The sequence below is a fragment of the Pempheris klunzingeri genome, chromosome 1 (genome assembly GCF_042242105.1).
Source record: "Pempheris klunzingeri isolate RE-2024b chromosome 1, fPemKlu1.hap1, whole genome shotgun sequence".
Lineage (NCBI taxonomy): Eukaryota > Metazoa > Chordata > Actinopteri > Acropomatiformes > Pempheridae > Pempheris > Pempheris klunzingeri.
The window spans coordinates 35,966,935-36,039,023 of NC_092012.1; the positions used below are offsets into that span (position 1 = coordinate 35,966,935).

Sequence of the window (72,089 nt, forward strand, 5' to 3'; positions counted from 1 at the left end):
TTCACTTTTAAAGATTATTATGAACATTAATTTAAAACAAGACAATATTAAAGAAAGAAAAAAAAAAAACAGAGACAAAACTGCATTTGGATAATCTATGCAAAGGCTCTGAGCCCATTTCCATTCCTGATGGATTTAGTGACATACCCCCTTTACCCCCCAGCACTGAAATATTTAATTTTACCGAGTAGATCCCCAGGACACGCAGGAAAACCATCAGGTCCGTGTTCAAGTTTAATTACTGATTACTGATTTAAACCTAGTCTCAACCCTCCAGCCCCATCTCTGCCTCTGCTGAGACACTCACAGACAGGCAGACAGACAGACAGACAGGCAGACAGACGGACAGACGGGCAGACACACAGACAGACAGTGTATGTGTGGGTCTGGATATATCTACGCTGTACTTTCCGTCCCGTCTCTGCAGCAAACCGCTCTGCTGTGTACTTGATGAACTCTTGAAGTGATTTACAGGATCTCCAGACTGGTGAGCGTGTTTGATGCCTTGTGCCTGCAGCAGTATCCCTCCGGTCCACGGCGTGGCGCTCTTCTCTCTTACTGCTGCACAGAGTCAAAGCAGATTGAGACGAGCTGTGTTTTGGCACCTACCATCTGTCCCCCCACTTTTCACACTATTAAACGTCTGTGCGTGTGTGTGTGTGTGTGTGTGCGTGTGTTTGATTAAGCTCCGTCTAGCTACCCTCATTGCTGCGGATGCCTCTGAATCTATTACAATCCCTCCATCGCAGACACCACTTCATTTACATTCCTCAGGCCTTGTTTGAAGAATATCTCAGGTGGGGGAATAGATTTTCAGAGTGTCCCTCTTATAGGTTTACCCAGACTCCAGTGGGCTTGAAAAGTTGCTGTTGCACACCGGGGGAGGCATTTTCACCTAATGAAACCCGAGATCAATAGAACTGTTCTCTCCTCTCATATATAGTGCATGTACACAAGGGAAATAAAGCATTATTTTTCATCCTCAAATGTATAATGGATATCATTCTTTATTTAATACTTAGTTCAATTCCGCCTGTGCCGCAGTGGGAAAATATTTCCTCTGATGATGTCCCTATATTACAGAAAGAAGATATAGAAGTGGAAACATTAGAAATACTGCTTAGCGTTACACACCTGAGAAACGACAATAGACTTTGTAAAATTCACCATCTCGCTCAAGTATTATGCCACTATACAGTTAATCTCATATAATTAAAAAGCTTACAGACATTTACATATTAATCTGCTCTGCCTGCCGCAATCGACATATTTTAAATCAAGAGCTCAGGTTTTAAAGAAAAAAGGCAGAGAGCACCGGAACGGGGAGAGGAGAAAAGAGCAGATAAGCGTAGAGAGGAAGGAAGATGAGGGAGAGGAAGATGAGAGCAGAGCGGGGAGAGCAGCCACTTCAGGTGCAGCCCTTATCGGCAGCAGAGAGAGGACCTTTCTTATGTAATCTGTGATTTCATTCAGCCTCCGTATCAGATGATTGTCTGGGAGAAGAAAAAGCCATTTTGAGGGGAACGGGCTGCGTGAAAAGGATCGTCTCCCCGGCAGCTCACCTTCCATGTCGAACCAGCCGCATGGCACCGAAGGTCAGCAGAATTATTGGAGGCGGGGGTGGCTCCGCCAGAGAAGACAATGATATGGCCTTAACCCTCATTTAGAGGTGCCATTTCCCCACCTGACCCCCCTGCTAAAGTGTTATTTTTCCATGTTATGAAATGTGATAGCTCTCTGGTGAAACAGGAGTCTCCAGTTAGGGAGGTAATACTTTGGCGTGCAGCGACAGCGAGACAGGCCCAGCCTCCCCTCTAAATAGGGTGGCTGTGCGGCCTTACTGCTCCGCGCGACGCAGACAGTTCAATCAGGGTAAAACAGCGTTCATTTAACCGCTTGGCTAACAACAGCCAGTGGCACACAGCGGCACACACAGGAGCCCTGAGATTGCACAGTTAGGGGAGATGATGATAATGTCTTTGTGAATTTCACCCAAACATGTCATTTTACACTGAGGCTGTGCACAGGGCTGTGTTAAGTGTCATAACCTGTTGTTTTCCCGTGGTTTCTGCTCTCTTTGTCTCTCCCCACATGATGGAGGCAACATGGAGGCGAGGGCCCGGCTCTCAGTGTAAGCAGAAATATCTTCATTTAACGCTGCAATCAATAATTGATGAGGAGGAGAATGCAGCAGTGATTAAAAGGTCTATTTCTGCATGAGCTGAAGATCATGTTTGAAATACTTGTCCTGCAATTACAAAGTCAACTTTTACATGTGGTGTGGTATTAATATGTAAGGTGGAAAAATCATAAATGGCTAATGCTTCATTAATTTCATATTATATTTTCATTAATGTAAAACGATGTGCGCAGGGCTCTGAATAATTCCGTTTCAAAGCGAAGCAGGTGCAATATCATATGTAAATCAAATGTCAAGGAGATAAAGCGTCTAATCGCTTCACAGAAAAAAGGTTGCATGTGATTATGGTTCTATTAATATAAGTTCAAATTACTTTACTCACTCACACACTCACACACACAAAGACTCCTTTTGAATTCACTGTTGTCTCTCTTTGCTGAAACATTTTCCTTTTCTTGTGACTTATGGAAACTATGGCTATGGACGCCGATATATTGATTGCTGTGCGTCGTCGTGTGATGCCAGTGAGCGTGAGGCAGAGGAGGGGGCTCAGCACAGGGGGGCTCATGTCGGTCAACTCTCAGCAGCTCCACCTAGGGGAGCGGAGCCTGACTGCCTCACACCGGAGATATTCTCTCTCTCTCTCTCTCTCTCTCTCTGCGGGTCTAAACAAAAATGTCTGTTATGGTTCACGGTGACTCGCTGCGTCTCCGTGCATATTTGTCTCTAATCACTCCTTTGATGTGAGGCGAGAGGACACATGGCTACAGGGTCCGGTCTGACACAGGGCCTTGGTTTGGGATAATGGTGCCCAGAGGGCCACAGCGCAGGGTAGCGCCGGGGGTCAGAGGAACAGGCAGATTAAGGAGGAGAGGTGTTGAGGTTGTCACCTCGGGGCCTCCACCCACACATGGAGAAGACGCTGAGACCAGGCCCTGCCATCATTCAAAGCAGATGGCATTTTTCTTAATGTGTCAGGGCTTATTTTTGGGATGCAGCCTCTGGCAGGCCCGGATAGACTAGTTATTAGACTTGTACGCGTATAATTTAGCCAAACCACGGAGGGTTTGGACACAAACCCCGAAGCCTCAAACTCAAAGTCTTCCCCTCTCTCCTCCTCTCTTCTCTGCCCTCCTGTCAGAGCGTTGAGCTAAAGCAAAGGAAACCCGGATAGTGAGAATGGCTTTACACGAAGAAGCTACTGTGGTTTCACCGAGCACGGGGCGCCACGCTGACAACTGTGCAGTTCAAGTGCACTATTAATGTCACGGTGCAGGATCCCACACATGCAAAGCTCCCGTCCTCTGCACTTAAAGCATTTAGCAAATCCTTACATCAAACATATTATGATTTGTAGGATGAATCATAAAGTTCCACAGGAAATAACACGTAGCGTAACCTCTGATACAACTCGCAGTAAACACACGGGCGATGATCCAAAACACCCCGACAAATGCACAGGGCGTCTGCAGAGCGAGCAGACCTGCTGCACGAGCACTGGAATCTAAATCCACACACTCACATGTCACAACAGCACTCACACAAACACACACAGGCATCAGGACTGCAAAGAGATAATTAGCAAGCACAGCTGACTCCTTGAATTGTCCTCCGTCCTCCCCCCATCGTTTCCCCGCTAATAGGGGCGTGAGTCCCACTTATTAGATGTGATTATCCACCCAGGGCTGTATGTAGATTAGCTTTATTACATCCCTCAACCAGCTTCTCTGCTATTTAGACAGAAAATGTAATTCAATGATGTAACTTAGATATAAATCTGCATTTACAGGGCAAAGTCCCACTCCAGCACTGGTTATGACAGGTTGGCTGATTAAACTATCAGGCTGACAAGCCCAGCAGCCACACAAGAGGACAGGCAAAAGTACAAAGGCCCTCTTATTATAGAAAATCCCCCAGAATAGCCAACGGTGGGGATATGGTAATGATGTAGTACCTCTCCATCAGGTCCACAGCACACACACACACACACAGTGCCCCCCCCCCCACTTACAGACATGCACATATTTCTGCACTCAGGTACATACATATAACAAACATACACACACAGACATTTTATATATACTATAGAGTATGTATACATACTTATTCAAGTAGACACACACACACACACACACACACACACACACACACACACACACAGTCTCTCTCTTCCTCTCTCTCTCTCACACACACTCACACACACACACACACACACACACACACACACACACACACACACAGACTTATCTCTCCAATTCCCTTATCCAGCTGAATATGATGACTGGCTTTTGGAATGACCTCCAGGCAGAGGACAAGGGCTTGTTCTGTGGCTCCCTCCCCTTCCCCTCCTCTCTTTCTTCCTCCCACAGAATGAATCTAAAAGATTGGTGACCTTGCTGTGGGTCTGTGAGGGAAATGAGCTACATCTTGTCACAGACTGAACAGGCCATTTGAAACCTGGTTTGTTGGCTTTGAAAGGGCCAGCGATCGTGGAGCTGATAAGTGGAAGGGGTGTGAAGGGGTGGCTTTTATTCTGAAAATTAAAAGGCAGGCCTGATGGAAATATGTCTGCAGTGGAGTTAAGCATATCGTTGCAGGACGCTTATCCAGTGAGCATCTCTACAGCAAGAGAGAAAGGGCAGACAGTGGCTGGGAATCCATACTCTGCTGCTGGCAAGCTGTAGGCACGGAACAAAAACAACCAGCGAAGCTTCTCAACAGCCCTTATGCCAATAACTAGGAATATGTTAATGATTTTCAGGAAGCAAATTAACTTTAAGGGTTTCTTACCAATGTGCCATCTCTGGGACAGGATTTAAAATTCATTATCTGCACAGTTATCCAAATCCATGCTATGGTTCAGACAGACACACAACACACACAAAGTCTGGAAACAAGCACAAATGAGCAAACTCGCCCATTTCTCCAGCGACATTACGGATGTGTGTGTGTGTATGTGTGTGTGTGTGTGTGTGTGTGTGTGTAAGTCTCCAAACAAAAGCTGGCATCTCCCATGGCCTGCACAAATGTTTGTCTAATGTAAACCGCCATATAGGAGCATCTAATTAGGGGTGTCAGGCTGCATGTGGCTGAGAAATCTCAGCCAACTGTCAGCCAATTCAGATCGGTCCCAATCAGCGGGGAGATGAAAAGGGAAGAAAAGGCAGGAGCGCATCCGGCAACTGGGAGCCAGGGACCCGAGCGGGGGGCAATTAACAGCCAAGGTGAAGCCACTCATTGCCGTCAAAGAGACTATGCTAGCCATGCATGTTAGACTCCTACCCTCCCCGTTACTTTGCCAGCATCCGATGGCACTTTTGTAATTAGGCTTGGAATGCGGAGCAGTGCTGCATGGCGGCGGCCCCGGCGCTGCCTTAAATGACACATGAAGGAGAGCATGCTGGGTAGGCGGCACAGTGGCACTGCAAGCACACATCCAGAGAGTAAAGTGGGTCTGCAGTTTTTCAGCGAGCGGGTAAGTGGGCAGGCCGGGCTGGAATGCCACAGAGGCTGAAGCCCAGAGAAAGGTCACGGTAACCCAGCATGAGTCCAGTGTCCTCCTCATTAAAAACCTAAGCTGTACAGAGAGGAGGAGATGCCCTTAACCACAGCAGAGCGCTTTTAAAACCACACCAAGTGAGGGTGAGTCCCAGCTCTTAGGAGACCTCGGAGACGCACGGTAACACACAGTAAACATGCAGACCTGCAGAAAGCGGCACACAGCACTTGAAAGGCTGGGGCAAACACGGGGCATGAAAGGTAAGAGGAAAAAACAAAAACCACAAGGTGTTTCTAAACCATCCCCCTTGGAGTTGATGATTAGTGGGTGAAAACTGTGAGAGGAATGCAGTGTTTTTTTCCACCTAAAGCCATGATTTGCTTTGCATAAACAACAACAACAACAATAGCAGGCAGGTTCTTCTGTAGAAGCCACACAATGAGCTCAAGGGTTCCTCATAACATCTCATTATAGTTAATGAGCGCTGTGTGTTTACAATGTGTAGCTCTATAGAGCTAGCAGTGTTTACCCATCCCCTCCTCTCAATGGAGATCACTCAGCACACCCCAAAACAAAGGAGGATTTGTTTAGCCATGGGCTGTGTTTCTTCCCCTCTGGATCATAGGGCTCAATCTAGCAGGCACAAGCTGCTCAGCTCTATCTCCCAAATTCATCACAGCTACCATGGAATCCCCAAATATATGGGTTACAAGCACACATGATTACGTTAAATTAAACATTAAACACTATACGTCTACCTCGGACAGGAGCACACGTCCCCAGCGGGCCAACCAAACCCCAACGTCCACAGAATTAAAGCGCGTCGTCTTGGAAACAACAAAGCGGTCAAGGCTAGCTTGTTTTTCCTCTACTGGCTGGGTTCAGCTACAGGAAGTCAGCCACAGCAGACTGGTCCAACAAGGGTCCGGAGGGCTGCACGGCCTCCACCTGGACGTCCCGTCAACAGCCTGCTGTGACCACAGTGTGAAAACGCTTAGCACCATCCGCCTTCTGATAATCGAGACGAGGAATCACAAGGACGAGGACGAGTGGTGCACATGAAGTTTTTAGTCTGATTATCTATTTGACTTTGACTTTGGCAGTGAGAGCAGCGAGCGCCTCGCTTCCACGTGCCTCTTTAATTAAACAAGTAAGAAAATACCAGAAGGGGAGAAAATGAAACGTAGAAAAGTGTTTCCGGAACATCACATCAGCATCAGTACAACACACACCTCGCTGCATCATACGCCTATCCACTAATTAGGAAAATAATTATCAGCACCTAAGATCCTTGAGTAAAAAGCAACAGGAGAGTTCTGCATGGTAGGCTCCTCTTCTCTTAATCAGTGTGTTAGGAAGCATGGCAGTGGAGAGGCTGATTGAGTCCTGTGTTGAGTGTGTGTTAATCTCTGATTAACATCTGCGTGTGATCTCGTGGAAGTGTGGCACCAGCGAGCCCAGTGAGCACACGGGGCATGAAATATCCAGGCGTGTAATAACATTTTATTTACAAAGGGCCCACTGGGCACAATGCATGCCAACACTGCCAAACTGAGCCCAATGCAATTCACCCCAATGCTTCATATTACCCTGGAAATCCACGTGGGGGGAGGAAAAGGGGATGGCTTTAGTCACACTGGGTTATTAGGAGCTGCCAGATGATGGATACCTGTAAAGCAAACCTAATCCAACACTCACCGGCCTCAGCGGGGAACCTATAAGAGAGGGAGGATGAGGCATGATGGGGACCAGCCCGCTCTAACCCCCCCCACCACCCAAACCCTGCAGTTTATCTGCAGGAAGACCCGCACGGCCTCCGCAGCGTGGACCGAGGCAGGACTGTGTTTCAGGAAGGAATGTGAGGCATGCAGACCGCAGCGCCCATCCACTCCTCTTAAATCAATGCTGCATTTAGCCAAGAAGCCGCTGGATCAAAATCAATGAAACACACTATTTCAGCACACAGTGGGGAAAACATCAACGCATACCAAACACTAAATCATTAGCATGTGGCGTGACACTAGCGTGTGGAAGACGTGGAGGTATTGATACATGGTGACAACATGCTGGTGAGTCTATCGCAGGCGTGTCTCTGCACACACGTAGTGAGGAAACACACTTTTGGTCATCACATGTCACGACATTCAAGCGATCCATCCAATGTTCAGTCCAAACCGGAGCTCCAGGATGTGGCAGCGTGCTTACATATGGAAAGCAATTCACAATCACACAATATATGAAAATGTATGGCTCAATTCATATTCATTGGTGCTATGAACTGACAGCTTATCTGAATAATCTCCACTTTATGCAAGTGTGAAAATATCACCTATGGGCTGACCTATCGCACCCCCGGGGCTCAGAGGAGCCACATCAATCCTCTCTCATTGTGAACAGCACACACGATGATGCCACCGTAATATTCAGGGGCTAAACGGCCTCTTCCCACTTTTGTCTCTAATGGAAAATGTGTCAACGAACACAAACTATTTAGCAGACGTCTCACATATTGTACTGAAACACGTTTTTGTAAAATTGCAAATGGGAAGAGAAATTCAGAATAATACTGGCACACACACACACACACACACACAGCAGAGATTTGACTTATAGTTTCTAATGTGTGTACATGTAAATAGATGAGGACGAGCCAGTGTTTCATTATTATTTGCCTTTTTTTAAACAACCAGGATCATAAAACACTCGCTCCAGTCACACAGCATCTGTCTGCTAGATTTAGATTTTCCAAGCATCGACAGTGGACCGATACAAACAAACCCTTTCAACCGTGCCTCCACGAGCAGCTCCAGCCAGTAATTTTAGGTATTTTATGCTGTCATTCCCTCTTTAAGGATCCTCTTATAATGAATATATGCAAAAGTCCATTAGAGCATAAAAACAGAGACACCAAGCCCTCACTTCCCCTTTCAACAACATGAAGAAAAAAAAAAAACAAGCTACCGGCATCGCTTTCAATGAGAGCTGCGCCTTTCAAACTGCTTTGGTGTCCTACAAAATTACCATATGAGAAGCTATTTACGACTCGACAAAATTTCTGTGTGTTTCCATGAGAGTTCAGTCCGTTCCTGTGATGGAACAAAATGAAAAGCCTGCCTTACTTGTTGCACGCAATTAAGCCCCTGCGAAAAGACAGTCGGGGCAGTTTAACATTTCATAGGGCTGTAATTATTCTTTAACTGTTAGAAAGTGTTGTCCCCTAGGAGCCAATTACTTGAAAAGCGCTCATCACACACAAGATATATACAAACAAATCCTTCAAGCACAAAGTAAATGTTTAAACATTAAAAGGGATGAGCGGAGGAACCCATACCAATCAGTTTTGGTAGGAGCTAATTACTAATAAGAGCAGCAACCCCGTTGTGTTAGATAATTATGACACCAACTCGCAGCACCTCAAACACACAGAGCACCTGGAGGCTGGAGCCCGTGGATGTGATCCGGGGGGGAAGACAGGAATCAGGCTCCAGCCAGCAGAGACTGCAGAGGCCGAGTGGACGGACAGTTTTAAACCTCAGCTCACCTGGACTCATGTGCACGATATGTATCTGTGATATAAATGATCTCTGAATGAGGAGATGATCACTCCTCTTGTCAAATGGCATCACTTGTTTCTCCTGTGGAACAAATTGTTTTTTACAAGCAAACCCACATCTGTGTTTTTTTTTTAATCTGGAAGGAAGGAGGTGAGTTACTGCACCAGAGTCAAGTTCATCACAGCACATGAAAAACTACGTAGGTTTAAAAAACAATTGCAGAGGCTGAATTGGGCCGGACGCCACCCTGAGTGAATAACATCACTTATTTCTAACTAAAATAAAAACTTAAGAGTCAATATTAGCTTAAGTGACTTAGATGGATAATTCTCCAGTTCAGCAATCATATTAACCTCCACTTACTCTCTACGTCTGCTTGGCCTGTTGTTTGCTCATCTAATCAATCTCCTTCAGCCCTGTTCTTTAATGTCCTACCACGTTTGGCCATCTCTAAATACCCGCTAATGCCTGGGAAACATCAGGCCCTCAATGATAGCACTGTAAATGTAATTTATTTCTCACTCATGCAAGCACTTGAGCTAAACGATTATGGCTACTGAGGAGCGGCACACTATATAAGATAAATATTGATTGACTGGAGGGTTTGTTAGCTGCAGCGAGGAGAGGCGTCTAGAAAGAGGAGAGGGAGAGGAGTGTCGAGCCGCCTCGTGCCAACCAGGCTTGTTCCAAATAAAGAGTCGGCTGGCTCGACCTGGCTCCGCCACAAACGACCATTTCACAGCAATCTCACTCCTTCACGTCCAAAACCAAATGTCTGCTCTCTCTCTCTCTCTCTCTCTCTCTCTCTCTCTCTCTCTCTCTCTCGCAGCATCATCTGCTCTGAATCTTCCTCCTGTCCATTTAGCACCAATGTGCTAAACGCCTGTTGGCAGGCCTGTGTGTCCTCTGTGCGGACCGCCGCTGCTTGTTAGACACATCATATGTGTCACTATTAGACTATGCTGATTTAATACTAAGCATGTTTGAAGTGAGATATATCTATATCTATGTTTTAAACTTGTGAGTGGTTGCAAAAATCATTTCAAACACATCAGCAAATAATGGCTGACAATAACACTTCAGATCAGTGTGCGTGTGTGTGTGTGTGTGTGTGTGTGTGTGTGTGTGTGTGTGTGCACTGCAGCTCATGTAAGAAGACAAAGTAATTAGTTTCTGTTCTCAAAAGAATTATGTTACTCGTGACATTTCTAGCAAGTAATTGGCAAAGGGAATACATTTCAAGATTAACCCTCAACATTTGGATGGTGAGTTATAGAAAAAATAATGATTCATTTTCACGTTCTAGGTGTGTGTGTGTGTGTGTGTGTGTGTGTGTGTGTGTGTGTGTGTGTGTGTGTGTGTGTGTGTGCGCGCGTCAGGAAATGTCAAAATACAGTTATCAAAACAGTGCAGGAATAACACGAGATGACCTGGATTCTTCCTGCTATGTGAGAGGGCCTTTATGTTTCTTAAGGATCACTGGTGCTTTGTCCTGTGTCTCACACACACACACACACACACACACACACACACACACACACACACACACACACACACACACACACACACACACACACACACACACACACACAGCAGACTCTGCTTGTCTTGTTTCATCGTCCTTGACATCATATTGTAGCAGCATCTCCAGAGGCCCAGGCATAACCTCAAAATCCTGTTTAGCCAAATTAACATTAGGACTCCCGCTGCAGCGCTGCAAACCCTTTGTGATGTAATATCTGAGATGGATTGCTCTGAGAAACATTATCGGACGTTCGGCACATCTGCTCTCATGCTGCCTGGTGTGTGTGTGTGTGTGTGTGTGTGTGTGTGTGCCTCTCATACTAACAAATGCTGTCCACTCACTCCTCAATGAAAACACCACCGCGCCACATTTGGACGTCGTGTGTATTGTGTGTGTGTGTGTGTGTGTGTGTGTGTGTGTGTTTAGAGAGCATGTGCGTACTGAGTGTGTGTTTGTGCGCCACAGACTGTCAAACTTTTTCCCAGCCCTCAATTACCACAAACACACACGCATACACACACGTTACGCAGGAAATTTCCAGCAGTGTAAACAAGCCTGTGTTGTTGATGTGTGAGACTGACTGAGGGAGAAACAAAGCTGTCTCAAATCCCATTTGGGCTGAGAGGCGGCCCATATGGAAAGTTACCAAATAGTGCTAATACTGCTAATAGGATGTTCCACTCTAAATAGGAGCTCATGTTAATACCCAGATTTTCATTCATGCTGGAAATTGTAGTTTTAAATTACAGTTTAATGCTTCAGATTTTAAATAAAAAAAGCCCCTCAAAAAACCTTCACAGCAACACAAAAATTACCACAGCCTCTGAACAGAGCCTCAGCCTCCCATTGTCAGCCAATTACTATGCAATCTCTTTCTTATGACTGAATAGCTCACTGTTAGCAAATAATGAAAAGGCAATTATGGCAAAGCTGTGTTCATATTACCCTCTTCATTTTATGCAGGCTGTAATTATTGTCAATCCTAGAGGCTTACTCTACCATGTAAGAGGCAGCAGGGAAGAAAATGGAGTGGGCTGGTGCATGGCAAATTGGAAATGTCACAGCTACCTTTTTATCAGCACCACTAGACCCCTTTGTGTGCGTGTGTGAATTCACGTACACGTACGTGCACACGTGTACACATGCACTGCAAACATACGTGGCTGCTCCCTGGTGTCCGTTAACCCGCACGTCCAACATATACATTTATTTACACGTCTGCTGCCGCCGCCGCCATCATCAGCGTGGATCTTAACGCCACCAGTGGGAAAGAGAAAGAAAAACAAAATAGGAAGAGAAAAAAAACGCAGCACGTGCAAAACGATGTGTGTTTAGCAGAATCTTCACCTCAAGCTGTTACCATAGCTTAAGTACAACGCTAGCGGGTGAAGAAATAAATAAATAAGCTGAAAGATGAAGCGGGTGTGAGAAAAACACACACACACACACACTCACACACACACACACACACACACACTCCTTTTGTTCTTCCTTTTTTTCCTGAAAACAATGATTCCCTGAAGACTCCTGGTTTTCTTTCCCTGCCAGTGTCTGTCTAACAGCAAAGTGGTGGATATATTCCTTTTGCCTTGGCCCTCATTAGCTGTCTCCATGCTGTTCAGTAATGGGGAGTGGCACATAAATGATTCCCTTTATAGAGTTTGATGTGCCACACTGAGAGGACCATAGCCCCCGTATGGACAGCACCCCCCGTCAACCCCTTACCCCCCCAGATGGAGTGCACATGGGGGGAGGCAGAGCTGGGGGAGAGAGTGGTGTGTGTGTGTGTGTGTGTGTGTGTGTGACACGCATGACAAACGCCTCAGCCAATGTCGGTGCTAATTCTAATGGGCGGCGCTGACCCTTAAAATAAAACATTTCATCAATGTTTCCCTAAGTGCCACTAGCAGAGGTACATAATTAGGGTGGGACATCAATAAAGGCCCACGCACGGGGCACGGCGGTGGCACACATGGCACCGGGCGCCGCGCCGGTGAGTTGGAAGTACAGAGGGGATACAGAGGCAGGAGGTGCAGCGAGGAGAGATCTTTTGTCAATACTCTTGCATGCATCCCTGACAAATCAAAGTGAATAAACAATGTCGTGATTCTGCCGTACCTTGACAGGCGAGAAGCAGGTCTGCTAACACGATTCTGACGGCAGACTTTTCAAGGTCAGCCTTTAAGCTCTTTAACTGCACTGTTTCAGGCTTTGCACCAAATTCAACTCGACATTCATATACCTGGCAAGCGCATTCATAATATATTTTTTGAAAGTTATTTTCTCTTTTCTCTTTTCTCCCCCCACTTCGTCCCACAGAAGCAGGTGCTGCTCCCTTTGTGTTTAACAAGATTCTTGAAAGTGTGCATGAGGGAAAAGTGCATTTCTTAAAGGGAGGCGTTGCACTACACGAGGCTGTCTTCCAAACGCGCTTTTCAAATGGATACTGAAGCCTGTCACAGTCATATTACTTTACCTCTAACATAATAGCATCGTCTAGTGCACTCCAACACTAAAGACAGCCAGGGAAACATCACAACAGGATCAGGGAGAAGAAAAGCCCTCTTTTAACTTTCAAAACTCCTTAAGTTCTCAGAGCACACAGACTTCGCTGTGCCGCTAGCTTACGATGGTGCTCAGAAGAAGGGAGGAGAGAGAGAGGCAGAGAAAACAATGTAGTCATTACAGCTCACTTGAGTGTCATTTTGGCAGGTTGTGTTATATCGCTGCTCGACTTCAGATGTGTAACTGAAATCACTCCTCTGTTGTCTTGTGGCCTGGTGGCTGTTAGGTAGAGTTACAAGGCGCACAAACAAACCAAAAAGATGCCAATTTACTTCCCAACACTGTTCTCCATATTTGAGGAATTTGAAAGCAAAGTGTTTTGACTTTTGCCGAGTGAATAAGGTGACAGAGCGTGATGGCAGAATACAGTGATCAATCACAGACATTTTGGGGAGGTTGCTCAGTTCTTTGCAGATACAGATCTCACTAAAAAACAACAGCACAAACAGCAACAGCTGCTGCAGCAGCTACACCGACAACACCACCAAAAGGTTTCCTGAGAACAGGATACCGAGCCTGCATGACACACACACTCTCTGTGTGTGTGTGTGTGTGTGTGTGTGTGTGTGACTGTCTGTGTGTGTGTGTGTGTGCATCAGAGAGCTCTCGGATTTGATGTCATGATTGTCAAAGTCCCTTGAAGCGAGTGGCCTGTGTGTTCGTCAATTCAGTTTGATGTGTCTCTGTCATACACACAATGACACACACCCGGTGTTCACTCATCCTCCACCTCTGGCCTGGAATAACCAGCCTGTAAATAGAGCAAGAAGGAGACGGGGAAAAAAGAGAGCGAATGCCAAGACGGAATAATAGCCTTCATCCCTCAAGTCATCTGGCTCAAAGAAATTATTTTCTGCAATAACAGGTAGTGTTAATCTGTGCGGACCTGATGATATGTGAATAACACAAAATGACCAATTACACTAAACACGCCAGCTTTAATTTCCTGCCTCCGAGGACAATAAATAAACACGGCTTCTGCGAAGGCGCGGGTGGAAAGTGCTCCCCTATCAAAGCCATCCCCCAGTTATTTTCTTTGATTAGCTGCCAAGGCCCAGATACCCCCGCCTGTTTCAAGTCATTTGAGGCGTTCAAAATGAAATTATGGAGCATCTCTTCGAGTGTTAAAGAGCAAGTAGCCCATGGCTACAGTAATCCCCTGTTAATCCTGACCTAATGAGACCAGGCGTGAGAGAAGGGGAAACACAGGGTTAAATGGCATTAGTGGGACTTACTGGAGTGGCGTAAGCTTCCTCAAAGGATAAATTAGAACAGTTTCTCCAACAACACTGTAATGTCATGTCATGTCAGTAAAAGTGAAGTAGTGCAGTAACACGGAAAAACAAAATCAAATACACACGACGAAATGAAAAGATCAACAGCTCCGGTGTCATTGATGGCGATAAAATATTTTCATAATTTAATTTAATTTCAGATGAACTGTGCTGAACAGTTTAAAGACACGTTTAGCTGCAGTCAGACAGACAAGGACAAGAATAAAGACATGAATCTGGTTCCTGCAACTGCTTATACTTACATTGAGGACAAGAACAGAACATATTTAATATCAAATTCATTTAACTCCACGCGCTGCACAGCATTACTTTAGGTCAGGTAAAACTTCTTTCATTTACCTCCTCATACCACAGTGTGCTGCTATTATTCCTGTCTGTGATGTGAGATGTACACAGTGGACGTATACAGCCGCACACATCCTGTCTGGCTGTGGTGCCAACAGCCTCCAAATGGCTCCTCTTGTTTCATTATTTATCACCATTGCTTCAATCAGCTTCGTGTCCTGAGCGTTCGCTTGATGAGCGGCGGGCTCCTGTTGTCCTTGTTTTGTGTGAGCTCACTAAACCAAACTCCTAGCAACTATGTTGAAATGGCGATAAAGTAGTGAAAGATGAAAGTGCGTAGATATCCCATGGTGCTTCAGTTCAAACCCAACCTGTTCCAAGGGTGCTCTACTACACCCGCTAACACAGTAATAAGGCACTGCGGTGCGCCAGCGGGGCGGCCGAACTCACCCAAAGATAACACAGCACTCAGCACCCACATCAGCAGGACACTTCCTCCTCACCCCTCTGATCTTTAATAGACACTAATCAGATGTGGGCCTGGAGAGGGAGGGAGGGAGGGAGGGAGGAGAGAGAGTTGAGTTTATTGTTAATTCTTGTACATGTGATGTGAAGAAAAGAGGAACTTGACATTAGCCTAAAATAACATCATCACCGATTGCAATCAAAGTACGTTTAAAATGTGTTTCTTCCCACAAACACTGTCGGGTCGAATCTATTGAAAACCTCAGTGGTGCTTTAAACCGACAAAAAACAAGACATGCAGAGTGTGTGTGTGTGTGTGTGTGTGTGTGTGTGTGTATCAGAGAGAGGAAAACATGAAGCTTTTAAACCTGAGATTGAGCGCACCCTCCATCTTTCAAGAATTCATAAATTAATCACCAGGCGGTGAAAATGTCCAAACAAACACATGAAAGTTAGAGGCTGCTCTGTGTGTGTGTGTGTGTGTGTGTGTGTGTGTGTGTGTGTGAGCAGGGAGGGTGTACATATAGAAGCTGTGTCTGATCCTTGACTGGTAATTAAGCTTATAGCTTTACACACTTGCATGCACACACCCCCACACACACACACATTCAGAGTTAATAGGTCATACATAAACCCATAGTTAACTAAATGAAAGACCACACTCTGTCTCTCTCTTACACACACACACACACACACACACACACACACACAGGCCCATTTCTAGGACTGTCAGATTAGAGAGGGTCCTTAATTTGTGTGACTCGCTGGAGTTTGGCTGGCTAATGAGATTGGGCTAATTGGTATCGTTACTGTAATCTCTTGAGGCGCAGGACAACACGTTTAAACATATACCCACTGATCACACTTAAAACCTGCCAGTGATGCTAAAGGTCATTAGCGGCTGTGTTCATTTCCAAAGCCATGCAATGTAACGGGGAGGGGAGTGCATAAAACACTGTGGAAGTTCACCAGGGTTAAAACATTCATTTGCTAATTCCAGGATGCTTGTTGCCAAAAGAAAACACGCTGTAATTACACAGGAAAAAAACAGAACAAGCTGAAGTAACACTCTTAGACATAACCATGGCTCTCACCGTGCAACCCATTTTCCTGGCAAATTAAAGCATATGTTATTGCATTGAACACTTAATTTGGAAAATTCCCGCATGAGACCATAAGTTTTTAAGCCCAGTTGAGCTGAATTCACCATTTAAGGAAATATTTCTGCATTTTTTTTAAATGTGGCTGCAGCTTCGTCACACCTCCACCTGAATTATAACATGAGCATCTCCTGCTCACGTCAGGTCATAGACTACTACCTGGTCTAATGTCTGAGGCTGCAGCAGCATTATAATCAATACTTTTATGGATCAAACACCGAAGTGAAGGAACCTACAGACAGTTAGCCCCTGAACCTGCTGCTCTGCTCTGCTGTGGTGGGCAGCTGTTTTAGGTGAAAAGCTCAAAAAACCCACTGCACAACACAGCAGAGCGTTCACGCATTTACCCCGGGAGGAGGTGGAGACCAAAAGTGAGCTAAAAGAGGGAGAATACTGCTCTGACGTTCACCAGATCACCAGAATCAGACTGGTGATCCCCCCCCCCCCCCCCAGTATTAGCGACACACAACTTAACGAGCTGAAGAACTATAAAAAATGTGTCACTTCACAGATATACATATCTTTTATTGTATTTATTCTCAGGCCCCAACATAATGACTGTAGAGTGAGGCCATCAGCATAAGTAGGCTATTGGTCTCCCTCCTGGCTCCGGCCGGGGGAATGGCATGAGGCTGACAGAGTGAAACAAGAACAGTAGCTAATGTTAGCATTAGTATTAGCATTAGCAATAGAGATGAATGGAGCGCCTGGCAGCCAGGCCTCGTCTGTCCACAACTAGAGACAGGTGGGCCCTAAAGCCTGGCTTCAGGTTACCGAGACGAGCCACAATGTGCGTCACACACTCACAAACACACACACTGATACACACACACTGAAGAGCAGGAACCCTGATTCATATATTCTAGACTATTCCCACAGCACAGATTTACTCTTTACTTACTCACTCTCACTTTGAACGACTACTCCGAAGTAGTATATTTCCTCCTTGCCATTATTGTCAATAATGGTCTAATTCTGTCCACATTTCTGCATTTCGTCAGAGCAAAAGTTTCCACGACGCAGTCAGTAACAGAGGAGCACTATTTTTCATGTGTTACAGGGCTTTGTGATGCTAAAATATGTAGGGGAAGTTTGCTTTAGCACTGTGGGGAATCTAAGCTCTGCCACCTGTTAGCCAGATCCAGAGGCTTTATTGAATATTCTTATAAAATCAAAAAAGGGGGAAGAGAAATCAAAGCATTTCCTGGCTGCCTGTGGCACAGCTTCTGAAGACCGTCCTATTTTTAGGCTCTGACCTAAAGCAGCAGCCCTCTCTTTTAACCTCACAAGTGTGGACCCAGATGTTGTCGGTACAATAAAAAACCATCCAACCGTCGTGGACATTTAACAATGCAGTCAGAGCGTCTCTCTGGCAGGGGACGCTGACGAATACATACGTTCAAGGGGCTTTTTTATTGGCTCGCTCCCTCACACATAACCAGACGTGTGAGAGAAGCCACCATGTGACACACGGAGGTTGTGAGCGCAGAAAGAGTGGAGCTGTCCGTCTGTCCCGTAAAGCCTGACTTAACTGATGTGTGATTAGCTGACCCCTCCCTGTGAGGTCATAATTAAGTCATTAGACAGTCGCAGCCTGTGTCCCCCCCTGCTGTAGAGAGCGTTTACGTGGGATCAGGGCAGAGATGCCATGTTTGCCTTGCAATCAGATCTGAGCTGGCATGTGGGCCGGAGGAAGGCGGGCGCAGGCCCCTCTTCCTGCCTCACAGGCTGGGGGGGCTGACTGGCAGTGGGAAGTGAGGGCCTAGCTCCGAGTGCTATTTCTACCCCCCCATGTCCAGACACACACACACACACAGTAACCCCCACCCGTTTCCTTGACTCCCCATCAGATGAGTGGTCAAACAAACTGCCCCCTCACAGACACGGATCGCTCTTTTCCTCCTCCAGAGGAACGTCCCTAAATAAAGCCTGGCTGCCATCAGGCCTCTGCAGCTTTTACTGGACGCTCGTCCACGCCCACAGAAATAGAGAACATAGTTACACAGAGTTCACACTCTGATCTCTCACACACACACACACACACACACATAAAGTAAATTATCTTATAGCTACTGTTTCTAAACATATTGCCGCCACCTGTATGCGCGGACTACTTGACCTTTCTGTGCAAGACAAAAAGGAAGGGGGGGGTGTTATTTTATCACGTGTAAGGGCTGTGGAATTTGAAACTGGTGGGTTTGTTTTCAGAGATTTATACTGTGATTTATGCTATCGCTGATCCAGGAGTTTATATGATAATACTATACGACTGGTGCTTTAACCCCCCTGATCCTGTCACATCCTCCTGGCCGAGCTCCATAAAGTGTAATCCATTCACATCGTTTTATGAGCAATTTAATTCTGCAGATTAAAACAGTGGCACCTTCTCTTATAAAGGGATAATTAGTGTGTGATTACAGGAGCGTTATGAAATACTACAAGACTGAGAGAGCAACCTCAGATCCTCACTCACACTGAGAACGCAATTAATGTGACATTTGATTATTAGACTATTCAGTGTTTAATTTAATACATTTACAGCTCTTTTCACACAACCAATGTAACATCCAGGATTGATGCCCTCATTTTTGATATTGACTTTGTTTTTTGATTTGGACTACTAAAACCTTATTAAGACTTTTCTTACCTCCTCACAGCAGCGCTTCTCTCTCTGTTTTATCCCCTTTCATTCCCACTGATTTAACAACTGTCACAGCTAAAGGTTTTAAAGGATCCAGAATCCTAACAAGTGATGGTTGAAATTGAAGGAGAGACACGCAGAAAATGAGACCGGGGAAGTGAGGGAGAAAGGGGGAGAAAAAAAAAAACAGGCCCATTGTAAAAGCCGGTCTTGTTAGCGCCGTGTCACACGAGCATCCATATATCATCTCCAGGTCTGTCACCTGACCCCGACGTGTCACAGACCCCGGACTGTCCCCTCAAACACGAGCCCTTCTCCGGTAACCCCTGGGCCCTCTGCGCCCCGTCTCCCCCAGCTCCCAGCGAGCGTTAGGCAGCACTTTACAGCCTCTGAAAGGGAACTAAAGACCACTGAGGATTGAGATGAATTACAGCCGGGGGAGCTCCTCTAACGAAGGGCGTCCAAATTTACAGCTTTGCCAGCTTTCTTAACTTCATGGATGGAGATAAAGCAGGCCTTGGTTTTGACAGAGCCCCACTAAGAGCACAGAAGGGGGGGTGGGTTGCGGCAGGGAGAAGGAAAGCAAGACAGAGAGAGAGGAAGACGAGGCTTAGTTTCTCAAAGAGAACCTAATGAGTGAAAATATATGAAGCAGAATGGCCCTTGTTATTCTCTCCCCCGACAAGAAAAATGGCAGCCAAATGTCAAGTAATATTTATTGCGATCAGCAGTCATTGAGAGGTTATGGACACAGAGGCCCTGACTGCACTCACTAACTATTTTGTGAAACAGAAACCGCAGCGTGAAACACATTTTTCTTTCTTTTTTTGTTTCTGAGATCAGTCAGTTTAAACGCTTGTTAAGTCAGCCAAGTAAAAAAAAGAGGAGGAAAAAAAAGGCTTTCTAGTGCTGTCGAAACCTGAATGAAAAGCCCTTTGTAGTTCACTCTGTTGGGTTTGTAAAAACAAATGCGCGCTACATCAAGCCAATCATTTATCCCCCAGACAAAGATCAAACTAATATTGACTGAGAAACACCTGAAAGATGAGATGGTGAATGCTAATGAGAGGGGCCTTCCTAGCTGCTAATCACAGCCGGTCTCATTTCAAGAGGAGGAAAAAATGTGTGTGTGTGTGTGTGTGTGTGTGTGTGTGTGTCGGGGTGGGGGGGGGGGACAAGAAAGCCACCTTCATAAACATCCTCATCTTCCAGGAGCAGAGGATGGTGCACAGGGTCTGGCTGCAGCCAGACTCCTAAAGGAACTGTGAATTGTATATCAGCCTCTAAAGCTGGCACTTTAATCCTATTTGCATTCATATGACTATAGCCGGATCCTGGGAGCCTTTATCCTTAGATTTGCCCATTTGTATGCCCCTGTGAGTGCAGGAGCTGTGTGCACGGTACCAGCATCTGGATGTCTCTCACATCTTTCGGCCCAATTTCACTGGTGCAGCCTCCACCATTCACTGGCTGGAGAGGCACTGGGAGAACTTATTGGAGAATGGTACAAATGAGTAAACATGGAGACTCTTGGGCAGGTAATGGACTCTCATGCACACACACACACACAGGTCTCATCTGCACATACAGGGAGAGGGGGAGAGGGGGAGAGGGGAAGGGAGAGAATTAAATACTCTTAGTGGTTCCCTGGTGGAGAGAGCCACAGGCTTAGCTCCACACCGGCTGATTTGTGAATCTCTTCTCCTTAAACAGCTCTGTGCCTCTGTGCACACGTTGTGCTGGCGCGGGGGGAGCAGCGCTTTCACCCATTTGCACATTAATAAACCTCCAGAAACATTTATTAAATGCTGGGAGAATAGACAGTATTTACATGTGAACTCCCGAGGACATCGGTGTGTTTGTGAGGGCCCCACCGCGGGCCTCTGTGGTCCTGCAAATCCTCGGCTGCACACGGGCCGCGATAATGACATCCTCTGTCCAATTACTGCAGCTGCCAATAGCAGCGGTCATGATGGAGAGGAACACACTATTAACCCTGTTAGCATTATCGACACAAGCAGCACACCTCGCATCAGGACTCTATTAAGGCCACGGTGATCATCAGAGAGGGCTCAGCAAGTGTTGGTAACACATCTGATGTGTTCGGTTATTGTGTCAATGACAATAAGAATAATTATTATTATCAATAACGATTCGTAAACAATAATGCTAATAACACTACTACTACTAACAATAATAATAAGGATATAATACTGATAATAATAATAATAATAATAATACCACCCCATGTTTCATATTCCAGTGCAGATCTTTATTCTCTCATGTGAGACACATTATTTGCGTTTATCAATATTAATGGTCGGCTAAAAAGGCAACCACGCTGCACAGTCTGCAAATATAATGCCCCACCTTATCAATTCATAACACAGAGCAGCTAAACTGTCAGAAAAATCTGAAGTCACACTTAACCGAGCCCAATACCTACTATTAAGATGGCTCGACATAACAGGACGCCTGCCAATAATTGTACATAAAGATATGGAAAAGCCACAGTCCAGCTATGAATATTTCATGAATTCCAACACAAAGAGCATGCTAAAAGGATCAAAGAGAAAAACGGGAGAGGAGTCAACGCGAACATCCAAACAATATGCAAGAATCCCGACAGTATAGGTCACATGCAAAAAGACCGGGGTCACACTGAAATTGTCCATCAGTCAGACAAGCAGAACTGATTTGGATGCTAAATAATGGTTTAGATATTCAAAAATTCCATATATATGCGAAAGGCTTCAGTGCACCCTGGATCTGGCCTATCAGAGGAGTGCTCTGCCACCACACTCCCTCATGCAGACCCACGCTATGCCTCTGAGCCTGCGACTCACACACACACACACACACTCACACACACACACACACACACACACTAGCAGATATGCAGACACATAGACCATGTACATGCACACACACACAGTCAGCCTCTCAGACATAAACACACGTACATGTGTGTCTGCCATTAAAATAAAACCCACTTAAACTAAATTAGCTTTATGATCACCTCTCCTGCGTTTACTGGGGGCTCCGTGTCAATTAAAGTTCAGTTTCTCGGGCCGGAAGGAGGAAAAACATCAAAAATATGTACGACGCATGTGTTGCCTTTGCACATACGGCGTATTTATACACTCACACACACTCCCTGCCACACCCCGGTGTGCAAACAAGACAGCATGTGCCTGGGAACAGGTACGACTGTGCCATTTAATTTAAAACGACGAACAACAGACGAAAGCAACTGGATATTTTGCACTCCTCTTCCTTTGAGGCTGCATGTCCATATGGCTGCATGTTTGTCAGCTTTCATGATGAGAAAAAGTGGAGCCAAAAGCAGGAGGGGAAAAAAAAAAAACAGCCATTGTTGCTGAAAATGTCCCAATCCTTTGTGTCCTGTACATTTCAAAACAACATAATCAATGCAAAATTTATACAAGGCAGTGTCTTAAAAACCCAACGTGGCGCCACAACTATATTGTGATCTTGTGTTCATTCAAAGGGCCTCTTGTTGTGATTGTCATGTGCCACTTGCCATTGAAATGTGTTTTTCATGCTTCTCATCTCATTGAATGTCAAACATCTCTTATTGAGGGAGCCAAATCCATCTGATGATTTTTCCACCCCACTCAGATGGAAACGGTGCGTGTGACAAAACAGTGGTATTAACATAATAAAGGAATTCGACTTACAAAAACCTCAACATCTGCTGGGTTGGAGAGAGTAATGGATAACATTTCTTTGAATGCAATTGATGGATCTGATGGCGCTTAGACAGTCATTCACATCATAATGTCTCAGGAGAGGCCAATAATAGGAACAACATGGGATTAATCTCAACACTCTCGGCTCAGACGAGACAAAATATGCATGGGCCCGCAGATCTAAAAAGACGCTGTTATAAACAAATTTGTTTGAGAGTTTTCTCTTTTTTCTCTCCGTCTACGCGGCGGCTGAGGATGCAGGAGGCTCTGCGAAGGTGTAAAGGAGGCCCAAAGAAACAAGCTGCATGAAAAGACTCTCAGAGTCTGTTATGTGCAGATGAATGTGATCTTTTAAGATGAGGAAATAAAGTTGGAATATTTAAACAACATGACCCTGAGCGAGCTGATTGGCAAAGGGTTTTGGTTTCACCTCACACACACACACACACACACACACACACAGAGGGGGGGTGTAAGTTATTCCTGACTATAATGGAAACCCGGCTCACCATCACAAAGTCCGTTTTCAGAGCAGAACCGCAGCATCACGTACAGGTGTTCCTGTTATTGTGTCCACCTGCCGGACAGTCGTCTCCATTACTTTTCCGCTCGTTCACCATCTCTGGGGTGCTGCTGTCTCCCACATGTGAACCCCGACTGTAGGCAGCAGAGGCCTCAGTGACACACAGTGACGTCACGCCGTCTGTCAGATCAATAATAAACTGTGACTGAATTATATTGAGACAGAAGGTGTGTTTTCTGAAACAGACACAGTTCGTGTGTGGAGTCGTAGAAATGTTCACGTCAGCATTTTCTTGGGTTGTCAGTCGTATTGACGGATAATCACATCAATTATTGACGAGTGAAGAGACTCGTTTCGCTGCCAAGTTAAAGATGATTTATTCTGGTTTAGCTTTTGGTCAGTGGGGACAAACTCATGCTGTTGTAATGTTCTAAATATGTACTTTTCTCTCAGAGCTGAAGTGCAACATACAGACTTTTGGTGATGTTTTTTCAGATGCAGTGTTCAAACTATAAGTGAACAGCAGGCTTTAGTCATTTCAGCTGCATTGGCCTACAAAGGTGTGTATATGTTTCAGAACTGTACTCATTTGGCTGATCTTCATGTCAAGCTGCAGTTATTACAGCATCGAGGACACACATTCAGTGATTATACTTTGGACAAGTGTTTAGCTGCGGTGTTAAGACTTGTAGGGGTCCTTTCACTGAACTCCAGCCACAGGTGATGCAGGAGGAGTCGCTCAGTTCAGCCAAACAAGGCCAAACCACGGAGGAGCCAAAGTTCACTTCGAAACGAGAGCTAGATTAAGATCACAACCGTCGGCATCGACTGCATTTCTAATTTCCTGCGGCTCTTGACCACTGTCAGCCGTCCACTGATCAGTCCCGTTCATGTTTTATTCTGGTGACGGGACATTCCTTTTTGATGCTGCGCTCAGGACCGGCCTGATGACTTATGACAGAGGGAGAGAATCAAAGTGAATAACAGACATGTTTAAAACGTGGGGATGATCGGGCCGACCGGGGGAGACGCAGCGTCCCGAATCTGATGGACAGATGATTCCGTGTGAGCTGACCTCCAAGACAAAGGTTTAATAATAAATACACTGTGTCTGAATTAAAAAGACACCGCTCTACATTTTTAATGGAAATGTATTTCTGCATGCAATTAAAAATGAATGATCACAGGGTGAGCCCTGAGGATCTGGGGCCCCCGCTCGGCTGTTTGACCAAGGGGACACGGGGGCCGAGACCTCCGGAGGGCTGGACTCGAATGAGGGGGGGGAGGTGTCTGGGGGAAAGAGGGGATGCAGGAGTGCTGTCTGGGGAGGCGTATACTGCTCCAGAGCCCTCTTTAAAGACTGTCCGACCCGCACAAAGGACCATGGGAATGTGTGGCCGGTGATTAACGTGGAGGCTGGAGGTTTAAATCACTCCGGGAGAGAGATGGCCCAGTGTTTGACTGTGTGATATACTCCCTCACACAGCTCCTCTGATGGAAAAACATTACTGATGGGAAACTAAAATGAGATTGCGGAGAGCGGGGGCAGGAATTAGGGCTGACCTGAATGGGTCTGGGGGTAACATGGAGGCTATCACATTAACCTGACGGGGGCTCCTTTAATAGGGTCCAGGGCTTAAACTGATATATCAATTTCCCTCCGTGTGGACGACTTCAAAGGCCAGAGCCCATTCTCCACCGCTTGCATCGGGCCCCCATCAATCTCTGACCGCCGTGGGCATCATCACCTCCAGCCTGAGACGGGCCAGGATAAAGATCTGCTCTGCCGGCTCCGGCCGATCGGCAGCTTTGTCCCGACTGTCCGCTCGCGCTCAGAGAAGAGATTCCTCCAGTGAGACTGTGCAGTTAGAAAAATGCAGAGCAACACAGTAAATTGGTTTCAACATGCAGGTCAATCAAACACAACACTCTTCAGTTTCAGTATCACAGAATGATTGTAATTATAATCACGGCTGACAAACATTTCTCCGTCTGTGTGTGCCAACGTCACAATAATTACCCGTGTCACACTAACTGTGTAATTTAGCAACACAAATCATGGCATTTACCTCTGCTGACAGCTACAATGATAAAGATTCAGCAGAAGCGTGGCACAGCACCTTCCAGTTCATCTCCACTGTTTGTATAGAAAGGCTTTTTTTCTTCCAACAACAGAGACCCAAGTAACTCTGTCTTTTCGCTAAACTCTCTGTTCTCAGAAATCATATCAAAAAGCCTCTCTGGCAGTGCAAGCCCTCCAGGGCTCTGATGTCACTTCCACTGTAACACTTCGCTGATGACTGACATATGCTTCACATGAGCGTGAAGAAAACACACACACACACACACTGCACACCCCCTTTTTGTTTCAGACGACACTTCCGACTTTACGCTAACTTGTTTTGTCAAAACAATTCCCGAAGAAATTAAACGACACATTACTCAAGTCAAACCTGAAACCTAGATCTGCCACAACAAACCTAATCCAGTTTGAGCAGCCCCTGTGTTGTGGTGTCCTCAGAGTGTGTGTGTTTCTCTTGTAACGTAGCTTAGGTTTCAGGAAGTTTCAGGCCTGGAGTCAGTCATCGAGAGAGGGGGGGGGGGGATGTAACGGCACAAAAACACGGGCTCTGATAGCGCTGATAGCGGCCTCGTGTTAACCCCTCTGAAGAAACAGAAAGTCTGAGGGAATCACTGGACGGAGATTTGAGAACAATGCGAAAGGACTAAACAAACATTCAGTCTGAGGGTTTTCCTTCATCACGCTGAGCAGGGAGAGCGGTCCTCTGGCAAAAGAAAGGAGTCATCTCTGAGGTATTGGAGCCTGAGCACTCACTCAGGAGGGGAGCCCCACATTTGAAGGAACAGAATTAGGTGCGATTAGAAGAGATGGGAAGAAGTCCACGTTTGTCAGAGAGCTTCTTTCAGCTTTCGCCTCGTGATCACAGGCATCATTTAGACAAAGAACAAAAGACGGCAAATATTTTGGGAAGGAGAGAAAAAGGGGTCTGTGTAGTGAGTTGCAAGAGTGAAAGTGAGCGGGGCGGCACGCCAAAAGAGCCCGTTGGTGTGGGCTACAGTTTGCAGTGCGTAGCAGCCCAGATCTATGAATACAGATCAGGGGAGATGTGAGGGAATTTTACAGCAGGTATTGTCTGTCACTCACCCCGTCTGTCTGTGTGATCACTGCCTCCGCGGCGGCTGTTTCATCTTCCACTCTCTCTCTCTCACACACACTCACACTCACATGCATACACTCCTCCCCCAGCGCTACCAAAGGAGACCTGGTGCTGGGGTGTGCCCTTGCCAAAAAGTGACAGGTGTTCCAATAGGAAATCCAAAAATCAAAGGGCCATTATTCCTATTATACGTTATGATACCCTGCTTATGTCTGCCTTTGTATAAGTTACTGACATCTGGATTTGACTGAGAGCGGCACAGCCACAAACAGAGCGCAGAGTGCAGAATAAAATTCAGCCACAACATGAGAACTCAAACATTCCCGTGTTCTTTGTGCGCACACAGTCGAGCGGTATGTTTTGTTTCCCATACTTGGACTTTTTAATTTTTTTTGTTCTTGTTCTCACAATGGGGGGAGACATTTTGCCGGTCGCGTGCCTGCGTAGCCTCGAGCCCTTTAGCACACACTGTGAATTACGCCTGCAGTGAACATAAGCACAGTTTTTACAGTGAACCAGAGCGCGTGTCTGCACACACCGACTTGAATCGCTCGCTCCCTCTCTCATTGAACGGCATCGCTGCCGAGCCAAACCCGACATGTGGGTAAGATGGCCGATCGGCAGAGAAAGTGAAAGGCGGACTTCTCGCACGCGGTCTCGACACAGTGGAGCCGCCTGAACAAGTGTTTGCTTTTGCACGGGAGTGTCACTGTTGATTTCTAGCATCAGGAGAGCAAAACACACATAAAGCTGCCCCGACTGTTTCAATCACAGCGCTCTCTGCAAATGGGAGCGGGCCTGCAGTCTCAATCAGCTAAGTGTAGCAGGCAGCTGTTGTGCGGCGGATGGAGTGCGTCGTTAATTCTGTAAATATAGCCTCCCTCGCATGTCTGAGAATCACCCACTCAGGCCAAATTTAGGCCACACGAGCAAAAGCTTCGCCAGCGTCTGGTAAACTGGGCGAAACGGCGAGTGAGTCAACGGAGCGGGGAGGAAATTTAAATGTTCCTTTTCAGGAATCTCATCTTTCCTTTGAAAGGGCCCGGCAAAAGGGTGCCAGCCTTACTACAAGGTTTTGAAATGTACAGGAAAATGAGGCAGCAGCTTAAACAAACACGAGTCATTGTTGTCTGCTCATGTTCCAGTTGTAACTCGTTTTATCCACACAGGGCCACAATGAGAGGAATAAACAGTGTGCTCTTTCAGGGCCAGTGCCGCATTCAAACTGATGGTTTAGCACTTGTATTGTTCGGCAAAGTTGAAGCAGCGAGGCAACAACATTCTGCCTCTTCTTTTATGGGCTATCAATAATCTTTTTCTGACACATTATTTGCTGGGATGGAGGAAAATAGGGAGCAGCACGGTCAGTGGTTCACCACAAAGACCTCTGGGAGCTGGCGAGGACAGCGTGCGTGGGCGATGCATCCACCCTGGGACCCCGCCAGGACGTCTTTTTGACCGGGCTGCCGGAGCGCTGAGGACCGGGGGCCGAGCTGCACGCAGACTCTGGGAAAAACACACAGCAGCAATTAGATGACATGACGGTCGTGAGGAAGAGGATTCTTTGGCACATCAGATTTATTCACAGCTGCATAAAGAAACACTTTGTGAGACCGAGTGGCCTGCTGCGACATTAACATATGTGTGAAAGTACTGTACCACGCTATGAAAGGTTGAAATAGCCCTTTTGTATTTCTCTTTAATCACTATAATCTCACCAGCCCCTGGACACAGATACAGAGCGTCTCTTCTGTCTAACCTTCACTGCGCCTCTCTTTCCCCCGTTGCCGCTATCCCCCCCTTGATGGCCGTCTTGCTGGCGTGAAGAGTTTTACACCCATATTCCCTCTGAATTCAGCACAGCTAAGGCTTTTGGGGAAATTAAATAACCTGAGGACTGAGCTACTTTAGGAAGCCCAATTAACATATTTGCCTCTAGAGGAAAATATTGCCTGAAGTTGAATGGACGGTAATTTTACGCATGGATTTTTCCATTCTAATTCTCAGAGCTTTGAATAATCCGGAGAATTTGTTTTACAGAACAAGGGGTTTTAACGTTCTGCGCTGACGCCGAGGTGGTTGAGTTTTTACAGAAGTGTGTGTCAAAACAAATAAGGCAGCTGTTCAGAGGGCTGCACGTTCTGTTGTGTTAATTGAACACGATTCAGTGATTTAATCCAGTTCAGTCTTCTTCTTTCACTTGAACCTTTCCAGCAGCAAAGATCCAACTTTGGGAAGATAAGCGGTGTCTTGCGGCGGCCCTCCATGGTACATGTGGACCGCTGCGATCGTGGACGACCTTCCAGTCTGCCGGTAATCATATATGTTCCTCCCCACGGGTGACTAATCCAACATATGCATTTTGGTTGAGCTTACGATGGGTTACACTCCATAAATGTTCATCCGAACTCCAAAGTAGGAGCTTTTAATTACCCCTGTGTTGCCTTTCCTCCACCCTCCCCTACTCGCACCATATGGGGGTCAAGTTCCAGTTCCAATCTTAGCGTATCTGCTCCAACTGTACGCCTAAATCCCACCACGCACACAGATCAAAGTCTTATAAAGTTGGGATAACCCTTATTACTTCTCATTAGTGGGTAACCTGATGCACACTGACAAGTCCAACAGTTGCTGCGGTCAGCTGCTGATGCCTCCAAATGGCCCGGCCCCTCTGCGACACAGGCTGACCAGACGCTCAAGCGGTCCCCGAGTCTAGTCTAGTGTGGCTTAGCATGAACCCCATTTGCGCTGTCGCCTCCAGGCTCAAACCAAAAGGGACTGTTAAAAATGGGCTTTAAGTCTCCAGCAGCTCGGCTGACATCCACTACTACAGATCATTAAGGCTCCACAGCCTCCCTCTCTCTCCCTCTCTCTCTCCCTCTCTCTCTCTCTCTGCAGCCTCAAACACACCAGTGGAGTCATTAAAGGCAACGTGTAATTAAAGTTGGAATAAACAAAGGCTTCTCCCCAGGTCTTTTATTTCTCCCTCAACCATGTGCAGATCTCTCTCTCGTTTTCACACATGCTCTCTCTCTCTCTCTCTCTCTCTCCGAGACACAGAGAGAAACAGAGAATTGGAGAGAGAGAGAGAGAGAGAGAGAGAGAGAGAGAGAGAGAGAGAGAGAGAGAGAGTTGACACATAAGAGAGGAAATTCTCATTGGCTCCCATGGTGGTGGCAGGCATGGACGAAGGCCCTCAGCCTAATTAGAAAACTAAATACTCTGAGTAATGCCTAACCCTTGGGAATACAACTGCCATATCTCTTACACATGTGATGTGGAAGGACCCGGAATGCCACTGGGGTGTCTGGCTGAAATATCCTGTGCTGTTCCCCTTTGCACAGCTGTCCACACAGACTCATGCACTTAAGACAGGCTCGCTTTCATAGTTAAAATAGAAATTTGTGTCCTAAGTGCTGCAACACAGCTAATGCTAAATATTTAATTCCCGTGGGTGCTAATTATGGTTGAGTACTGGCAACACGGATTCCCTTTTTTCACTCCACATAACAACTGTAAAAGCAATTTAAGCATTTTTCAATTAATTAAACACACAGTCTTCCAGTAACCTCTTGTCATTTTGCCCTCCAGGACCATAGCTAATTTGTGTAGAATAGAAAAAGGGAAAGGGGAAGGAGTGGGGGTGGGCGCTGTTTTCATCTCTGCAAAATGCTCCTACAAAGGAATTAAAAGGGAAGACACATCATTTTCATGAGAGTTTAAAAAGATCACACTCTATCATTCTTTTTCAGAAACCCTGTAGTACTCTAAGTGTAGTTTGGACTGTTATGAACCTACATATCAGATGACTGTAACCACGAGCAACCAGCCCCCATTATGCTATCAAAGCCGTGCGAGATAGTCTGGCCATGAAGCTAATCCCTGATGTATTTTTAGTCACAACTGACTGATGAAGTGAAATTACTACATCAGTGATAAAACGGGGCTCTCTGAAAAGCCTTTACAAGATCATGCAGCAGCCAAGAGATCTCTTTAAGCTACTGCGAGTCTAAATGAACTTGTACAACAGTGGTGAAGTGCATGACAATATGGTGATGACTGGTAGTGAAATTAAGATAAGGACACATTATGCGTCTATAATATGCTGAAATGATCATTTCTGCTTCAAAGTTCCGTTTCCATTGTGCCAGCTAAAAATATAATAACTTCATCAGGGAGAAAGAGGGAAGAAATATAAGGGGAAATCTAATCGCATTCTTGTGATAGAAAAAATCTGAAGGACAAAATGCACCTTTCGTGTCATTGAGTATTAAACTTCATCTAACACATTACAGCCTTGTGCATCTTATCATCCATTGTGTGTGTGTGTGTGTGTGTGTGTGAGAGCTGCTAGGACGGCTGGTGGCACACCCATCCTCTTATAAAAGGCCCCTGTCATTGCAAGAGATCAGAAGCAGGCTGTGAAATCCAGCTAATAGTCATTATGGGATCCCGGTCCCTGCACAGCCTACCTGCCTGCCAAGGCGGCTCCCTCACACTCCACATTTGCATTGTGTCATCTTATCAGCATTCACCCAGACAGAGGACAGATCACAGCGCAGACTGACAGCCGCATCACTAATATGAGTAAATAAGACTGAGGGAGAGCAGAGTGGGAATTAGACGTCCTGCACCCTGCAAGGAATCACAAAGAAATTATACAGCAGCGCTGCCACGTGACAATGAAAATAGCCAGAGCAATATTATTTTTCTCTCCTGATGTAAAATTAATGGCGGCTGTCTTTGTAGATGGCCCTCGCATGCGACGCCCCCCTCCTGTTGTGAGTGGCGAGGAAGAGTGAACTCTAAGAACCCAGTGTGCTCAGTCACTTCTGGGCCCATGCAGTCAATAAGGCTATTTCTGATCTCCGGATGGCTTGGGTTTCAAAGCCTGTTTAAATGGGCTCCCACAAAGCCGGAAGCACCAACCTCAGTCCTCTCCCTCCCCGCCTTCTCCCTCCACTCTCTCTCTAAATATTGAGAGGGAGCTCAGCTTGCCTTCCCCCTCGGTCAAGAGAAGGGGAAGGGGAGAGGGAGAGGGAGAGTGGGGGCGGGTTGTGTGGGGGGGGGTCCTCCCCTTCCACATGCAGTGTGGTGAGGAAAGACAGGGAAGCGCAGGGTCAGGGCTCCCGGTGCTAAGCTGTGAAAGGCAAACGTTTGGCAGAGTAATTACACGCCGCACTGCTCTGGGAGTGATTAGTGATAGTTGTCTGTTCAAAGTGTTTGGAGCTCACAGCCTTTATGGGCTACGCTTGCCTTCCCCCCCGCCTAATGTTTAGATTGCATTTGCATGAGGAAGAAGAGTTGCATGTGTCAACATAAACAGTGAGCCATGATGCTCACAAAGTGTGCACTTACTAGTGTTTCACTGATGCTCCACAGACGTCTTATGACTGCGTTACCGTGGAGCATCTCTCACAGCCGATCTGACCTTTTAGTCCAGCAGGTGCTTCGGCTCGTCATCATCACTTTGCATCAAAGGAAATTCGAAAGCTTTTGATTTTTAAATGCTGCTCTCGGGCCGCTTCACTGACACTTCCTGGACTTAATGCCTCCAGTTGGCACAACAAACCCTCCTCCGGTCCCGGGTCAGGTGACACTGCGGCGCATTGCAATCAACATGCTCAGGTGGTGCGGCCCGGCCTGCCAGCCTTTGATGTCCTTGCTGTGTGAATGTTGGCTGGCCGTGCTGTCCCAGCACAGCCTGCAGATGTGCCTGCAAGCTGGACGCTGAGCAGCAGCACTCCAGAGGAATGTGTCCAGTTGTAAAGCACAACCTGACAGAGGGTGTGGCGGGGGCGGTGGGGGGGGGGGGGGGGGGGGGGGGGGGGGACAGGAACAGACGGATACGAGGTAGAAGACATGTGGGATTAGGAGTGAATGATGTTTGATATCACCAGTGGTTCTGGCCAAATGAAATCCTGTCTTTGTGGGATGGAAGCACGTCTCATAACGTGCACCGCTCTGACGCTCTGAAGGCTCATCAGCCACGATGTCTTTTCTTCTGTTTCTTACCTAAAGGCTCTGGCCTGTTGACAGAACTGTTTTCAGGAGCTCCGTCCTGTTGAAAACCTCAGGTACACACACAATAGATTATAATCCTACCGCTATCTTCTGGGGCCTAAAAAATACCTTAGCAAATCAAAATAGTGTGTATCAAAGGGATGATGGGCATCATATTTCAACACCTTATCACCTTAATCCCAACACGGGGGCCGACTTTGGCGCAGGCTGGAGAGTTGGGTGGCGAAGCAGCAGAGAAACAAACAGAGCCGCGGACAGAAGAGGAAATACCTCAGGGACTTTCTGGGATTGGGAAAGACGTGAGACGGTACCTGTAGTGCAATCCCCTCCAAATCTGCACCAGGTGTCAGGCATTAAGGAGAGCATCTCCGCTTCGGCTTTCCACGTCTGGCTCAATCACCCAGGGCAGTGTGTCAGATGTTGGACAAAACTGATACTCTCCAAGAGGAGGAGGAGGAGGAGGAGGAGGAGGAGGAGGAAGACCTGGGGCTCAGCACAGTACAGAGAAGAAGGTTTCTGATGTCTAACGTAGAATCTGCACCATGTCTAATAAAAACGCCCTTCTGCAGAGGTAATTTCATTATTTTGCCATGATTCTCATCAATGTTTGACATTTAAATATTCAATTACATGTAAAATTAGTCTGCTGAGAATACAGTACACTGGCAAGACGGCAGGAAGACAATAAAATATGGGAAGCAGAGCTGAACACTTTGGGTTTTAATGAGTTAAGATAGAGTTGGAATAATATTACACTGTATCCCAGTGAGATTTTCAGTTAACTACAAAGACAACTGAGCTCTGCTTGTTCCCCATGTGATCACACAAGGCAAGGAGTGCACCACAGAAAGCTTAGCTTAATATTAATATTACGCTCTCAATCATCAAGACAAGGGCTAAATTGAACACCTGGCACGGTCTCAGTTTCAAGCGAGGAAGCTTTCTGCATGTGCAATTGTCCTGAAACAAAACAGTGGCAGTGGAATACTTGAGCACCAGGAGGGGGGGGGGAGAACACAGAGCCATGTTGGCATTGTTGTTGCCACAGATTATACATGACACACCGAATAAAAGGGGCTGATTGTAAGATGTTTAAATGTTATCAGAGGCATGGGAGAGGAAACTTAATACCTCAGCACTGGGAGATGGAGAATGTGACTGGGCACGTGTGGAATGTGGAGTGGCAGGAGGAAAGCAGCAATCTAAATTTCTAATGCTGAGGATGTTTCCCACTCTGTGTTTATGAAACATGGCTGCCGGGACTACAGAGGTAAGGGGATCCAGCATCAAAGTGTGCCCCGACAAAAACAAAAAAGCAACAATGCTGCAGTGGAATGCACGACAGAACATAATACTCCTCCTCCTCCTCCTCCTCCTCCTCCTCCTCCTCCTCTCCACTAAGCAGTCTCATTTGATTACAGTGTAGCAGGCCCCAAATCAAGCCCTCAGTCCCATTTCTGGCTCCCCAGCGGGGCTGCGAGTAGGAGGCAGAGCACGACTTGCCAAAGTGGCCGGGAGGAGAGGTGATGCTGTGGAGGAGACTCCCTCATTTGGGGAACAAAGGAAGACGGGGACGGGGGAGCCGAGGTGTCCGCGGCAGGCCTGGAAAGTGGTTGTTGTCCCGAGTGTGGCGACCGCGGCAGAGACTGCATGTCTGATGGCGGCCAGGCGGCGTATCGTTTACAGGCTCCCTCAGCAGAAGCCCCTCACATGTCCGTCTCCAGCCACAGAGTTTGCCCTCTACTTAAGGCAACAAGAGTCAGGCTCAGCATTACAAGCCTATTAAAAGATACTTTTAATTATGCCCTGCTCTCCCGGGATCACTTCTTCCGTGAACTCTGTGTTTCTTTGGCATGTGCACTTAGGAATGGCACAACCAGAAGCACGTGTTGTTTTCTCCGTCCAATTAAAGGGCATGTTGACAGATTAAGGCTGCTTCTGGTTTGTGCTCCACTAACGCATTTAGGGAAGATGATGAACATGGAGGGGAAGGGGGGGGTGCTCAAAGACAGAGAGAGAGAGAGACAGAGAGAGAGAGAGAGAGAGGCTGATAGAAAGAGGAGAGAAAGAACATGCACATGAACCCTGAGGGATTAATGTGTTTACATTACCTGGGCTGTGATCTATCACCAACCTCGTCAACTTCTATTATGCATCACATACATAAGCAAGCAACAGACCTGGGAGCCCCTGCAACTCACTCATACTATTTCAATTGGATTAAGTCAGTGCAAATATCTGGGGCACGGCTCCCACACTGTGGTTTTAGCATTCTGCTAGTCATTTGATTTGTACGTTGTATCACTTTACCTTCGTGGAGGCACTGCAGGAGAACCTCCTACATGCCTCCAGAGCTTTAAGTAGTATGGGATTTAGACGATTACCATATGGCACCTATAGCACCTTCAAAACAAACACGCTATTTAGCCGTAGGTCTGCTCAGACTACAGTCGGGCACGGAAGCTCTCAGATCATGAATCAAAATATCCAGGTACACGCCGCTGAGAGGAAAGGAAGTGTGAATGTTGAGTGTGTGGATTCACTGTGTGTGACATTCGCTAACATGAGGTTTGTTCTGTAGCAGCAGCAGGTCTGTGTGCTTGTGTGTTAGACACTGGGTAGCAGAGGTGTGGCTTCACTGTATGGACGCTGCAGCGGGGCCCCCGACTGAGCCCACAGTCACGCTCCGGCTTCATTATATCCGATCAATATTCGTTTAGCCACTCAGCCTATTGACTCAATTCTGGAATAATATTCCAGGTCATTTGTCTCGTGGTGGAGGAGGGAGAATGATCCTGTTTGTACCGTCCCTCGTTTGGAAAAGGGGGACCGGGGTGACGGCGGATACACCCCGTGGATACAGCTGAGAGTAAATATTTTTGATAAAACACAGAGAAATCAATGGGTGCTTCCTGTGATCCATCTCGAGCGAATCAATCGTCATGGGAGCAGCTGGCAGCGTGGCGCAGGAGGACGGCGAGGCGGGGAGAGAGGGGCGCACGCTTTGTCTGATTCCTCTCATTTTGGAATCATTTCTCATAATAGGGTCATCATTTCATCACTTAGCCAATCCAGAGCCCTGCCACTCAGCCTTGAGGGGATCATGGGGAGTAGAGAGGGGGGAGAGGGGGGATGGGGGGGGCAGACAGGTCCCATCAGGAGTAAACTGAACACACACACACTTTCACTCCATACGTCTTCATTCAGGTCAATAAAAGAAAAAGAGATCACAAGAACAGAAGAGAGACTCTCAGCGGCTCTTTGTGCTTCATGTAAATCGAGTGATTTTCAAAGCCAAATAAAACCATCAAACCTGAATTGTGCATCAGCTTGTGTGAGCGGCCCATTTCTCAGGTAAGACGTTACACCTTTCTACTCACACACACACACACGGCCACATGTGTGGAGCAACAACAGCTTCAGAGAGCACATTTAATTCTTCTAAAATATGAGAGTTAGAAATATAAAACTGAACGTTGGGTTTGAGCACGTGTGTCCCATCATTTTCACTTCAAATAAGATACAGAGAATTTAATTGGTACAGTTTTATCTGTGTGTGTGTGTGTGTGTGTGTGTCGGGGTAGGGAGGGTGCATTCACTGACTGCTTGGTGACACGAGAAGACTTCCTCAGCATGGATGTGAACAAACTGAAAACACAAAGACAAACAATCAAATTATTAATTTTAATATATTTAAAAAGAAAAAAAAACAAATATATATTTATAAATATATAGAGATATTTATATATATATAAATACATATATTTTTTTAATATATATATACAGACAATTTTTTTTTTTTAAACACAAACTGTAGGAACAGCTGACGCCATCCCATTTGAACAGGCAGAGATAAATAAGCCCTGTTAAATGTTTTTAATAATAGCAGCTGATCACAGCTGTATAGGACGCCGGTGGTTTAGTCAAGTAGCTCAGTGCACATATGTTTAATCATTTAATAACCCCCTCTTCAAAAAATAAATAAATAAATGAAAAATGCAAGGTCAAAAATAAATTACATCCATTATTTGCAGCAGATCTCCCCAAAGCATTTGGAGCGAAAACTGTTTTGAATTTCAATTGGCTTCCAAGTGGCAAAAGCCCTCAGCTAATACATCAAAGAAAAATTGGTGTCAACTAATCGGTTTAGGACACAGATTTAGAATGGTTAAAAATCCCATGAATACTTGCAGCTTTTTTGCTGCGCACCACCACAGGCTGGGGAGCGGCACCGCTGACCTTGTGCGCTCCACAAACCAGTCCGCCGCTCACATCACCGGACTGTTTAACTCACCCGCCGCGCAATTAGTCCCCAGCACGCATAATGTTGTGTAATAACACCCTCTATATCCAATTTAGATTACACTCGCTCCCTGCGGCATTTTAAGTGGCATGCATCATCTTTCATTCACCTCCTCTGTGCCACGTAAAGCCGCTTTCATGCGTCAAAACCGAAGTCGTCCTCTCAGGAAAAAAAAAAAAAGAGAGAAGAAGAAGACGCGGTAAAACGAAGAGGAAAAGTTAGAAGGTGTCACGAGTACAAATCTATAGATGTATAGATGTATAGATTGTACCGGCACTGCGCCACAGCTGCCCACTTTGGCGCACCTACAACAGCCAGGCGCACCTTTCCACAGAAAAAAAGACGCACATGAGTGAAAGTGTACTCACCTGCAGCTCCTCCTCCACCGGAGCAGAGCTCAGGGGTGGAAGCTGCCTCCATGAGCTGCTCCTATTAAAGGCTCCGTCATCTCAGACCAGGTCCTCCTCCCACCTCAGAGGAGCCAGGGCGCGCTGAGGAGGACTCATGACACAGCGCCTTCCTCCTTCCTCCCGGCTCTGCGTGCAGCACACACAGCCAACAAATAAGGTCACCGACTCTCCAGCAGCTCACGTGATGGACACGAGTGGATCACCGTGGCTGCTGCAGAGCTGAGGACCAGGACTGAGACTGCTGAGGCTGCTGTTGGGAGAAAACTTGTAGTAATTAGTAGATTGTCTGAACACTACAGGAGGCTGTGAAAGTAGGTCTCATGGTATCACTGTCATCTGATTAGGCTCCACTGTAGGCTCGCTTTGTGTATCCCTCCTTCACCCCCCCCCCCCCTCTCTTCCCTAAAGTCTCCCACTGTACCAGCGTCACCGGCTCCTCTCTCCGGAGGTTTTCAGAGCGTAAAAACACGTGACAGTGTGTGCACACACTCTTTAGCAGCGCCTACAGCGATCCCTTTCGGCTTATCTGAGAGCTGAACTGGAGAGAGTCGATCAGCAGAGTGAGAACGGCTCCGAGAGGAATCATATTTATTACAGCTGATAACACGCTTTTTAACAAGCCCCGTCACTCAGGCAGGAGGCTGCCCCCCCCCCCCCCCCCATAAATGATCACTAAAATATCGAACAGGAAAATAAGAGGAAGAAACTAATATATCCATATTTGATCATATTATTAATAATAATATTAATAATAATAATAACTAGCTGAATAAATAAATAAATGTATAATTAATTATAATAATTAATAATAATAATGGATAATAAAAATAATGATAAATAAATAATAATAGTATTTTCTAGAGCAGTCTGATTTTTGCAGGTTTTGAATATGGAAAAATCTAAAAACATAAGCACTTGAATAAAAGCCCAGTGTTTGGGCCCTGGATGTGTCTGCGCTGGTCAGATGAGATTACATCCTCTGGTCCGGGCGGGTTCGGTGGAGCTGCGGCTAATCTGGCCCGGATTCAGGGTTCAGGACTTTGTGGGAGTGTGTGTGTGTGTGTGTGTGTGTGTGTGTGTGTGTGTGTGTGTGAGTGCTTCACTCCAGAAACTATCGAGCAGAGCGTTCAAACAAGAAGTGACGGCGCAGACAAAAGCTCCGAGAACAATTAAAGGCAAAGTTAGTTTACGCGCTCGGGCTGCTGTGGAGCAGTTCGGCCGACGGATCTTACTCTGACTTTTCAGCTGTCACGTTTCTCAGCGCTGCAACAGTCGCCTGGCGTTAGAAAGTCGACGTGCACAACAGCAGTAATCCATGTGAAACTCCCATTGCGGATTTTAAGAGAAGGCGCGCGGGGATCACGGAGCATCACTCTGTTGATTTACCGCGCGCTCTTAAAACGACGACTTTTTACGCACAAAGGAAGAAAAACAAGGAGCGCAGCGCCTGTTTCAGTCCTGCCGGTATCTGGCGAGCCCACATCCTGGCACACAACAGCCGATTTGTTATTGATCAAGTGTGAAAGTGACGGCTTCGCATGTGGAAAAAAGAAGAGGAAGGAGAAGAAGAAGGAGAAGAAGAGAGTTGGGAGTTGACAGACTCGCATGATGTCGCCATCCGAAGGGGGGCTGCCAGGCGCACTTGAGACTTACTGCAACGAGCCTTGTTAAAGAGGAAAAAAATAGAGAAATAGAGAATGAGAAGGATTGTTAGTTAACGCGAGAGAGGGAGGGGGCGAGGAGGAAGCAGAGGGAGAGAGAGAGCGAGAGAGGGAGAGGGAGAGAGCACGGCTTTGGGCAGGGCTGTGGTTACCCAGCATAAGCTTGCCTTTTCCTTCGGTGACTACACCCCGAGAGGAGGAGCGTAGTAGGCGTCAGGATCCTCAATTTTTCAACTTAGCATCTTGGCAGGACATTTTCCCAAGCAAAGCCCCCGTCCGACGGGTAAAAAAAAACTTCTGCGCGGGGCATGAGAGCGACGGAGCAGCTGAGATAAGGAAGGAGGAGAAAAACTACAGGAGACAAAACATCCGACGGGCAGCGGCTGGTTGGCAGCGACCACAATAATCCACCAACATCCGAGCTTCTCTTTGCTCAAGCACTTCTCCTTTTTGCCTTCACCGCTGTCATTCAGAAGGGACACACACACACACACACACACTCTCTCTCTCTCTCTCACACACACACACACACACACACACGGCTCTATGCGCTCCGACAGCAGCGCGTGAGAACAGAAAGGGGAGAAAGTGCGCAAGTTAAGTGGCTTCTAGTCTCCGGGCTCCAGCATGGCGTATCCTCAGGGCTACTTGTACCAGCCGTCCGCCTCTCTAGCCCTGTACTCGTGCCCTGCGTACAGCACCAGCGTCATATCGGGACCCAGGACGGAGGAACTTGGGAGATCCTCCTCGGGTTCTGCTTTTGCGCCCTATGCCGGATCTACCGCGTTCACCAGCGCCTCGCCAGGCTACAACTCCCATCTGCCCTACAGTGCAGACGCGGCGGCAGCGGCCACATTCACCTCGTACGTGGTGAGTAAACTAAAGGTGATTATTCCCTCTGATAGGAGGCAGAATGCGGCCGTGCTGAGTCGCTAGAGAAGCCTGAGGAGTCTCAGGGAGAAATGTGCGTGAGTGAGGAGTGCGTGGATCTAATGTTTCCGAGGCTCGGGTCCACAGACATGTTGATGAGCACACAGAAGTCACCTCACTGAGATGAGAGCACCCCACGGCTCCCCACTAAATTGTAGTTTTTAGGAGAAACATTGGCCGAAGCCTCCACGCTGCTCTGCGACGCGCCGAGTGGCCGCGATTTAGGTCACTGGAGTGGGCTCCAATTTCCCAGCAGCTGTAAAAGCTAAATAGTGAAAGTTAAAGAGAAAAGGCAGAGCGAAGGTGTGTGTGTGCCTCCTGCTGTGCTCGCCCTGGTTCCTGGTGAAGGCCTGCGGAGGCTGATGGGAGGAACAGGCGCAGAGACGGGGAGCAGGGCCCGGCCTGCTTAATGTTCAGGAGATTCTCACCAGCACGGAGTGGATTCAGTATTTTCTACTGGCGGGAAAAATAGGCCAGAGCACGCGGACACCGTGGAGATAATTATTAAAATACACAGAAACAATTTAAATATCAAGTTCCAACAAAGTCCGTAAACATTCACGTCAAACTTGAGCTGTGGATTAAAGCCAGTGTGTGTGTGTGTGTGTGTGTGTGTGTGTGTGTGTGTGTGTGTGTGTGTGTCCTCCTGAGTGTTTGGAGCCGTGTAGAAAATGACTGACAGAACTTTTCCTCACTTTGTGTGGACGGCAGAGCTCTCCCTATGACCACACCACGGGCATGGCCGGCTCCATAGGATACCACCCGTACGCAGCGCCCCTGGGCACCTACCCGTACGGGGACCCAGCCTACCGTAAGAACGCTACCCGGGACGCCACCGCCACCCTGAAGGCCTGGCTCAGCGAGCACCGCAAGAACCCCTACCCCACCAAGGGCGAGAAGATCATGCTGGCCATCATCACCAAGATGACCCTCACCCAGGTGTCCACCTGGTTCGCCAACGCGCGGAGGAGGCTAAAGAAGGAGAACAAGATGACCTGGACCCCCCGGAACCGGAGCGAGGACGAGGAGGAGGACGAGAATATTGACTTGGAGAAAAACGACGACGACGAGCCAAACAAGCCCACGGACAAGGGAGACTCCACGGACACGGAGGCAGGTCGGTGGCAGCGAGGAAAAAAAAAAAAAAAAAAGATTCAAAAGAAAAAAAAAAAAATCATCAATTTTTCATCGCAGTCGTTTCCACTCAGGGTGCAGAATTGATTGCTGCTTAATGGTGGTATATTATTTATAATGGGACAATTGCTTTAAATAATAATCACCTTGAACTCCCCTCGTTTGACTTCTCGGGGGCTGAATTGCTGGTGACGCAAAGTGTTTAGCACTCAATTTATCTTTAAGTGCAGAAGAAGGATCCAGCTGCCGGTGTGATAATTACCCCCCAGCCAGGAACTAAAACACCGGACTGCAGCTCATCTGCAGCACATTTTAGAAAAGCGTCCTTATGGGGGGGGGGGTTACAGCAGGATGGTCAGCGGTGTGTTTGGGGGGGGGTAAATGTGCAGGAATAATGAGTGATTATTGTGCAGTGTGGCCGAGCCTGTGTCTAACCCTGCTGTGTTTGTGCTGCAGACCACAAGCTGCTGAACCCTGGGGAGCTCGGCTGTGACACGTTTAAAGAGGAGAGCCACGGCAAAGACTCGGACCCCCTCCTCAGCGACTCGGAGTTAAAAGACCCGGAGGAGCGGACTACAGAGCTGCTGCCGGATTCCGCCAAACCGACCACCTCGTCTCCCTCGGCGGTGCCCCGGGGGGGCCAGGCCGCCGCGCCGCAAGACAAGCCGTCAGATTTGAGCCACGCGCCGGGCACGGTGACCAGCAACGTGACCTCTGTTATCCACTCGCCCCCCTCGGCCCCCAAACCCAAACTGTGGTCCCTAGCGGAGATCGCCACGTCCTCAGACAGGTGTAAGGGCAGCGGAGAGGCGCCGCAGGCCTGTCCCGGCCTGGGCCAGAGCGCGGTGATGGGCTCCACCGCGTCCCCGTCCCGGTCCTCCCCCCAGTGTCCGCTCCCCAACAGCACGGTCCTGTCCAGGCCTCTGTACTACACCTCCCCGTTCTACCCCGGCTACACGAACTATGGGGGCACTTTCGGACACCTTCACAGTAACCACGGCTCGGTGACCACGGGCTCCACGGCACATTTCAATGGATTAAACCAGACTGTGTTAAATAGAGCAGAGGCTTTGGTCAGGGAGAGCCACAAGGTCAGAGGCCAAACGCAGGTAGATCTTTGTAAAGACTCCCCTTATGAACTGAAGAAAGGTATGTCAAATATTTAATACCTGAATATTTTCCACTCACCGCGGACTTTTATTTATTTTTTGTGGTTGCATTTAAAAAAAAAAACAGAGAGAGAGAAAAAGAAAACGAACAATGATGAAGCAAATTCTGAGAACAGTTATTTTCTGAGTAAATGCTTATCTTCAAATTTTTAGTTTCTGAATGGTTAATCCTAAAATGTAACAAGAGTGGTCTTAATCGCTGCAGCCGCCTGAGTCTATTTGTATTAAAGACTAACATGTATATTTAATGTAGCATTTTTGTATTTAAAATGGACGACACACTATCTTTGAAGTAAATTATGGAAAAAAATATATTCCTACTTTGTGCAGCGCTGCTTTATTTGGGATCACTTGGCACCGATGATGCGTCCGAAGTGGACAATTAAAGAGAGAAATGTGGATTCGGTGGCAGATGTTTCAGGGGGAATAATGTGGGGGTGTGAGGCGGTGTGAGCTCTGACACAGGTGGGGGGGGGACAGGCCCCCGTCCGGCGGGGAGAAGGCTTCGGTCGGTGCAGATATTCAGGCGCACGGTGGCTCATTTCTCACCACTTGATTTTATTCTTTAAAATCCTCCTCCTCCTCCTCCTCCTCCTCCTCCTCCCTCAGCGGGCCCGTTTCTAAAAGTGGATATTGATATAATAACAACAGCGAGGAGTCATTTAACCCAATTACCTGTCGTGTTTTATGCAGAGCAATCAGGTGGTGAACTCCGGTAATGAGCTCGATTTTATGCCAAATTTAGGCCTCATTACTATTTTCCAAGGCGTGGCAGGCTGTTAAAAGGGACGCGGCCATGCATCCAGAACATACTGGCCTATTATATGTCATTAATGACCGAGAGCGGCTCGGTGATGGCGGCAGGCTGAGAGGAGGAGAGGCTCCAGTCCTCCTCTTCTTCCTCCTCTTCTTCTTCTTCTTCCTCCTCTTCTTCTTCTTGTTGCTCCTCTTGTTGTTGCTGTGCCGTGCAGCCCGTAGCCAGGCAGCCAGGCTGTCCTCTAACTCTTCCAACTTCTGCAGGTAGGTGTCACACTTGCTCCTAATTTCAGGGGGGCTCTTTGTTAATCCGTCACGCAGACCCTTCCCCATCAGACGGCCCAGTTAAAGAGATCACACTTATTATCAGCATCATAGCAACTTTGACAAGTGGATTAAAAAAAGGCACGAAGCACACAACCAGAGACCAGAGAGGGGGGGGCAGATGAAAAGACGGGAATATGTAATAAGAAAAAAGAGTTTTCCTCATGTTAAATCAGAAAATATCAAGCTACGGTGTTAGAAAAAAATCACTATTATTAGTAGTATTATTAACATTATTATTACTATTATTATTAACATTATTATTATTATAATTATTATTATTATTATTGGTTTAAACTCAGTGAAAACAGCCGGAGGCCCTCAGCACCATGGCCCACAGTTATTTCTCTAAATAACAGTTTGTTTTATTATTCGTTTATTCACTGACTGTTTATTCAGCACAATTAATTATTATTATTATTACTATTATTATTATTACTGTGATTCTTATTATCATCATCATTATTACTGTTATTATTATTATTATTATTCCTGCTGTCGGTGACCTCCAGTGAGGGAGGGGGGGCCTTTCATGGCTGCTGCCATTAATCTCAGTAGTTTACTTTGTCCCGTGTGAAACGTCCCCTGAGGTTCGTGTAATTCCCCCCCCCCCCGCCTTAATGTCCTCCACTCGGCCTGTTTTAATCTGACTCAGTGTGCTGCAGCACTGATTGCGACACATCAGCCGGCTAAATAGCATAATTATGTTTTTTCTCTGCTGATCCCCGGGGGGGCTGAACTGTTCGATGCAATGTCCCCTAAGAGAGTATTAGAGTTTTATTAGAAACTGCGTTGTTTCCTCTGGATTGATTGAAGAAGTGGTGTTTCTCACACACACACACACACACACACGCTGTTAATCATGTGTAGGACACCGGCTAAATACTGGGAACTACCTATTCCGTGTGTGTGTGTGTGTTTACATCCGAACACATCATTTATTCTAAATTAAATTTCTACATTTAAAAACTGGCTTCCACAAAAATGTCGGAGCCGAAACAGGCTGAAACACCTGAGCTCTGTGTTTCATGCTGTTTGTCGGCAGAGAGCATTTCAGGGCGGATTCTCACATTTTATTTACCCCCCAAAGGACCTCCGAATTTACCACCGAGCTCTGTCTCCCCCAACTGTTTTTATTAAATCACCCGGTGGGAGAAAAATCAGGAGCTGCTGCATTAATCCTCTGCACTGATCATACAGCCTAATTATCATTATTATTATTGTTATTGTTAATATTATTATTACTATAATTATTGTTAATATTATTGTTAATATTATACTATACTATATAATATATATATACAATACTATAATAATAAGAATCATTATTATTGCTGTTATTGTTATTGCTATTATTATTATTGTTAATATTATTATTAGGCCTACTATAATTATTATTACTATTAATATTAATATAATTGCTATTGTTATTATTGTTAACATTATTGTTGTTATTTTTATTAGTGCTATAGTTATTACTAGAATTATTATTACTATTACTATTAGTGTTAATATTATTATTCATCTATTTTATTCTACTATTATTATTTAAAATAACCTGAGTATTTCCGTGTGCCTGTAGGAAAGCTGGGGGTTCAGACAGTGTTAGACAGACACACATACTGTAGATATTTCTCTCTCTGTATGAAGCCTGTCTGTCTGTTATTCTCGGGTCGCTGCTGTCTGAGGGCCTGACGGCCTGCAGGACGCTGCTCTCTGCAACTTTGCACCAGTGTGCCCCCCCCCAGCTCCTCTCCCCCCGGCCTGAATGGCGTGTCGGCTCATTGTTGGATTGCCACAGTGTGAGAATACCAAGCAGGCCGAAACGGTTCCCACGTGTGGAAACGGGGAAAATAATCCTCCAGGAGAGAAAAGAGCGGATCAGGTCTGCAGCCTCCACTGAGACCGGGTTCCTGCTCCGGACAGAGAAATCAGCGCCGCCACGTCCATGACAGCGGGTTTTTAAACCGGGACCTGAAGGCCGCTGGACCTGCAGCAGGTCTGAGGGCCGCAGCTCCACAACACTGCATAGATCTGCTCACTTCAACCTGCTCAGAGCCGAGAAGTCAAACGCACCTTCTCGCCCTGAGGTCCAACATCGAATTAATGCACAATTAGTGATTTCATTCATTTTAGTGAAGAAGGAAAAAACAGGACCTGACAGAAAAAGTGTGGATGTGAGAGCCGCTGTCTGTTTCCTCTGAGGCTGGATGCTTTCCTCCTGTGTGTGTTCCACTGGGTTTCTGCCGTGTGCCACACTGACATCAGTCTAATACCAGACTGGGGGGAGCAGGAGGACGGAGGCCTGCTGGGGTCAGAGCGAAGATCAGCTGTGGGGCATTCAGACAACTGGAGGCTGCAGCACATCACCTTTTCCTCTCAGAGCCTCCAGAAAACACACACACACACACAGAGACACACACACACACACACACACACACACACACACACACACACAGAGACACACACACACACACACACAGAGACACACACCCCTGTGATGGAGCTGTGGACCGAACAGATCTGACAGCTGTCTCTGGACCGCTCTATGGAGCCGAGCCCCCCCCCCCCGCCCACCCCCCCAGCGCTACTGTGTGTCCACTGAGCTCAAGCTGAAACCGGAACCCGCTGATGAACACAGTCCCGGTATCACCGGAGGACCCGCTGCTCCACACCGAGCAGCGCGGACGAGCTGGGCTCAAATTCAGCTCCGGTGTGGAAATAGACACCCGCTGGACCTGACCTGCGCACATTAATCGATGGGGGGGTGGGGGTGGGGAGGGGGGTCACCAGCAGCGCGAGCGTTGCCAAATGTGGCATAAAAGAGGGTGAAATAAAAGGAGGGTGTCTTCAGAGGAGGAGCTCCTTCATATCTGTTCACATGTTTGTTCTCACTTCTGCTCAAGACCACTGTGGTGTTTGACAGGTGTGTGTGTGTGTGTGTGTGTGTGTGTGTGTGTGTGTGTGTGTGTGTGTGTGTGCTCTGATTTCTGGAATCAGTGCAGCACATGAGGCGCCCCCCCCCCCCTCTTCTCCATGAGGCAGTGAGCTGAGCACCAGCTCCTGTTTCATCAGCATCATGTCCGAGATGAGAAGCTAATTAGAGCCTCAGTGTTTCAGCTCTTGTTTGGCCCCAAACTGGAAAACCAACTTTCAATCAAACAACGGACTTGTTGTGTGAATTCACCCACTTTTGGAATCCTAAAACTCCCCCCAGGGGCATCCAGAGCGTCAGCGTTTGGCACCCCCAGCCCTGACGTTAAGTGGGGTTATAAAGGCCCTGAGCACAGTGGGGCCGGTGGCACTGAGTGATTTACTTCTGTTTTTCTGCACTTCACTCTCTGTTTTTCTATTTCTCCATGGAGTTCCTCTGGGAGAGATTACACGTGTAATTTTCAGCTGTGAGATGGTTTAAGTGTCCCCCCCCCCCAACATAAATAAAACATTTCTATGAAGAGGGGAAAAAGGGGGGAAAAACATTAAGGAAGAGTGATGAACTATGAAGTCCTCTGAGGCCGGGGGGGCCGAGTCCAGGAGGACTGAGGGATTCAGTTCAGCTGCATAATAATGAGCCTGTTTAGGAAGCTCGGACAATCTGTTGGTTTACCTTTCAGAATAAAATATGATGGATGTTTTAAAAAGGTGATCATCTCTATCCAAACACACACACACACACACACACACACACACACACACAGTGCCCCTGTCTCGTTGACCAATCTGCTCTGACAGCAGTGCGGCGTGAGCTCCTGACCCTGTGACTGCAAAGGGTCTGTGTTCAGTGGCCATGTAAGGGCTCTCTGGCGCCCACACTGGGGGTTCCTGCCCTGCCCTGGAGGAGGTGACACACACACACACACACACACACACACACACACACACACACACACACACTAGTAGCCCCCGCCAAAGCCCCTCAGGTATGCACAGCCACAGAGCAGTGAGTGTGTGCATCCCTGTGGAGGTGGAGTCACCGGCAGGTTCTCTGCACAGGTCCCGTCTGTGTCCGGACCCTCGGCCGGCCCCTCCCTCGCTCCGGTCACAAGGTGAGCAGGTTCAGCACGCCCCCGCCCACGCCCACGCCCCCGCCACCTCAGACAACGCAGCATCCTGCTCCTCCTCAGCAGCTCATAACACATGTAACTCATACCACAGATAATATAAAATAGCATAAGAGCCATGTAGTATTGATCCGGTCCAGCAGGGTCAGTGTGTCTGTGGTGGAGACGTGTTGAACGGTAATAATAACAGAGTGGATGTGGTTTGTGAGGAAGCATTAAAGGGCTCCGTACAGAAAGGCCTCTAATATTACAGTATTAATGCTTGTGATGAAGATTGATGAACTGTTTTCTTTCAGTGACTTCAGAGGGTCCAGGTGGGGGAGGGGGGGCAAAGCTGCCTGACTGTTTATTTACATTTGCCCTTTTTAAATGATCCCTTTCTTCTCAACATCTGCTCCACATTACCACACAGATATCTGTCCTAATGACCGCTGTAATGCCTGCGCTCACACACACACACACACACACACACAGTCTATAACATTAGCAGTGCCCAGGCTCAGCTGGGACACTTTACCCTCTCCAAACCACCTTGCACAACAAATGGACCTCCTCTCACTGCCTCACTCCCCTTTTGTTTGCTCCCAGCTTTCCACTTTTCCTCCCAGTTTGCTGCAGTCTGATGGATGCAAATGGGCACTTACTTAATTGGATCAGTTCCCAAGATGGAGATAAACGGGGCACTGCCTTTTTTCCCCCTCCCCAAGTTATTTTGAGCTGTGCTCGGTTCAGCGGTGTGTGGAGAGAACGTTAATGAGGAGGGGCGAGGAGACGCCGCCGCCGGACTCATTCAAAGCTCTGTGCTCCGGCCCGGCCCTCGCTCCCGCTCAACGAGGAGAGGAAGCTGCACGGGCAGGGCGCCGTGTGTGACGGTGCCTCAGCGCCAATTTACTAAAGTGCCTGCTGGTGATGCAACTCGGAAACTGTCCAATCAGGCGGCAGCGCGCTGGCTGCTCTGAGTTCAGGTGGCTGCAGGTCGTCAGTCAGCAGATACATCGGAGCACAAACGCAGAGGAAAACAGATCACTTTAGTTATATTAGCTCAGGTTACACTCAGCGCTCAAATGTTCCAGCACATGATTACCAATGAGGAATTTTCGGTACCCCCCCGCCCCCCTCCCCTCACACCACCAAAGAGAAAAATGAAAAAATCAAGAGGTGGCTTCCTGCCAGTGGGAGTGTGTTGGCTGCTGCGCCCTGATTAACAGGGTGGTTTACAGCCAACTCCAATAGGTAATCTCATCAGAGAGGAGCTTTAAACAGATAAAGACCTCCCCTAACTACCCCCCCTTACCAACTGCACGCCGTCCCGCATGAGACCTCCCATCTAACACAGTAACTGAGAGCCGCTAATACCTGGAGGAGGCTGACGCGGCCAGCCACAAACTAGGCTCAAATCTTCTGTTGACCTCGTTTTCAATAAAGGAGCCGCTTGCAGTCTGATGGCTAATTTGCTGCTCTTGCGTGGAGAGGCCATCTGGATGGAGGGACACGCTCGCTGTAGTAGGTAGGCATCACCTGCCAGCCTCGGCTCTCTGTGAGGACCCCAGCTCCGAGGCTCTGCCTCTGCATCTCACTGCACTTGATATGTTAAAACCCACGCGAGCTTCACAAAAGGAAGGGAAGAGAGGGGCTAATTGAATTTTGCACCATATGGTCACTACTGGCTCACTACTGGCTTTTTTCATCTCAAGTCAAACACGAGGTTATTTTGATCCAACGAGAGAAAATCCCTGGATGCATCTGGAGACATAACAGCAGTTCATTCAGTTATCAGAGGCTTTGTAGCCGGGCCTCTTTGTTGCAGAAGAAAGAGGAGGAATCCAAAACAAATGTGTGAAAGAGCTTTGGCTGCAGGAGGAACCCCTTGTCCCCCACAGCCTCCCTGTTTTTGTTTGGGGAGCTCGGATTGGGTTCACAGTAGCTGCACTTTAAGTATAGAAAGATCTGATTTATTAGCTTGTCAGGGGAAGCATTGTTCAAGAAAGCAATCAAAAAGCACTTACCTAGCTCCTCTAAAATTACTGCCTTTTTCACTGGCTAATTTGTGTAACTCCCATGGAGAGGCTGGCAAAGAGTTTGATGAGGCATATAATGATGATTAATGAATTTATTGCCCTGCTGCTCATCAAACGGTTGTACTATATACTTCTCTTCCTTTCTTCCAATGTGTTGCGCAGGCTCCAGAGCCACAGAGGGGCACCGACGAGATAGTGTTGCCCCCCCCCACCAGGCTGTTAACCTGGCTGACCTGATGGCCATGAGAATGCAGCGGAGGGTCTGCGGGCAGAGCGGCAGCACAATGGACAGTTTAATAAAAGCTTAAACTGGAAATGCGAGTAAACCTGCTGCAAGGTACACATGCTCTCAACTTTCAGTCTCTGATCACTTGTGTGGGAAAAGCCGGGGGGGTAACCAGATCCACACGGCTTCTTCTGCCCTCCACTGACACAACCAGCCCCCGCGGCCCCCCAGCGCCGCAGCCTCAAAGAGAGCGAGACGGGAGAAAGTCCCCAAAAGTAACGAGTCGACAAAAATCAGCAAGTACACACTCCGCGCAGGAAGTGACGGTCGAGCTGAAAAATGAAGGGGGGGGGGCTGTTTGCACGGAGCATTATTCTGTTCAAACAAGGCCTGCTCTCATCACGGCCGTGATTAACGACTGACGGGTTCGTGTGTGTCGGGGGGCTTCTGAGGAGGTCACCATGGGGTCAAAAGCACTTCTACATATTTGCTAAATAAGCCCCCTCCCCACCCCATCCAGCCTGCTCCCATAACTGTGGGGTCACGCATCTCTCCGTTCAACATTGTATGGGATGTTTACACTTGATTACACCCCCTGCCTTCCTATCCCCCGCTCTTTGGCCCACTGTGCTTGATTAAGTCCTTGCTTGTTCACCATTGCTGGCAACTAAAGAACGCATTGTTGCAACCCCCCCCCTCCATCCATCCCCATCCAAACACCACCACAACACACATCCCCACCCCCACCGGCACCCTCTTTGAGATCAGCTCCCTGGATAGGCTGTTTCTGCATTCACTGATTCATTAGGTTGGTCCCTTAAATACATCAAAGAGCTCCTCCGCTCACACAGTAAACCAATAAAAGCAATTAGAAGGCTGAATCTTCTCTGCGGCGCTCATCTCCCGGGTCCTACATTAGATAATGAAGGAGTTTGATGACATAAGTTTTCCGAGAAAGCTCACTTTCTGTCTCTTTCTAGTGTGCATACTCTTCCGCTGGTGGTGGTTCTCTGTAAGCCTGCAGTGCAAAGTAGCACACGCCACAGTCCCCCCCCCCCCCCCCCCCCAGTGACATGCGTGTAATTTGCCCATATATCACAACCCCAGAATTTGGAGTTAAAATTAGAAGCTATATAAAGTCTCATATGGTGAAAATATGCTTTGGCTCTCATGCGTTTAACGTTAAATGTAACCAGTTAAAGTCCTTTAAATATTCATCACCCCCCCACACCCCACCTTGTTCTCTCCCTCTTTCTGTGGAGTGGATGGATGGAGGGGTTTAGGTGGGGGCCGCTCTGGCTCCGATAACCTCATCCGAGAAGAAAAGCATTTGTCAGAAGGAGAAATTGAGATTCACTGAGCGCTGCCTGATATCGCCTTCATTCCTTCCTCTCAAAACAAGAGGCGGCAGCCCAATCAGGGCGATATGCAGATCACAGCGATACATTTTTCATGAGCATGTTTCATCCTAAAGCAGATGAAAAGGAAGAAGAAGGGCAAAGTGCTTATTAAACAAAAGATGGAATCAACAGAGTGAAAAATGGCGTCAAAATGAAGTTTCTCAGCGGGTGTTTTGCTTCACAAGTCGTTTCACTTCCCTGACAAGTGCGTCACACTCGTACCAATGACTGTATGCTAAACAGGAAACCTCCTCTGACGCACCTTGGTTGCATTTCTAGGAGGTTTCCTGGGCCGCAAGTAAAAAAAAAGGCTTTTTCCCTCTTTTATTGGAAACACATTGAACCAGCGGTCGACAGGTTCACTGGCATATTTCATCAATAGGTTATAATCACCCTGAGTGTCACCTGTGAGAACCCTGGGATTTAATAAATGATGCTTCAGCTCACACACACACACACACACACACACACACACACACACACACACACACACACACACACACACACACACACACACACACACACACACACACACACACACACACACACACACACACACACACACACACACACACACACACACACACACACACACACACACACACACGGCATGAAGACGGAGGAGGGACATACACAAGATAACTAGAGAAAACAGACTTATGATGAGTAGGGTGTGTATGAGCTCTGTGTGTGTGTGTGTGTGTGTGTGTGTGTGTGTGTGTGTGTGTGTGTGTGTGTGTGTGCTGAGGCGAGAAAGTGGCGTTAATGTCAGAATAACAATAAATACACGATGCAGCAACAATATCAGAATACTAAAAATAAAATGATGTGATGATACATGTTATCACTATCTCTGCCTTATCAATACCATATTAGACTATATTAAAGTGATGACGGGGTGATCACAGGTATGTGAGGATGCTCCTTCAGTCACAAGAACAAAAGAAGTCTTTCTGTGTCTCTGATAAAACCCAAACTCCATCTTGTCCTCTGGTGAAGACTCATTAAACACAACCAACACGTTCAGCCTCCATCACCGGACACCAGAGGTGCTCAGCCGGCCATTCCCTTCAAGTGTTTGGTGGAAATAAACTGAAAATAGTAAAAGAGCCTTCCCATGAGGCAGTGCACCAGCAGAGGACAGCGGTGTGCCCCCCCCCCCTCAGTCCTTGACCTGTTGACTGACTCACAAATGCACCAACTTCATTAGCGGGTCAGCAGTCGGCACTCGCTCCGTCATTAGTAAATACACGAGTATTGACACACACATATAGTGGAAACTGCAGATTATCTCATCGCCTGCAGCAGTTTTAGCTACACGGCTGCAGGGAGCAGCACTCATGGGGGGGTGGGGGGGGGTCACCCAACCAATTACAACTGTTCCACCTGAAGCAGTCAATAGCAAGTAAAACCTTGATTCATTGTCAGAAGTGCATGGATAAAAATGCTAAGTAAAAAAGGGAAAAAAAGATATATGGAGCGGTGTAATAAGCGTCCAGTCAGACGGCCCTAGTTTGTGTGCATAATTGCTTTAATGTGGGCTATTAAGCCTAAGTGGATCTGATTTTACTGTCTGCCCTACATTCACCAGGATCGCTGCCATGATCAATACTTATGATTTGTAAGTCACCAGCCATCGATGGCACAGTGTGAGAGTTAAGCGTTTGACCTTGTGAGGAGCAGCTCTTTCCTTGTTCTTCAGACGGTCAAAGGGCACACGGACGCTGGGGGGGCCAGACGGGACGAAGGCTTTATCTGGATGTGACTTCAACAAACTCTGGCCGTCCTTCTGAGACAATCACATCTTTACGAATGTCTCTCACACATTTGGTGACAGTGAAAAAGGCTTCGTGTGGCAGCTATAATATCCCACCGCTGATAATACGTCCACAGTTATTACTGAGTGACATCAAACTGAAAGCACGCAGGCAGGAGGACGGTGGAAGGACGTGTGGGGGGGAGGGTTGAGGCTTTGGCTGGGCTTCTGGCCTACACATTCCTCCTCAACATAAAGTCTGTTTAGAGCACGACGGCGTGTATGGAAGTGACACACACACACACACACACACACACACACGCTTCAGATTAGACGCTGAGCCTGAGTGACTTAAACAAGGAGAGATAACTCTTTGTATGGTGACAGATGGATAAGCAGAGCTATCTCAGGCTGTAATCTTGGAATAGTTTGAGACACTTTGTGTTTTGGCAACAGACGAACACGACATGTGATCCCCCCCTGAATGAATGAGCAATAGTGTTTTAAGAGAGCGGGATCTGTTTTTGATTCGTGTTGTGTCATGTTTTTACCGTAGGCGATCAGACACCAACATCTGGCACGATCACCCTCAAATCCAACAAAAATGTCACCGTAATATGATACATGACAGTAAAACTGTGAAGCAGCACAGGTAAACAGATGGATGGCTCGCACATATTTGAGGTGTGCGTATCATCCGTCTTATCAGGCTACAATATCTCTCTCCACAGCTATAAATGTGTGTCAGTGCATGCAAAGGTATGTGTCAATACACTAAGTACAATCACTCAAGTTGTGGTGGTGGTGGTGGTGGTGGGGGGGTGGACCAATTGAGATGTACTTGCCTGCGATCAATAGAGAAAACATCAGAGAGGAAGAACTCCCAGCCTCATTAGTATTAGCCTGACACTGGTCAATCACATGTGCTCTTAAATCTCCCGTGTGCATGTCTACACGTGTCCGCACACGCGTGTGCATGTGTGTTACACAACAATACACATGTTTGCAAAATGAATATGAGCGCTTTCAAACATGCTGTGGATGTGTAAGCATCAAAGTCTCCACTAAGTGGTAATTAAGAAACAAAAATCATTGGAGCTCTCTGATCTCCCCGTCAGTCACACGTGTTCCCTCCGCAGCATTATTCTTGTATCAGCTCGTCCACAATCTCGTGTTTCCACTGAGCACACTCTGACCGCAGGCATTTCTTGACCAGCGGCTGGAGCTCACTTTGACTGAAATCCGCCTTCAGAGTGTGTGTGTGTGTGTGTGTGTGTGTGTGTGTGTGTGTGTGAGCCTAGAGGAAGCAGGACCAGAGGCAGCTAACACAACACAATGATCAAGTGCTTGTAGCATGAGCAGCCAGAGTACACAGAGCTATTAGATGTGAGTGATACGGTTGAAGTTACTCCTGTGAACTTTGCCGTGACTAGACGCTTGGTGCTGTTTGGGGGGAGGAATTCTAGGGGGGGTGTGGGGGGGACCACTTGAGTTGGGGGTGTGCGGGGGTGTAAGGCCTAACAGTCGATATTTATCCCAGCGGCCACACAACTCCCCTCTTGTCTCCGGTTGGGTTTTGACTTCTAAGTGCTGCCATTCTTTGGTGCACAGAGCGAAGGCAACACGTGTTTCTGACCACACGCTCTCTGTTTTTCAGCCTCTCGCTGCCGCTGCAGAGAACCCGGTTATTAACACAAACACTGGCTGACACTTGTTTGTGCTTTTAATTGTGTCTGGATGTTATGTCTCTTGTGAACACATACATTAGCATTTCTCTGGCACAGAATAATCACTCCTTCAACCGCAACAGCATGCAGACAGAGCGCAGGAAATTACCACATGCAATCATGTTTGCTGCACAAGCACATTTGGCTTCGCTCGGCTCCTGTACAGTCCGCCTCCCCCACTCCGTGCCGGGCCGCGGGTCGGGGCTCTCCGTCGACGCTGCCTCGTCTCAGCCCAGAGCAGTGTCGGCGAGGTGAATCATAGAAATGATGTCAACGGTGTGAAACTATCAGAGGGCCGTGGAATAAGGCGAGTGCGGCGGGGAAGGGAGGCACTCTGCCGTGTGCGATAATTAGTGCGCGGAAGTCGGCATCCATTAACATGGAACTGCTGTTTAAAAATAACAAGGAGCGGTGGGACAACAGTGCAGGGATGAGCACAAAATATCACTTTCTCTACTTGCAGACTGCTGTGTGATTATCAGAGACTTCACAGAAACGCTGAAATGATTCTGTCAGAACACATCTAGACTTTCCTCCTCTTCATCTCACTGATACAACACGACCGACAAAGAAAACCTCCTACTCTTTAGGCCTCGCCACATACTGTGAACAAAGCAGTGGTGTGCCAAGGATTACACTGTAAAATATGCATGTCCCAATGAAATATGTATACGGCCGTGTGTCATCAATGACATGGCTTCTACAAAGGCTGCAGCGCGTACACAGGAGCGCCTGCTTCTCTGATTCTATTCCCTTGACTTTAATTGGTGGAGACACAAGAAAAGACTCATCTGGGGGAATAATTACGCCTGACACCGACGTATTTGGTGTGCATCTTAACACGTTTCACTGAACCACTCATTTACTTTATTTGAATAACTTCTAGAATGGTAATAAAATAGCATGCAATAAAAGGGGCTCAGCGCGCCAGCCGGCATTGTTTCTGAATTAAACGCCCCAAATATCTTCAGGAAATAAGATTGTTTTCCTGCGGATGGGGGCCTAATCTACTCAGTCATGGTGGTTTGAAGAGGGAATGTTTTCAAGTTTTAACAGGGTTGGTTCCAGCACCACGAAGAGGGGCTTCTCTCTTCCTCTCCCCCGCCACCACGAGGGAAGGAGGTTACAAGGATGAGCCGTGCGCCACAGCCTCTGCAGACCTGCCTGGATGCACAGGACCCGTGCAGTGCCACCGATGATTAGACGATATTCACGGAGATGAGCGCTGTATCGCCCACGCGCTGCACATCCAAACTTTGTCCTCCGAGCAGAGATTAAAGAGCGGGCTCTTTTGGATTCATTACAAGAGCTAAGCCCAAGGCTAGAGGGCCACCGGATAATCTGCTCATGACTCAGACTCCCACAATCGACACAAAGCGTTAGAACCATAACAGTTTGACAACAGTCAAGTAGGAGAGGGTGCAGCCGCGGGGGGGCCGTGTTAGTCAGTCGCCTCTAGCTGCTTGGCTCTGGGTCTCAGGTGTCCGCCTCTCTGCAGGTATGTGTTACCATAATAGAGTGGTTAAGAGGGCCCCCTTGTCGAGGGCCCTTCCCTCCTGTCTCGGCACACTGACTCCAGTGTGAACGGGGGTGCCTGGCCGATTTAGCGCAGTCTTGTTAGATTGAGTATTGCACAATGGAAACTGTCATGCGGCTTGTAATGTGTAATTGAACTTGGAGCCATTTTGCTTGAGAATACTCAGACGCAGCTCGATTGGATTTCACTTGGAAAAGCCGACAGACGTCCGGCGCTCTGTTTGCTCAGAGGCTCGTTTTTTGGAGCAGGGACTCTCCTAAGAGTCGCTTTTCCCAAACGGCTGCGTGTCCAGCGCAGTTGCACCCTTCTCTTATGTCCCCAAAACCACAATCAGCCCCCGCCCTCCAACCCCCACACCGCTTTCTCACAACCCACCCCACCCTCGCTGGGACTGTTTTGTCCTCTGGAACTTTCATTATGTGAAGAGGATAAAAATACAGCACCCTGTGAATTTATGGTTCCTTCAGAGTTGCCATTGAAAATATGAACTTTTCAGACATTCGCCCTGAAACCAGAGTAAGAAAACAGAGCAACCACAGCGTTTATACAGAGTCACCGCAACACAGAGGCCTACAGGCACTGCACTCACACTTACAGCTTCTTGGTATTAAGGCCCAGACACTTCAGGCCCTCCACACACACACACACACACACACACACACACACACACCCATAGCATGAGTAAACATTCATACAAGCATATAAACATTTAAACATATCCACATGTGTCTGTACGGGGAACATGAGCATGCAGAGACAAACATGCACATATCTGCACACAGGAAACACCCCCCCACACACACACACACACACACACACACACACACACACACACACACAGATAGTCAGAGTGACCATAATCCATTACGTCCTCTTGGATATGTTAGAAATGTTTGTGCCAGTTTTAAAGGGCAGTCCGTATATCTTATCCCTCTCCAGTATAAACCTCTCCTCCCCGTTCCGACCTCAGACACAGATGACACATCCCTTTAAACATCCCTTTCACTTGCATGGACACATGACTCAATGATAATGACAGTATTGAGTGTTTTATAGAGTCATAATTACAATTACATCTAAACCTCCATTCTTGGGAGTTTATGTCCATCCCCACCTTCCTCTCTTTCTCTCCCTCTCTCTCTCTCTGTCTCACACTGACAGCTGCTTTTCCTGGGAAAGCGCCGCTTTTCTCAGACGATAATCTATTGCCGTCCCCCCATCGCTTACATGTAGCTACATGGTGAGTCAGTGCTGTAATTCCGTCATTAGCTGGATAATGTGTGTGCTGTCTGTGTGTTAAAACTCTAAGTGCCAGCTTTGGTGTGACCCCGGGGCAGCCTGTGGGTTTGACTGATGCCAGTCTGCCCACCAAGCGTCATTTGAGCTCCGTAATGGATTTTTGTCCAGCTCACTTTGGCCTAGATGGGCTTTAGTGTATCAGGACCTTCAAGTGTGTGAGGAGTGGATGCTGCTGCTCCTTCTACCAGACAGCAGCTCTCCTGCGTTTGGAAGCTCCACATCCTTTCATCTGCTCTAAAGGTTTTAGAAGCTATAAATTCAGATCGAGCAAAAAAAAGAAGCCTTTGTGTATTTTAACCGAGTGGTCACAATACATAATGTGCTTTTTATTAAAATCGCCGTCTCGCACTCCACCTTTGTCTTTTCCGGATGAACTTGTTGACCGCGCTCGGTGACACAGGATTCACAGCAGTACACAGTAACACCCAATCACCTCCAGCCACTTTCTCCACAGCCAGCCTTCACACCGGCTGCCAGAGACAGACACCTCTAAATCAAAAGTGGAATTACAGTAAAACACGGGTTGTATTACGCCAATACTTTAAGGTACATCGAAAGACACACTGCCAAATTGATAAAACATGTCTCGGCTCAGTCCCCACCTGTCTTTTTCCAATAACAAACCCACACAATTAAGTTCTAAACTCAGCCATAAATCTTCCAGGACGCATGTTTAAAGAGTCCCTGCAGGCAGGCAGACATTTGCTTTTGATTGCAGCGTGAGAGCGTGAGGGAAGAAAGAAGTTAGTGTCTGGTTTTTGAGATTTGATTTAAAATGTCATATGCGTTTATATATGTACCGTATAAATATATACATACATACATATATACACGTCTGTGTGTTGGCTCATGTGCTGCAATGTAGACATGAAGCTCTGTGTGTGTGTGTGTGTGTGTGTGTGTGTGTGTGTGTCTGTGTGTATCTGTGTGTGTCTGTGTGTGTGTGTGTGTGTGTCTGTGTGTGTGTGTGTGTGTGTGTGTCTGTGTGTGTGTGTGTCTGTGTGTGTCTGTGTGTGTATGCGTGTGTCTGTGTGTGTATGTGTGTGTGTGTGTGTGTGTGTGTGTGTGTGTGTGTCTGTGTGTGTGTGTGTGTGTGTTTGTGTGTGTGTGTGTGTGTGTGTGTGTACGTCACATTCAAACACCTTATTCAATCACAGATGAGCTCCTACCAGCCCATGACAAATCTCCACCTGTGTGTGGGATCAGTGTTGTTGCACATGTGGGAGCTCGCCCTGATCCCACAGCCTCTGCACTATCATCCACCACCTGAGGCCCTGCCCGCCCCCCACCCCCGCCCGCTTGGCTGACTGACTGACGGGAGAATCTCACCTGACAAAACGCACCAGTGATTGATCACAGAGGCTCACCTGAGCACCCGAGGGGGCCCGGCGTGCCAAGGACAGGGTGCACCTCCCCTGGGTTTGTCCACCTGACACCCTGGGGCAGATTCCCCAGCGCTGGGGACTGTGTGGTCATCACCACGGCTGCACCGCTGACCTAAAACAACCTAAAACACATACAGTTCACCCCGGGGACAGGAAAATTAATTAGACACTAAATCATTTGTCTTTGCTGTTGAAAGAAGCTTCTTGCAAGGAGCCTTCTGACGAAGCAGCTCTGGGAAATAACCTTGGGCTATTATACCGACGAGTCGGAGAAACAGCATTTCGCCTCATTGGCAGTAAATGAGGCCATTTTACGCCACAGAAGAACAAGTCATGCTGCGCTAAGAAAAGGACAATTAGCGCAGAATCAATCCCTTTCTCCCTGTTTCCTTTTCTCCCCTCTCATTTTGTTGTTGCTTTATTTTAGCGCCATAATGAATGCTCGGAGAGGAACACATAAACCATGAGATTCTTGGAAGACGGAGGCAGACAAACCCCCATCTCGCTCATAGCTATGTCTGGATTGCCTTCTGCGCTGAGATAGGAGTCAACATGTTTAGCGACATCAAAAGAAAACCTGATACCTTAAGTATAAGAAGATTAACACTTGCAGTGATCTTGAGCTTAGGCTTCTCCAGGACTTTCAACAGACTGTGCCAGAAGGGACAATTACCGATGAATTGGCACCAACATCTCGTAGTTATTTAACAAAATCTGGCACAGTGTATAAGCTCTCGTCCTTAAGACTTCCTTTCAAGTCTGGCCCCGGTATCAGAAGGCTAACAGATTGGGGAATGTGACGAGAGCCGACAGCAGGGGAATCTGCAGGGACACTGAAAGAGGGAGGTGGGAAAAAAAAAAGAGAGCAAGCGAGCAAGAAAGAAAGAAAAACAAAGGAGACAAAGGAGCAAACAAAGAAACAAAATCGTATCGCTCAGTAGACATTTTATTTCCTGACTTCAGGGCTGTGTCGTATCTCAGGGTGGATATTTGTGGTGCGTCTAAGCTCGCTGGTATGCCTGTGGGTTTTTTACTGTGTACCTCAGTGGACTCAGTATGACAACTTTAGGAATGTGACATTGTGTAAAACTCTGAAAACAAATGCTGACAGTCTGACACAGAGCCACAGAGCACACACACACACACACACACACACACACACACACACACACACAGAGCACACACACACACACACACACACACACACACACACACACACACACACACACACACACACACACACACACACACACACACACACACACACAGAGCACACACACACACAGAGGAAAATTAAAAACACATTTTAATGGTCTAATAATTTCTATGGCGTATTATTTCATCATTATTGCTATTTAGAGTGGTTTCTACTACTCAGGTGTCAGACGCAGCTCCACACCCACACAGACGCTGCAGCTACAGAACACCTGTAAGAGATGTTACGTTGCCACGAGCGCTCTGCTAATCCGCATCCTGAGCACCGGCACTCACCACAGGACTTCTCTGGGTTTATGAAGTACACTGCTCTTTACACATATATCACTCCCCATTAATCCAAAGTACATACTGTATGCTTGTACCTACAACGATTCTGAACAGCAAACCTAATCTGCCTGTCAGAAGGGATGCCAAAACAGGAAGCCGCATGGGGGAGTCATAGACAAGCTCCTCAGACAAACACGTCTCCGTCCCTGCAGGAAACTATGAAAGCACCCCTGCTTTTCACCCCCCCAACATGAGGTGGGAGGGGGGGGGTAAAAACTTTCTGTTTGTGAGACTTGCACTCAGCGATATTTTCCGACATTAACATGGGATGAAATGATGCTCACACATCATGGAGATTGAGCTCTCTGCCTCTTCGAGCTCACCGTTTTCACTCTCACAGCACGGCTCCGTCTCAGCTGCCCTCATTAACCCCGTAAGCCTTCTCTCCACCAGCAGCAACACACTGCTCTGCTAGCTGCACTGAGGCTACCTGTCCACCTCCCAGTGGTAAACACACAGTTAGAGAGAGCAGCGACGCTCACAGGCTCTGCTAATGTGTCTGAGTGTGCTGGATGTGAGCAGCCGGGGCTCCTCTCCCATCTTTACCGCCGTTAGAGGAATCTGAATGTGCATTTGTTGGCCTGTGTTGATGTTTTTCTGTCACCTAGCAGCTACAAATTGAGCAATGCAAAAAAAAAAAAGAGCCTGAAGCCTTTTATTAAGCCAATATGGAACCATTTTGCATATTGGCTGATGAAGTTTTTACCAAAATATCAGCCAAATGATTCTGGTGAACAGACCTGGAAAACACGTCCGTCCACCGTCCTGACCTCCTCACCACCCTCTCCACTGGCACTAAAGGCTGAGGGTAAATGTGTTTTGCAAATGAGTTGCACATGAGCATCATCTCGAGGAGACAAACGTCTATAATCTGTCTTCCCTCAGCTGCAGTTGGTTTGCATCCAGTTGTTAATGTAAGACACGCTCCGAACCATCAAGATGACGAGATCACAGAGAGGCATGATTTCTGAGTGAGTTATTCCTATTTAACTTGTTTCCAGCCATTACGGATCATCGGCACTAGTGGAGCTGAATAGATGCCACGGCACGCTCCTTGTAATAAAACTCCCAGCCTGCATTTTTTAAGAAAGCTGTGGGTGATCTGACGCAGAACTCCAAGACATGGGAAAGATAACAGGTGACAAGACAAGAGGCGCCGGTTGGTCGTTGGATCTCGAGGCTGCCTTGGGATACCGTGACAGACGCTGGATTCTGACACGTCTCCATGTGGACGGGGAGGAGCAGGAAAAGTGAGTGATTTGGCGTTGTTTTGGAGAAATTCCCTCCAGCCATACTGCTCTCTCATTCCCTCGGCCTCTGTGGAGCGGCTCTGACAGATAGACGGAGGAGACGTGACCTGAAACAAGCGGCTGTTTGATCATCTCCATGCTGCTTTCATTCTGTCACAAAGATCTACGCAAAATCACATAATATTAAAAAGATTTCAGTATTATTAAAGTGAAAATAAGCTCACTGGTGCCGATGCATTATACATCAATAACTCTGACAAAATCTATTTTGTAAGTAAACTGACGAGCCGAGGGAAGAAAGAGAAATTGTGATAAGTCTCAAGAAGGGGATAATGTAGGCCATAGAGAGATCTGGCATGTGTCTGTGTGTGTGTGTGTGTGTGTGTGTTTAAGAAGCAGAGTAAGAAAGTAGATCCTAAAGTGTCAAATGTAGTAAAAGAACATTTTGACTTCTAATTTTGTCCACTCTGTGGAAAGTGGGAAAACATTCTGTGTGTTTTTGTAAGGCACCGAAGTATGAAAAAGAAAGAGCGTAGATCTACCTTCACACACACACACACACACACACACACACACACACACACACACACACACACACACACACACACACACACACACACACACACACACACACACACACACACACACACACACACACACACACACACACACACACACACACACACACACACACACACACACACACACACACACTCTCTGTGCTATCCCAACACCTCATAAAGTCAGAGCCCGCCCACGCCCAAACAAATTTCAGACAATCAGAGGGCTTGGCGGGCGCAGACTGCTCTGGTCATTACTCCGGTCTCAGTGACAGCTCGCCCCGCTCACCTCATCTGTCTGCCCCCCATAAAGACGAGCCTTATGGGTAGACTCAGCCCCCCCAACGCCTTCTCACACCCTTCCTCAGACACTGGCCCCTACACCGGCCTGGCGTGGATTCTTTAACTCCAACCGCGATGGCAGAGGACGGCTTCCAGACAACTTTCTAAAGTAACTTTTATACTAAAAGTGTCAACACAGAGCTGTAAATCTCTCGTTCACAAATAACCGTGATGGCCTGACGATGCGTCGTCTCACTAACGCTGCATGCTTTAAGACGTACGCTGGGACCTCGACTGATGTTGGGTTTTTTATTTAATCACCTTAATGTGTGGAGCGGTGCAGGCCTGGTTAGCCCCCGGGTTCACAACAACTACTGAGGAAGTGACCAATACGAAGCCCAAGAGAGTGGAGGTAACCAACATTCCTCCCCAGGATAATCATATAGGAGTAAAAATACCTAACCTCCATGATGGCTCTCCACTGTTTATGGCTTTGGTGCTTTATAACGCAGTGAAGACAATCCGGCGCAGTGAGAGCCCGGTCGTCACTTCAGCCTAGAGCAGTTTTCACTGTTGTTCAGCTCTCGGTCTTCTTTTAGCCACACGGCACATTTCTACACACCAACACAAATGTGTGAGCAAACAGATGGACACAAGTAATGTTGACCACAGTGTCCACACACGTAGTTTTACTCCCTCTATTTCCTCACCATCACATGGAGAAACACTGGGACACGTTTAAATCTTCCCCGAGGCACACATGCAGGGGCAAATAAACCAACACGCCCTCCACATAAGCTGCTCCGACTCTGCTCCACTGCTGCAGCCGACTTAGCCAGGATTTACGCAGCCCAGTCACAGCGTCTCCATTAATTGCTGAAAGTGACACCATGCACGGTTATTACACGATTACGACATGACAGCTCTCGTTTTTCACCATTGTCAGACGGCCTGTGCTCGGCTGCGGCAGGGTGTCAGCACATGGAAGAGAGATGGCGGGAAGACAGGTTATACTGCGAGGGCCGCGGCACAGGGCGCTCAGCTGGCTCACGTGTCGGCGCAGCACAGGGTGACGCTCACAACTTTACCATCTCGTCAAAACCGCACACAAATGGCTGAAACTGTGCGTGGTCAACGAGAACGGCAATGTGACCGGTCACTCACATAAAAGTCACAAGCACAAAGCCGGTGTCGTTCTTTCCGCCCTTGGAGCCATTAGACGGGGGAGCAGGGACGGAGCAGTAATGTAAGTAATAGTGGACGTTTATGGGAAACGGTGAGCACATGCCGACATTCAGCAGAGTAGTTTGGGGTTTACAGCTACCAAGGCCTTCAGGTTTAGCATGTTTCAACCAGGGTAAATGATGTCAGAGGGCACTGGGGCGCCTAAGGATGGGGGGGCAAGCAGGGGACAGGTAGTAGTACACACACACACACACACACACATATATTTATATGTGTAGGGGTATAAATATTCTGTGTCTTAGTTTTGGAAGCTCGTAACCCTGGAGAGGTCGTGACCGACTCAGCACAGTCACCAAAAATCACCTTCAGGATGTCATGTTGCCAAAAGAAAAAGAACATTTGGAGGCATCATGGTGTCTTCACCTTTAACTACAATTATGAGAGAAAATAGATCCGGCTTACGGTTCTATTAATTGCCCACTTGAAGCAAAGACGTCAAGGCCGTATGGATTTTCTGCCAGGGAAGTCGTGTGTGGCTGTCCCTCTCCTGACGGGAGAGGGTGGGGGTGGGGGTGGGGGGGTGTGAGAGAGGATGTGAATAATGCATTACAAGGTATGAGGCTGGTAAGGAGCCGGGGCCGTGGGGAATTTAAAGGCATTTGTGTTTGTCACACAAATCAGGAAGTCTCGCTGCACTTGGAGGCAAATCTGAACAGACGGCTGAGCAGGAGATGACACCAACTTTTCCACAGAACCCGGCCTGAGAAGGAGGCAGTTGGCGAAGGAGAGAGACAGACAGAGACAGACAGACAGAGAGAGAGAGAGACAGTGTGTGTGTGTGCACTAGATGGAAAACAGCATGGAAGAGAAAGAGAGATAGGAAGAGTTAAAGGGAGCAAAGTCAGCCTTTGTGAGAGAGGTCAAGCACAAATGAAATGCTTGCCAAGTAAACATATCATATCATCGCTGAATAGACGAGTGAGTACAATATACATACCAAACATTTCCTCTCACCGAGGGTTCCTCCTCAACTGGAATCCATAAATACTAAATAATATCTAGTGGAATATTGTCTCTCATAAACATTTCTACATTTTGGAACGACTGCGTCCGGCAGCACAGGCAGCAGAGTGACGCGTGCACGGCGGTGAAACCGACCTCTGGCCTTTGGGGATCAAACGTACCAGATATATTAAACACATGGTAATGTTTCTAATCTCTACTCACCCGCCTGCCTTTCTTTCCCCCTATGTTACAGATAATATCCGCCGCACAGATTTTCACAGTCAGAAATAGACGCCCATAATTCAGCGCTGACGAACGGCTTCTCTCCTGCATGTGAGATCGTCAGATGAATGAGAGCCACGCTAAGGGCAGACATACTAAAGATAAGAACCATTGACCTCTGCTCAGGCACAGATTCCCTTCCTGCCTGGCACGCCGTGCTGCTCTGCGGCTCGTCTGTCAGTGGGACTGAGCGCGCACGCCAGTCTGCACACGATAATTTGTGCACGTCTGTGTGTCTATCTGTGTACCAGGGGTCAACTTGGGCTCCTCATGTAAGCCAGTGAGGCGTGTCTGAGGCCGTCTGGAGAAGGAGGTTGGTCTTAAAGATTTTCACCTCGCCTGGTTTGGAGGGGGGGGGGGGGGGGGGCAACGGTACGGCTGTGGGAATGGACAACTGGGTGAGTGTGGGGCGGGGCGGGGCGGCTGCCCTGCCACAGATGAAGAGGGGGCAGAGGTGCAGACAGACGGGAAGCAGATCACACTCAGAGGCCGAGCCCCAGCCGTCTGAGCCCTTTTTACCCGTCCCTGTGAGTTACTGTGACCCCCACCCTGTAGTTCACAGAAGTATGTAGATAAACCTTCAAATCACACATATATATATTTGTTTTCTTTATTTTGGGGCAACGCAGAGAAGCAACAGTGAGATCCACCAACAGTACACTTTGTCTGCTGCATGTTTGGCTTCACTCTGTTTCCCCGTGATGATGATGATGATGATGATGCTGCTGTAACTTCCCACATCAGTAGAAACAAAGAACGGAAAATGAAATGTGAAAATGAAATGGACCAACTACTTTTGAGAGGAGTAGTTTGAAGTAGTTTGCTGCCTGGCTGCCGACAGGAGATTGCGTGTTACTTAAGGTAATGGCACAAAGGCTGGGCTGCCAAGCCGGGGCTGGCAGACACATACCAGACTTTCACTTAAAAGGCCGCGTCGGGGGTTAAGTGGTCATGGAAAAGGAGGCAGCGAGCCGCCGCTGAAGTTATTAGGCAGCATAGTTTCTCTCGTCAGCAGGTGGGAGGTGAGATCTGGTGTGAGGAGCAGGTGCTGCTCAGGGCCGGAGATCACAGCTGAACCTTAGGCTGCGATAAGCCCAACGCCACTTAAATTACACCCCCAGCACGGCGCTGACCCTGCCTGGTTTGTATGTGTGCGAGAGAGAGAAAGTGAGAGAGTTGATGGTGTAAGTGTGAGAAACAAAAGCTGAGACATGTGGATGTATGTGTGTGTGTGTGTGTGTGTGTGTGTGTGAGTGTGTGTGTGTGGGGGGGGCTTCTCTCTGTAATGGTGAAGGTTATCCGAGCGTCTACATACTGTGTATACATTAAAGAGAAAACACTGACAGCTAAATAAAGTCGAGACACGAATGACAGCTAAGGGCATGTTTGCCTGTTTATAGTCCCTCTCATTCTTCAAATTCTCTTTCACTTCAAACATCCACCCAAGTGCTGATTTGCCCCCACAGATCTCGGAGTGTGGGGGTGGACAAAGGCTGCCGAGGAGAATGGAAGACGGAGGCCTGCGTGGTTTTGTCAAACACGAGCGCACATCCACAAACTGGCATCAAGCCACAGATTTCAAACTCTGGTGTTTTGTCTGACGCCAGCGTCGACACATGTTAACGACGTTTTGGAAGGCAAAGGAGTGGGAGAAAAGGCAAGGCAGGGGATGAAAGTGGCAGAGGGGGGAGGCGAGGTGAGAGAGTGCGTTTATTTGATGATTAGGTTTTTGTTAGTTACAGCCCCAGAGACCCCGGCAGGAGAAGCACTTCCACCAAACCAACACGATAAACAAACAAAAAGTGGAGGAAGAGACAGAGGATGAAAGTGGACGGAGAGCAGAGGCGCTTTGAGGATGAGGCGAGGTGAAGTATCGATCATCCATTGACAAACACAATAGAAATTTTAGATGTGATGTGAGAGGCCGCCATCCATAATTTATCAGCGAGCCAAATGTGAGTGACGTGGGGTGTGGACGAGGGGGGGGGCACTGAGTATTGATTAGTGGGGGAAAAAAGTGCACAGTGCAAAGGGGGGCTCCGAAGAGAAGAGAAGAGAAGAGGGGGAGGAGGGGCAGGGAGGTGGAGGGGATGCAAGAGAGAGATGGCTGAGCGGGGTGGGGTGAGGCGGGGTGGGGGGGTGCAGATGGAGCACAGGAAAGCCATTAAGGATGGCAGTGTTAGCAGACACTGGCAGCGACCGGCAGCGCAAAGATTGGAGGAGAGAGAGTAAGAACGAGAGAGAGGTCAGCAGCAGCCCCCCCCCCCCCCCGCCACACACCACCAACACACACCCCACCCACCCCCCCCTCCATTCCACTCCACCGCCCCCCCACCCAAATCAATATGACCATGTCAAAACATAAAATGCATGCTTTTGCTCTTAAGTAAAAGGTGTCTCAGATTTTTAAAAGCATTGATTCGGGGACGGGTCGATGGAAATCAAGGCATATTTTCCTGTGCAAAGAGGGGTAATAACACTCAGCTGATAATAGCACAACAGAGGGGACTCGATTGTGTCTGCAAAGAGTGCACTGGTCAGATTACTACACTCCACTCCGCCAGGAGAGGTCCCACCAAGGGGGCAGGTCAAGGATTTGAGCTCTCTCTGCACAAACCGGCTCTGAGATTTGTCTGTGGGGAGAACGACTTGATGGCACTGGACTTTTACTGGAGCATCTGTCAGAAACATTTTACACATTAAAGTGATGAGTATCTAGACAAGAAGTTCTCACAGCCTCGGTCCTGGGGGGATACGCACCATCAAGCAGAGCCAGATGGAGCAGATAATTCCTCTTTTGCAATGCTAACCACACAGAGCCAAACACATTTAATGAGAATTCTTTTGGATGATATATTGTTGTTTAAAAACGTCAGTCATCGTACCTTGAGGTGATGTTACTCCCCTATTCTTGAGGTTCAATTTCAAGCTCACACCTTAAGTTATCTTATTTGGCTGCGAGTTTTCAGCGCACCCTGAATAAAAGTCAGAGATGGAGGGGAGAGCGCCTCCGAAGGGGAAAGGTTCTGGGTGGGTTCAGCGGTTGGGGAAAACCTTCCCCTAATGTGGGCACCGGCGAGGCAGAGACGAGCTCCACGCCGGCACGAAGGACGCAGCACCGCCCATGGAGAGCCAAACCCAGGCGGTTAAAACAGACCAGGCACAAAGAGAGACAGCAAGAAAAACACAAGACGAGAGGAGGAAAAAACAAAATCATGTTCCATAATCAGAAACAAAGCTGGTACCCACCACATGAAGGCCACTGCCAGTGTGCATCCATGTGTCCCCTGTTGTTGCACCAGTTAGCGCGGCAGCCACAAAATGGGGCTTTAAAGACAATGGCAGTACAGCGGCAATTAGCCTTATCCCTGGGTGTGGCTACGGTCTGAAGACACTCATCTGTCCACGACCACAGAGGCGTGTAATGAATAACATGACATGGCTGCGACACAATAAAACAAACAACATCTGGATGAAGTTAGACAACTCCCTTCCTCTGCGCTGACCCCCTGACCTTTCATGGGCCGTAAAGCTGCCTTTCTTCAACAACAACTGCACACTGACATCAGAGCTGAAACATGCTGTTCGATTAAAGTATCAGAATTTTAATTTGGGTTCATTTGTGAATGCTAACATCGACACGTTCATCTCGGTTGGATTGTCGTGGGACTTTCTGACCCGTCATACCGACGATCCTCCTTTTAAACAAGAATCATCGAAAAGCTTGGGAATGTTGCATTAAAGGTAAAAGCCAACACTTGTTCATGTACGCTTTCGAGATTGTAGCGTATTCCTCATGCGAAGCATTTACGTGGTGTTTTCCAGAAAACTCTGGACTCTGGACGCTCTGCAGTCATTTCAGTTACCTCTTGCACCCCCGGAGGCCAAAGGAGAGAGGAGCTAGGCTTGAAAAACCTGCTTTGTCACATACACCTCCAGGGGGTGCCGGCAGAAAGCAGGACGCAGTAGCTTGTCACGCCTTGGTAACAGGATGGTCACAGTGGTCGCTGCAGCCTCAGATTGGACCTGTGTTCTTCTAGATACCCAACAATCTCTGTAACCACCGGCCACACTAAGGCCTCAAACAACATGGCCCCCGTGGCAGAGAGGTGTATGCACGCCGCTCATCAAACTCTGCATCTAATCCGAGACCTTTGAGTCAACAAGGTCTGACCTGAGCGTTTCTCTGACACATGTTGTGGAAATGGCAGGAAGCGGACCGGTTGGTCCTCTGGCCGGTTTCATCCTGATTGTGCACGATCTGTTTTCAGTGTAGCACATGAGAATGTGGGAAATGGAAGCCGGCGGGGAGATAATCTGGTCACCTGATCCCGGCTCGGTGGAGGCGATGACAGCCGTGCTGTGCCACCGTGTGTCATACGATGAGGGGGCCAAACGGCAGGTGACTGACTCACCCCCTCTTAACGGACAGATGACCACGCCACCAGGAAGACGTGGGAGGAGGAGGAGGAGGAAGGACGGGGGGAGGGAGGAAGAAGAGAAGGGGAAGGTAGAAGGGGTTAAGGAGGCAGAGCGACGACTTTCATTTGATACCCCATTTCGTGTGATTCTTGATAAAAGCGGCGGTGAGGGAGGGAACGGAAAGAGGAGCGACTCCGTTTCACACGGCAGTGGGCTGCAAGGCTCTCTGCTGGTACTCCAGCGACACTGTGTGAAGCCAGCAGGTATGGAAACACTGTGTAACACATCCATGTGTCTGTGCCATCCAGGATGCATACGAGCACCGAGTGAGTGAGTGTGTGTGTGTGTATTTAACAGCTTAATCAATTACCTAACCACTTGCCAAAGAGGAAACAGGATTTGCTCAACATGCCTCCCACCTTTCAGAAGAGGAGTCTACACAAATAGCTTATGCACGCAGCTCAAACATAGAACAAAGCATCTCCCCCTCCTTTTGTTTAAAGGAGACTTGTGGTACGTTGTATCAATAGCCAGAGTTCTGTGTGGAAACAAAGCCAGATGACAGTCGTCAGCGAGAGGCAGAGGGGGTAACCACACAAACACGTCTGTATTAATATCCTGCATTACTGCAGTCACACAACATAATTGCCCAAAATAGATAAAGGGGCAGGCGGCACGCTAACACCCTCATAAATGCAGATGTTATGCGGATGATTTAATCACGGGTCTAACAGATGTTTTTAGGCTGCCCTCTTTCATTAAAAGCCTGCCGCAGCAGATACAGGAATCAAAGATTATTCTAGGAATTAGGATATGAAAAGCACGTTAGCTCAATTAAGAAAATTAAATTGTGTACATTAGACAGAGCCATGTTCAACCAGCAGTGAGCAGTTTGCCGGCATAATAAAATCAAAGAATCACGGCTTAATTGAAATGCACTTAAAAAGGATCATGCTGACAAATGCGATTGTGTTGAGGCGCTAATGTGCACACCTCCTCCCAGTCGTCTTTAAATCCAATGAAATTGAAATATCCTGGGCTGCTGACCGCTTCCTGATACAATCAGCCAGCCTGCAGCACAGCACCTTTAAGGAGGAAGAACAAGATGATGAAAAAATAGGAAGCGGGTAATCAATTTAGAACAAACACATCCGGATGGCACCTCTCTCCCTCACACACACACACACACACACACACACACACACGTTGTTAAGACCACTTAAAGATCAAAACAAATGAAAGGTGAAGTGCAGATAACAAGTCATCATAGCCCCGTCAGTAAGGTCCCGCCGGGGGACAGCGTTCACGTCTTTGAGCTTGTGAGGTGGACGCTAGTGATGGTGGACCACTTTGTGTTCAGCTGAAGGCTTAATTAGCATGTACACACACACACACACACACACACGGCCATAGGAACATGTTCATGCTCACGTCTGTGTATGCAAACACACGCTGACATGCACAGAGCCTCCTGTATGTTTCTATACATCACCATTTCATTCACCAGACGGCAGCACTGCTACAGGCTCAGTGGGAGGTTATCTACACACACACACACACACACACACACACACACACACTCAGCTCTGTGTGGAAATGTGTTTCATCTTCTCCTGACCAGCAGCTCGTCAGCTGACCACACCAGTCAGATTTAACCACCGAGTACGTCTGGAGGTGTGTGAGGTGTCAGCTGGGCCTGCACGTGTGTTTGCATCCCAGAAGGAGTGTGTAGTGTGTTAAAGAGGAGTCTGAACACGGTAAACACTGATATCTCAGTACATATTAAGTGGATCACACTATTGTTTGCTTCCCTCTGATGCTCTGTCCTGCAGCCGCCGTGCTACACTGAATGTAAAAGGCTGAATGAGAGCGGCTGTGGAGGCGGAAAAATTACCATCTAGCAAGTAGAAAATCATGTATATGAAAACAAACAACTCTCTCCCTTAACACTTTTATTTTATTTAGTAGTAGCTGATGAGAACATTGTACTTGAATTGCAAACACTAAATACCTACAACCTTTTTTGAGCTTACACTATTTTTCACAAACAAGCCTCTTCCTTTACATATATATGGAAGCAAACAAAAATAGAAGGTACTCAGTTGGACTGCTGATATGGAAACAAAAAAGTAATGTGTTTGCTATTTTTCGTGCCATTAGTGTGTTTGCTGCTGAGCAGAGCACTACTCTCCAAGGTGATTCTCTGGAGGAGCCACTAGGGGAGCTTCCAACCCCCTTTTCAGCAAAGTTGAGCACACAGTGTATGCAAACACACAGGAACACATGGTGCACACACACACACACGCACACACGCACACTCACGCACACACACGCACAGGGATGGCAGTGGAGACAAAAACAGGAACAAAGAGAGAGTGAATGTGATCTCCTGTAGCAGCACACTGCTATCAACATAAACAGCCCTTCTCACGGAGAGAGCAGCACGGACATACCTGCTAATGCACTTCATCTTTCGTTTATCACCGCGGCCTTCATCCCTTTGATTGTTTGGCCTCCACGTGCACCTCTCGCCGCCGACACTGGTGTGTGATGCGCCGAGCGAGCAGCATGCTATTGTAGCACAGCCCGGTGTGGTGAAGGGAATACACTGCGCCCCAAAGTACAGAACACACCTCCATTATGCATTACACATCTAAGATATTTAAGCTCTTTGTAAGAGTTAAGTCTTGGAGCCATGCCGTGTCATTCTGTGGGGGATGATAGGGAGCTTTAGTCATGTCTGTATTAGCGGGATGACTTCCAAAGCCTCTGGGATGGCGTGTTACAACCACCAGCTCCACTCAGTCCCTGCGTTGATACCCAACTCTGCCTGGCCCTAAGCACCAGATCAGAACCCCAAATAGGCCTTGCATTAAAGGGGATAAGCCTTACCA

General features: G+C 47.5%; 1 protein-coding gene across 2 annotated transcripts; it reads left to right on the forward strand.

Annotated features, from left to right (window-relative positions):
• Positions 1–39,569: 39,569 nt before the first annotated feature.
• irx5a (iroquois homeobox 5a) lies at positions 39,570–42,217 on the forward strand. Of its 2 annotated transcripts, none has more exons than XM_070834266.1 (3): positions 39,570–39,812; positions 40,584–40,989; positions 41,463–42,217. In XM_070834266.1, the coding sequence occupies exons 1-3, from the start codon at positions 39,570–39,572 to the stop codon at positions 42,170–42,172; spliced, it is 1,359 nt and encodes a 452-aa protein (XP_070690367.1). In that variant the 3' UTR covers positions 42,173–42,217. The 2 variants fall into 2 exon arrangements, with proteins under 2 accessions (XP_070690367.1, XP_070690375.1); XM_070834274.1 differs by having other exon boundaries at positions 39,740–39,805.
• The last annotated feature ends 29,872 nt before the right edge of the window (positions 42,218–72,089 follow it).

Coding starts and splice junctions, on each gene's coding strand:
- irx5a (XM_070834266.1), top strand. CDS start 39,570: ATGGCGTATCCTCAGGGCTACTTGTACCAGCCGTCCGCCTCTCTAGCC. Junction 39,813..40,583: donor CCACATTCACCTCGTACGTG/GTGAGTAAACTA, acceptor TGTGGACGGCAG/AGCTCTCCCTATGACCACAC. Junction 40,990..41,462: donor CTCCACGGACACGGAGGCAG/GTCGGTGGCAGC, acceptor TTTGTGCTGCAG/ACCACAAGCTGCTGAACCCT.